The sequence below is a fragment of the Helianthus annuus genome, chromosome 14, assembly GCF_002127325.2.
Source record: "Helianthus annuus cultivar XRQ/B chromosome 14, HanXRQr2.0-SUNRISE, whole genome shotgun sequence".
NCBI lineage: Eukaryota > Viridiplantae > Streptophyta > Magnoliopsida > Asterales > Asteraceae > Helianthus > Helianthus annuus.
In genome coordinates this window covers 22,021,769-22,093,857 of record NC_035446.2, presented here as the reverse complement: position 1 = coordinate 22,093,857, position 72,089 = coordinate 22,021,769, and the positions used below count along the sequence as shown (strand labels likewise).

The window sequence follows — 72,089 nt, the reverse complement described above, 5'->3', positions numbered from 1 at the left end:
CTAAATTGAAGTTTTTCAGTCGGAGTCGTCTATTTTCATGCATGGGATGCTGGGTCAATGTCCTTTGGATTTTATCATTACTTTTGCACACTTTTATTTTTACCACCACCAAAGTTACTTTCATTTCATGCATTAAAAAGAAAGAAAAATACAAGGAGAAAGAAAAATTAAGTTCCTAAGCTAGATTGATAGAAACTTGATGGGCGCCCTATGAGATCTTATTTTAAACCCCTAATAGCTACTCCCTAGATAGATCTACGACTAATGAAAACCGGGATTAATCTTCGGAGGGCTTCAAGCTATTCCCGGAGATGCTCTTTAGAGGTCGTTGAGCATCTCCTCTATCTCCCTCAGAAGGAAGATAAAAGGTTCCCCGTCAATCTCTTCTTGAGGTAGGGGAGCGGGATTGATCGGAACCTCGAAGGAAACATTAATAGGAGGTTCCGGTGGCACCTCGTCCCATCCAGTGGGGGGAATGACCTCGTTAGAAAGGTTCCAATCTTCTTGAGGCCAGATTGGCTCCATTGGGGGCACCACCAACATATGCAACCTTTGGTGAAGAAGGTTGATCTCCCTGAAGCAATCTTCCAATGCCATGGAGAGGTAGTTTACTTGGTCAATTTGAACCTCTTCCACAATGCTCATTTCATCGAGAGATTCTCTTAAAGCACTCACGTACTGGACGAGAGTGGCCTCTAGAGAAAGTCGCCTTCATCTGCAGTTATTCCTTGAGCTAGTGGATGATGTTCCACTCTGTTGGCTTGACATGCTAGAAAACACGACAAACCATTAAAGAATTGGAATAACAGACGAGTCACACGGCCCCGTGCCCATGAGGCACAACACCATGCTGAATCAACAACACTGATGTTTCAACCCAAGAACTTTTTATTTTAAGTTATGTCTGTTTGATTTTTAACATTTCTGAACATAAATAACTTAAAATAGTGTTTTAAAATAATAGATTTGCAAAACTTTAGGTTAAAAATCATGCTTTTGACCCACCAATTGAAGCTTTCAACCTTGAAGCTTCAAGCTTTAATGGAGGTTATTGAAGGAAGAAGATGAGGAAATGACTATAAGCGGTAAAGACAAGAAGGTTTAAGGAAACCTTTTCAAGAACATACCTTTTTGGGTATGTGTGCAAGATCTGGAAGGATCTTGGTCTTTCTGGAATGGCTCCAAATATTCTCCTCAAGGTTGACTTTATAGAAAGTGACAGCACGTCGACACGACCCCGTGTTGCCTGCATGAGTTAGAGAATGTTGTCCGTTAGTGAGGCACGACCCATGTCTAGGGTGACACGACCCCGTGTTGAAAAATATGAGGGTCACGGCCCCGTGTTTTTCTGACACACCCTCATGTTTGGAAGAAGATTGGACACGACCACGTGCTCGAGGAACACGACCCCGTGTCTTAGGGTTTTTATGAAGTTCCCTCTAAGGTTTAAAGAACTGTGCTTTATCGGGAGGTTCCTTACTGTTTGGAACAACATTGTATTGCCTGATATGCCTTAGGCTCCAGCATGAGGTACGAAAACGCAAGAGGTTGTCGGAAAGATAGAATCCTAATTTAAAAGTGGGAGGATGAAACCTTCCTTTATTTACCTTATCTGGGCTCTTGTTAAAAAGAAGGTGTGAGTCGATTCGCTCACATCCCAATCGTCGGTGTGAGACTCACACACTGTAAAGGGGACTGCCATTGCGAGGTCGATACAGGGACGACTATCGCCTTCGTTTTCGCAAGTGTCTATTGTAGGTTTCTTGGTCTCGGTGTTACTTGTACTCGAGTGTTGCTCCTTAGATTTTCCTACGCCTAAACTCCTTGATGAATATCGCGCCTTCCTCAAGGATTCTATTCTTTAAGTTTCTAGAGAATCCTCTTTTCTATTTGACCTAGGTCTTCTAGGTCTCCTAGGAAAGAGGTTTGATGGAATTCAGGTGGATGGATGTCATTATCGTTTTTACTCCCGCCCATCTTAAGGTGATCGTTACAGGAAAACGATGGGGCTAAGTAGTGGGGATCAAATCTTAGAATGGCACATTCTAATTCTTTATGCATTTCACTACATAACTTGCACCATTCAACGTAAGAGTGGCGGGGGTAAAAATAATCATTAACATCCATGTTTGCCAGATTGGTTTTAACCGTCGGGATCAGGCGGTTACCGTTTTCTTACAAACTGTTGTTGTTGCAAAATCCGTTAACGTATGAATTGTACGTGATTCAGAATCAACATGTGAAATTGGTTTATAGACATGCGATTTGTAAAAAAACATATAACATGTGAAAATGAAATACACTCCATGCGAATTTGATAGACACACCAACATGCGATTTCATATTAATATACACACTCCATGCGAAATTGAAATACACATCAACATGCGATTTCATGTTTTTATAACATGCGATTTCATGTTTTTGTAACATGCGATTTTCATTCTTGGAAACATAACGTATGATTTTACCATCACGTACGCAGCGTACGTTAAAACATTTTGTATGATACACTTTATATATATATATATATATATATATATATATATATATATATATATATATATATATATATATATATATAGGGTAGGGATCCTAAGAGAAGTCCACCCTATATGAGAAACTTGAGAACCATTCTGGACCACACATTTTTCTAAGCCTTTCGTAATATACACATATGTATAGTTTAAAATTGACTATATACATATGTGTATAACTCAATATACATATGTGTATATAGTCAATTTTAAACTATACATATGTGTATATTACGAAAGGCTTAGAAAAATGTGTGGTCCAGAATGCTTCTCAAGTTTCTCAACTAGCCTATCACTTCTCACATGATCCTTATCCTATATATATATATATATATATATATATATATATATATATATATATATATATATATATATATATATATATATATATATTTGCGTGAGGAAAAAACAAAATCCCACGTTTATATTTATTGGTGTGAGCAAAATATATATAAATAAAATAAAAACAAAATGCACCAATAATAACTTATCCGATTTATTATTGACACGCATCGACTTTATTATATTTTACCACATATATAAATATATTTTGGTTGAAGTCATTATTGATTTATGTATTTAAAAACAAAAGTTATCATTCGTTTAATATAAATAAAGTAATCAATCTATAATTGAATAATAAACTAAAACAATAATTCAATAAAAGTATGCATGGATATGCTTACTATTATTTTTATTTCTATTACTTTTTTTGGGCGATAAGAAATTGTATTTTGTTATTTGGAAGAAAAAAACGAAAAAGCTTAATACGATTACAAACTAATGGCAGGTAGGCGAGCAACAAGCTGCGCCGCTACCCCCCTTCTGTTACTATTAAAATATATATGAATATATGGTACCACATAATACTAACGGGCTAGAACAAAGGAAAAGGAATAGCCCTAATATATAGTTGTCAACTTGTCAAATACTAGAAACCAAAAAAGCATATATCCAGCTTATACCAGCATGGCTTAATATATGGATTCCAATCCAACGTAAAAGGTAGTGAACTCATGATATGTGGCTTCTAACCTAACCATAATAATTAATTCTCGATCTATTTTATATAGATGCTTAACTTTTCTTTAAATTTTAATATATATTTTGAATGCAAGTTCTTTTACACTGTGTTCTTCATTAATATCAACATTACCAAGGAACCAACTTGATACATGGAACCAACTACCTTCCTACGTATAAGTCAGCCCGAGTTTTATAACGCTTTTAGACATAATATATCAAAATTAATGTAAAGTTGCAAATAATCTTTCAACTTATTTTCGATTAATTAGAGGTTATAGTAGGCTTGTAGTTCATTTAATTAAATTACTTTCCTTTATTTATTTATTTTTATTTTGTTAATTACTTTCCTGGAGTTTTAAAATATTTATTTATGATGCTTGATTTTTTATAGAGATTATAGTAGGCTTGTAGTTCATTTATTTAATTTACTTTCCTTTATTTATTTTTTATTTTAGTAATTACTTTCCTGTAATGGAATTTTAAAATATTTTATTGTGATGCTTGAGATTTTATAGTTAGTAGACTTTTCTTATAATCCTTTGTGAAAAAAAAAAAAATCGTAAATAACTACATACTTTCTCACATTTTTTATGAATAAAGTAAAAAAAATTATGTCTTTAGAAGATATTTACGTATAGAACTTATTTTTGAACAGTGGCAGACTCAGGAATTTTTCCATGGGGTGCGGAACATTTTTAAAAATTTTAGGCCACAAGGTATATAAATAAAAAATCGGTTCGTTTCGGGTTGGTTCGGATCGAGTCGGGTCATGTAAAACAAAAGAGCTTAATTTATATAACCCACCATAACATAATGAAAACAAAACGAAGCACATGTCTACTATGGTTAGTATGGGGCTATAATAGGCTGCTGGAGGTGGATAATATCAAACAAAAACCAACCAAAAATCATCAAAAATAACAAAGAAACTTACCCGTGGCTGATTACGGTGGTATGCGGCTGCTGAGTGTTCACTGTTGTCGCTGTTGATGTTCTGATCGCTGGCGTGCAAGGACGATAAAGAGAGCAGGATAGAATATGTAAGGGTTTTGGGCTTGCTTATTTTATTTTAGTTTGAAATATTGTTGATTTGTTGGGTTTGTTTATTGGGCTAAGACTTAGTAGTGGGCTAGTTAAATGTATTGGGTATTTGGGTTTAGTTATTTAGGTATTAAAAGTAATATAATTTAGGTAGTATTTTTTATAAAATAGGAGTTTACTAAAGAATATTTTTAAAATATAAATTGATAACACTTTTTACCTAAGGGGTGCGGACGAAAAATTCCAAGAGGTGCGGACGGAAAATTCCATGAGGTGCAGACGAAAAATTCCAAGGGGTGCGGACGGGATTTTCGACGGAACTTAGCACTAAAATTTTTTTTTCCCGGGAATGCGCCCGCCCACCCTGGGCTGGGCTTAGGTCCGCCCTTGTTTTTGAAAGATATAAGGTTGTAAGGGGTGCTCAATTCGAGGAGTGTAGTTCCCTCTCCACCCTATGCAATCATTATGTGCTATGTCAACTCTGTTCTTCGCTCCTTATTTTATACTCAAACGTAATTGGTGCTCAACTCAAATAATTTTTTCTTTAAAAAAATGATAAAAGGGTTAATTGGTTGGAGGAGAGTGGGTTTACCTCTTCCCTTGCAAAATGACTCATCCCCTCTTGAATGGGTTTACCGTATGGTGAAAGGGGTTAGTGACGGTGTACCTGCGAGGTGAATGCTTCCCTCTTCCCCTTCACCGATTCGACCCCGTACATTCTAAAGTATAACTATTGTTGTGAAGGATGATAATTATATTATTTTTCGTTGTTTTACATTTCAGTTTTTCAAATCAAACTACTTTATAGAAAAAAAATCATTTCATATAATACATAAATCAGATTCTTGGTTCTTCATATTCAAATTTCTTCATAGATTTTAATTCTTTGGAAAATATTCTACCATCAAATACCTTATCTCTCTATTTATCTACTAACAAAAAGAAAAGGATAATGAACGTGTGATCACAAGTTAGCAATTAGGGTGAAGGGGGTGCACCCCTAATTAGGTGAGTGAAATTTTTTTTTAACCCAATCATACGTTGCCATGTCATTTCCCCTCTATAACTCCCCTCTTGTCCAAAAACGTACGGGGTGCACCCCTCTTAGGGGAGTTGTTTTTTTATTAAAAAAAAAAAACAAAAAATTGATTGGTTGTTACAAGCCATGGGGCCCACCATTAATTATCTTCTTGTTCGGTGACTAATCCCCCAACCACCTCACCGATTTGGCTACCCGCATGAATGGCGGTGCCTTACCGCTCGGCAAATGATGTCCCCGAACGGACTCCCCGACGGTGCCCCCTGCACCCTTAAGGGGCTAACCTAATATCGTTCAAGTTCAATGTCTCTTATACTAGCTAGAACCCTAAATTGTCATAGCTTATTAAAAATATATATTAAAAAAAATATGTAGGATCTTAAAGTTGTTATTGGCTATCTTTATTTGTCTATAAATAGGGGGGCTGTCTCCACACCAAAGTAAACACAAAGCAGCGAAGTCTACCTACTTTGTAAGCCATGGCCATCTCCAAGGGTTTTATTCCTCTTTTTCTTCTCTCTATGCTTCTCCTTGCTCATGCTCATGAAATGGTATTCCTAATTTCCTATCCTCTTCTTTTTATTTTTCTTCTTGAAAAACATATCATATTGTTTAAAATATACCCATATTGTTTAAAATATACAAAGAATCATAATTATAAGAATCATATAAGTATATATTGTTTTAATTGTGATATATAAGATAGTCATATAAACACAATCCTTTTTCCTTATTCTATCTCTCCAGCAACGTTTACATGCTTATGCAAGTCCCTACTTACTATTTATTTTGTATTAAACATGAGTTTGCATGTGTGCGTATATATACTTGTGTGTGTACATATATATAGTGACGAGTTTATATAAAACAATAGAGAACACTTTATTTACTAATAACATATGGATTTACTAACAAATACACTATAATTACAAATATAGTTAATTCATCTAAAAAGACATGTATTCAGTATTTCCATATTATAAATTAACATGCATGTGCTTCATGTTGTTGTACCCTATGTTTAGGGGGTATTTCAAAAAAGTTTTAAATATTTTTCACTTCTAACCCAAAATATCTTATCTTTGCAATTTAACCCTTTTGGTTTTTTTACTTTTAACACAAAGCTTTTCATCTTTTGCAATTTAGCCCTAATACTTTTTACTTTCAACTTTGGCCTCCATAATTTTCATCTTTCGAAAGTTTTTTGTTTTATGTTTCATTCAAAATTTTGGGAGTTAACACGCCGCAATGTGCGTGTGGGGTTCAAAGTTATTTCATCTATTTTTTCCCATTTGAGAAGTTCGTCGCAACGTACGGGTCCTAGATCGACTAAGGTATTTTTCTATGTTTTACGTTTTAGCCTAAATTTTTCGCATTAACACGCCGCAATGAGTCTGCGTGGTTCAACGATTTTAAATCTGCTTTTCATTCGGTTTTATTTTCTCCTTTTCTATTTATTTGGTTTTTATTAGTTTTTCGGCATTGATCGTTGATAGTGGTGTGGTATTGGTGCTACTTTGTATGGTTTCATGTCCCCACCGCAACATGGGAGCTTTAATACTAGTTATTTTTAATGATTTCAAAAATAGTGATTCACCGATCAATATATGTATTTTAATTTGTGAATCAAATGGTTTTTAAATATTTAGTGATTACCATTTGAAATCAGTTATATATATATATAAATTTATCTGCGCATTGCCGCAGAGTTTTAGATCAACCGAAAACCATATAAATGAACATCGCTACCGGTCCAAATAATACTGAAGTACCTATTTTGTAAAAGATATCGACACGTGTTTTACATCGATCGTATACCATAAAAATGAATATCGATGCCAGTCTCCATATATCAACAACGGAACCTATGTTGTTTGGTTGGTATCGATTCAGTTCTTCATGGTAACGACACTCGATATTGTTTCTAGTACTAAAGTTTTCATTTCGAATATAGCAGCTTTTTAATAAGTTTATACTAAAACCTTAAGAAAAAACTAATCAAAACGAACGCAATGTAAAACATATTTTATATTAGAATTATATTTAACTATATAAGCATTCTTGCAAAATTTAATTTTTAAATACCTGGGTAAAATATAAAACAAATTAAGGAGGCTCTTTCAAAATTGTAGGGGAAACACACAAAATCTAATTTTTAAATTCTAGAAGAAAATCATAAAGCAAAATACAAGACAAAATGAGTTTTATACAAGGATCAAAATGTAAAACCAAAGAAAAGCCATGTGGCAATCTAGGGAAAATTAGGTGAAAGCTTGTAAACCAAAAAGTCCATGTGATGTATTCATCCAACTTCGTTACCGTCAATTTACTGTTTCTTAGTTAAGTTAGAAATTAATACATATATATATGAATATGTGTGTGTATTTTCTTATACTTGAGACTATTCGTCACAGGTGAATGAGATTGACGGGAAGAGTATAGGTGATTCCAAAATAGGTACGTGAAAGATTATTTTGGATAATATCTTGGTCAACATAAATAAATTAAATTTATATAACTAAATATATATAAATCTTGGATTTAGATTGCGGTTCGGCATGTAAGGCAAGGTGTAAGCTGTCATCGCGGCCAAACTTGTGCCATAGGGCATGTGGGACTTGTTGTGCCCGTTGCAGTTGCGTGCCACCGGGGACTTCAGGCAACCAACAGGTTTGCCCATGTTACTATAACATGACTACCCATGGTGGCAAACGAAAGTGCCCTTAAAGCGTCTACTACTCATACCTTGTGCATCTTTGATCTGAAGCGTTCGTTATATATGTATATGTATTCTATTGTATATTTTTGTCTTAAACTCTTGTCTAGCGTTGGATTGCACTTTATGTGTAAGTGTGATTGTTTAATAAGGTCAACTTGATCAGTATATATCTGGTTGAAATGATATTATTTTGTACAATAAAAGTTGTTTGAGAAATTGTATTTGATACAATTACAATTTTAATGCATGTCTTTTTTTTTATTATTATATATGTTTTCCCGTGACATCTTTTTATTGAATATTATTCTTGTGAATTTTCTCTAAATACGAGGGTCAAAAACGTTAGCCTGATATAAACTTCTAAATCAAGTTTTATTTATTTATTTATTTATTTATTTATTTATTTATTTATTTATTTATTTATTTATTTTGTGTATCTGTATTTAATTTTGTTATTAACTAATTTTTTATTGAATATTATTCTTGTGAATTTTCTCTAAATACGAGGGTCAAAAACGTTAGCCTGATATAAACTTCTAAATCAAGTTTTATTTATTTATTTATTTATTTTTTTGTGTATCTGTATTTAATTTTGTTATTAACTAATTTAGCACATTTGAGGTGAAATGCAAAATCTTTGAAATCACTTATTTAATATATATTAGGTTATAACCCCGTGTATTACACGTGTTGAATAAATGAATTTTATAAGTAGAAGATATTAAACTAAATAATAATTATCCATAAAAGATTAACAGAAAAATTAAAAGATACATGGTCTAATATGATGATAAGTGTCTCAAAAATGGTTTTTTTTATTATATATAATAACTAGGTTAAAACCCCATGTATTAGACAGATTGCATAAATATAATTTTATATAATATATAATAAAAAGATATTATAAATGAACTTTAAAGTACTATTTACTTATTATAACATGTTACTTTGTTAAATATGTATTCTTAACTATTTTTTTGCTTAAAATTATTATTATTATTTAATATGAAAGTAATATTTACTTATTATAACATGTTACTTTGTTAAATATGTATTCTTAACTAATTTTTTGCTTAAAATTATTATTACTTAATATGATCATAATAAAAATAAGCGTTTATATTCTTATCTAATTTTTTGTTTAAAGTTATTATTATTATTTAATATGATAATAATAAAAACAAATGTTTATCCTTATCTAAATATTTTTTCTTATCTAATATTTTTGTTTAAAATTATTAGGCAAATTGGATTTAAATAATCCCAACTCACTGTTATTGGCCAATAATAATCCCAACTCATTTAATCACCAATAATAATCCGAACTATTCACTTTTGTTTGTAAAATACTCTCAGTTAAAAAAACACTAACTAGGTTAAAAAATTGCTGATGTGGCTTGCCACGTCACCTGCCACATCAGCTGCCACGTCATCAAAATATGCCACGTAGACTGCCACATCAGCTGCCACATCATCAAAATATGCCACGTAGACTGCCACATCAGCTGCCACGTCATCAAAATATGCCACGTAGACTGCCACGTCAGCACTTTTTAAACCTAGTTAGTGTTTTTTTAACTGGGAGTATTTAAAAAAAAAAAGTGAACAGTTTGGATTATTATTGGCCAATAATAGTGAGTTGGGATTATTTAAATCCAATTTGCCAAATTATTATTATTATTAGTATTATTATTATTATTATTATTATTATTGTTATTATTATTATTATTATCTTTCTATACTAATAAATAAATTATTTAATATGAGAGATAAATATGAAAATAAGGTGAGAAAGCATGAGAAAATGACACGTGTCCAAAAAATATTTTTATTTATTAGTATAGAAAAAAGATATTTAATATGAGATAAATAGGAAAATAAGGTGAGAAAGCATAAGGAAGTGACACGTGTCAAAAAAAAGATCTTTATTTATTAGAATAGAAAAATATATATTTTTTTCAGTTTATTGTGTATGTGTATTTAATTTTGTTATCAACTAATTTAGCACATTTGAGGTGAAATGCTTTGAAATCACTTATTTAATATATATTTTTTTCAGTTTATAAAAGTATCAACCGCTTAAATTTATTTGTAGCATGTTAAACACGTTTTTTTCGTGTCATGTTATTCCAACCCTTTGTTTATATAAATCATATCAACTTTATATATTTTTGTTTTCTCTATTTATTTATAACTGATGTTATCATAATTTCAGATTATTCTTAGTACATGTGTATACATAATAAAGTTAAATACAACTAATATTCGGTATTTATATAAAAACATTAATAAAAACATAATGATAAATAATAGGATGTGAACACATTTCTCATCCTTGGTATTTTTATATTTTTATGGTTACTTGCTGGGCCATTTGGACGGAGCGGAATAAGATTATCTTTAATGGGGCGAAAACGAGAGTGATTGATATTGTAGCTTTGGTGAAGGCGTTAACATTTTTTTGGTTTAATCATAGAACAAAATGTAAAAAAGCGGATTGGAACAGTTGGGTGAAATACCCTTTGTATTGTTTGTAAGGCGTTTTTGGCGGTCCTCGGTTTGAGGTCTTGCCTTTGTTGTTAATGAAGCTTTAATTTCAAAAAAAAAACACATTTCTCATCCAGCTGTATAGATATGTTTAGTTCAAATTTATTGCGAGTATGAGGTATTTGGCATTGTCTTCCCATGTCCACTTTATATTTGTTACTTTTTAGAGGTGTTATTGTACGATTCACATGTTTTTGACGATTACTTTTTGTTAACGACAAATTCCTTTTTATTTCTCTTGTTCGTGGGACTTGAACTCAAGACCTTCTCTTCCAAGGTGTCTAAGACCATGTGAAACTAATGCCCCTTCCTTAGGTATGAATTGACATATGGCATATAGGGCATTATAGAGCTTGAAGTTAAAAATGGGTGTAGTGGTATAATGCCTCATAATGCCCAACAATAATTAACCAAATATTATATTTTAAAAAAAATAAAACAATTAATATTAGTTAGAAGGTTCTTATTGGTCAAACACAAGTTGTGGAGGCGTGTTAAAAAGACGGCAAACACATTTTTGGACAAAAAAACGCCCCGGGGGCTGTGTACGGGGCATTTTATGGCATTATTGAGCAAAACAACGCCTAAAACTTTTATCACTACGGGTGGTCTAAAGGTATTGCCTTTGTCAATGGACCACCACCCCATTGGTTTTTGACGATTACTATGTGGCCAATAACAGAGGCAAAGACTCTACGATCATTGAAGGTTTAAAAGTTACGACTTCACGCCCCACAAGTGACAACCAATATTAAACAAATTCGTCATTCTAAAAGAAACATGTTTTTGAGGACTAGCGTAAAGTAGGATGCAAGTCATAAGATGAAAGAAACATCTCAAATATAGAAACCTGTCGCTTCACTTTAATCAACAGGTGCCAAAGATCACATCTCTTTAATCTCCTTCCCTCCCCTCTCATGTTGACACCAACTTTTTTGAAAGGACATTTCGTATTTTATTTGAACTAATTATTAGGTTACCGGATGTGGTTCGCTTCTCCTTATCATCCTTATACACGTCATCACAGTCATATTTTTCTTCCTTCTTATCCTTTATTCCATCAGGGGGTGTGGTTCTCCTTCCATTCTCCTTTTCGATATATATTTTTAATGTTTCATTTACTTTAATTTTCTTAAACTAAAAACTAAAATTAAGTCTTTCATTAATATTAAATAAAAAAGTACAAATTAAAAGAAAAAAGTGCATATATGATAACAAAAACAGCATAATTAAAAGTAGATGGATCATTTACACACACATGCTTCCTCTCTCGTTTGTACCCTCAAATCATCTTTCCGCAATTTTATCTTTGATCTTTGTCACCACCACCAACTCTCTAGATGGAAGTTTCTCGATGCTGATAGTCATAGCTCTTCTAATTCTTGTTTTTGATGATTGTAAGGTCCGGAACGGATCGATTCGAAACACAATTCTAGAAATACCCCATATACGTGCGGAATCCATATACGACGTACTCAACACAAAATTGGACATGAATTAGACTAACATGATGTATAACAAACACACGTTGTATTGGATTTGATAGAGTCTAGTTACGAACAAAATACACATCAAATCAGATCGTTATATCATTAAACGCATGAAACATGTTTGAATAGACATCCTCATATGTCTAAAGTCTTTAGGCGTATGAATCTTATACACATAAACATTCATACGTATGACAAGCCATGCGTATGAGTTACATATCGTATACCTTCACTATTCCAAATGAGCAAAACACGAAGTTATAAAGACCATTAGATCAAGACACGATCTAGACATATTCTCAGCTATTGTGACACAAAATGTACCAACAACGATCCAAACGAAGCCTCTCTATTTCCATTTATGCCGATCCTTGCTTTTCTTGTTACTTCACTTGAAGCCTTTGTATTTCCCTCTTTGCCGCTTTTTGTTTTTTATTTTGCTTCATTCAAAGCCTCTTTGCTTGTATTGCATGAAATGTGGAGAACCTACTAGTTATTTCCTTTTTGAGTAAACTACGAGTTTGGCCTCTGTGGTTATATTACTTTTATCCTGATAGCCTAAAAAGGAAACTTTTTTCATCCGTACCCTCAACGTCTCTTTATCTAACTATTTTGGCCCCTGTGACTAACATCATCCATAACCAAGGTTAATAAATGGTCACATGCTCTTCACATGTTGGGCAATTAAGTAATTTCAACTACCCCACTAAATAAATATAATAAATAATATATAACCACCACCAATCACTTCTCTCTCTCTCTCTCTCTCTCTCTCTCTCTCTCTCTCTCTCTCTCTCTCTCTCTCTCTCTCTCTCTCTCTCTCTGAAACCACCAACGTCACCTACAATCACCATCTTCCCCACCACTTATAGAACCACAATCAGTCATCTTCATCTACAGATATCGAACCAGCAACAATCACTCTGTCGGAAACCTCTAATGAGTACCATACTCCTCAAGAACACCATTCTTCCTCTCAAAACTCCACCAACGACGCCCACCCACCACCACCAAATGTCACACCCCAACCGATGGCGGAAACATCGGAGTGAGATGAAATAGATTGCTTGAGACATCATAACACTAGTATTCACGACAAGTATTTAAATATTTAAATTTCATTTCATTTCTAAAGAGTCAATTACAACAACGATGAAAATCAAATACAACAACGTGAATAAAGGAAATATAATACAATAGGTATACAAAATTTAAAGTGGGTATCTAAGCATCCTACTAAATTCCATGCATCATCAACATTATCGTTAAACCTGCAACATGTTTTAAAAGCATAGTTCAATACAATAGTATTGGCGAGTAGACAAGTTTTGTGTAGTAGTATATAAGTATAAAAATGATAATGAACAATCCACATGGTAAACCTAGTTATCAATATTAACGTATAAACTGGCATGCGATTTACAAGTCAACCCTCTGTTTACGCAAGTATGAATGAATAAACCTAACATGACCTCTCGTTTACGGGTGGTGCATTACTCCTATAGCGTTATACATGTTAAGTGGAGGCTTGTACGACGCTAATGACAAGTTAATCACATAAGAATCAACCAAAAAATACGAATCAAGCATAAAAAATAGTAAGCATGTATTGGATTGTTTGTTTATATAGTTGCATAAGAATATGTATACTAAGTGTGTTTTGCATATGAAAACATGTTACATCCAAAATTGTGAGATGGTAAAATGGGTCAAGTATACTCACAAAATTGCTAATTCTTCCGATTATCCAATTGTTGATGAGGGAATGAGTTTAGGAGGTTGAATGTATACGGATTGGAGTTCAAGGTATGTTTAGAGTCGGAATTCGTAATTCAAAGTATATCGAAAGTAGATATATGAGAAAATAACCATCTAGCACCTAATACTCGTTTTTGACACTATGAAACCCATAAGGGTTTGAATGTTTTCATGGGTTAAAGTACCCATTGGAATCATAACGAGAACTAAGTTCTTAGATGGGGTAACTTAGTATTTTGACAAATAACCATCAGATTATCATCAAAGGTTCGGTTACTATAGGTATTTGTTATTCTATATAGTATATATCATAAGTTTTAGTCCATCAAGTATAGCAAGATTATCATAGAAGCCATGCATAGAGGTAGGAAGATGAATCCTCCATTTTAAGACCTCTTTTGTATTCACCAATGCACAAGTTGTCATAAGACAACAAGGATGGTCATGAATGGATTATTACAGAAATGAAATATACTAACTAACTAACTAAGAAGAAACATCAAGTGATGTATGGATTTGTAAGTAGGATAGCCCAAGCTATCCAAATAATCACACACATTCAAGTTCAAGACTTGTTCATCACTTGTGGGTTAAAACCCTTTTAAAACAGAAAGTTTTTGAGGATTAAACCTCTGGATTTACATGTTACAACCTTGCTTTTAAGCACACATAATCATAGTCTTGATTAGTGGCATAAGGACAAAGGAATGTATGAAGAAATCATAAGTTAAGTATGTTTATCAAAGTGTTTGCATAAAACAGAAAGTTTTTTGCACTTTTAACCTTATTATGGTGATGTTCCAGCCTTGGTTTTCCATGGAAACATACCTAAGGTTGTTCCAAGTGCTAAGAAGAAAGAATGAATGAAAAAGATGGAAGATAAGTGAAGTTATGCTCATTTTTGCAACTTGATATGAATCTGTCTTGCTACTGATTTTCCAGCTGATTTTAGGGTGTTTGAGAGTGAAAGTGAGGTGTTTGCAAAGTGGAAAATGTGTGGGGATGGGTTGGGTTTTATAGGAAATGATTAGGGTTAGTGGTTGAGGGTAATCAATGCAAGAAACACACCAAACTAGCACAAAATCGCCCAATGGTTAAGGCTGTTTGAAAATTTTTGCGGATTTGACGTCCTCGCGGGGCGCGAATGGGATGTGGGTGCGGGTGCATCCCGCGAGCCACTTGGCTGATGGATTTATTTGGTTATTTTTACATTTTTGGTCCCTATAGTTCCATATTGTTATGTTTCAAGGTGTTTTAAGCATAAAATGCAAATTGTAAGGGTATCTTATGTAATTAAAGCATAAAGTGAGTATAAAATAAGCATGAATAGGTACATGAGTCGAGAATTAGTATTGTATAAGTATGAATTTAGCACGTGAGTCAAGTATTTGTAAGTTTAACATATTTTGCATGAATTACGAATAGGTTACCACATGTAAAATAAATTTAAATGTATGAACGTGTAAGAATATGTAGAATGTGAATTTAACGAAATACGAATTTTGTTTATGATTCAAGTCTCGGATTTTACAATGGTGCAACGAAAAGACGATTACAAGGAATACAAGATTTCCAGAAATAGAATTTATGAACAAGCTTTCTAATTAAGGAAAGTACGAAACGCGGGGCGTTACACCAACCACATCAGATCTTTACATAATTGTATATAAAATTCAAGCAAACAGTCAGATGTTTTTAATCTACTTTGGGCATATTTTCGCCTATATGCTTAGCAAACATGGTTTCTTATAGAATGCCGATAGCATGACAAGTTAATCAAAGTTCATACCGCAAAAATCTACAGCAGTGATCAACCAGTAGGCTTCAAATCAAATCCATTAATAAAAAAGGAAATATATAAATCTACCAGTAACTCATCATCAAACAAATTCAAAATAGAAAAAAGATCAAATCATATAGAAGTACTACACTATTCAAGAATTGCAAGAAATCTTGTTAAAAAACAAGATGCAATAATTTAATCTAATAACAAGAACAACTAATGCCACATCAAATTCATCCAATAACCCAACAATAAGGAACAACTTCATCACAATCAAGAACCTATATAAAAGATCATGAAAACCACTCAAAATCAAGAACCCATATAGTCAAAAATTTCCCTCACTCACCTACACTTCCAATTTCGCAACTGAAACCCTTTACAACTCTTGGAACTCTCCTAAGCGCTCGGAACGCCGACCACACCCATTTACTTCTATTCGATTGTATACATGTAATTTTAAGTATGCTTTTCATTCGTTAACTGTGTCACACCCGCTCATAGGCGGAAGCACAAGGTGTGATCGTGATTAGTTCTCATTGCTTACGATGTAAGTAAACAAGCTATATGAATAAAATATGTACGATGTTCATCCATTGCATAGATATAAAAGAAATTTACAAGTAACAAGTTCTTCATAAAAGACATATGATATACACAAAATACAACATATAAATCATATCAAATGAGGTATAAAAACAACCCTTTTTAGTACTAATGTTGGAAAAAGTGTGTTTCTTTGTTTACTTTTGATTTTCAGGAATAAAAGAGCTTAAACGGACAATACTGAATGCCTTAGCATCTAACTCAATCCTCTGAAAATCCTACTCAGAGTAATTTTCAGGACTTTTAGGTACTTGGACCTTGGGATCTTCTGCACTTGGCACCATTGGAACATGAGGTCCAAAGATGACAGACTTCCAGCAACCGGTGTTTTGTTGTGCTAGCACATGGCCCATCCTACGGTGCCAGATATTGTATTCAGATCTGACAAGCATAGGTGGCTTGTAGAGTGTGTCTGTGTTGTGAGGATCTTGTGATTATGAAGACATCTTGCTTGTTTTACAGAGTTTTTGAATAATCAACTTTGAACGTGATTACACTTGTACTCTGTTTTTCAACAAATACGAACAACAAAGTATCAATGAAATTGAGCTGATCTTTTATGCCAAACTGATTGTTAAATCAAATTTGACTGACCTATGCTTTGATACCAATTGTTAGGATCTGAGTTTACTTGTTTGTGTTGTTTTTATAAGATGATAAATGGAAGAAGATAAACAGAGGAATAATTTGCAGCGCAATGAATGAAAAACTTTATAACACAAACAAGGAAAGAAAAGTTTTCATCATATGTACTTTGTGTTGAATGATTTCATTACAAAATATTGAACATATGCATGAACACTTACTCACCCACAGCCCGAGCTCACTAGTGTTAGTTCGTACAAGATGCAAGTGTGTGAAAAGAGCTGATAGAACAGTACATGCAATGTCTATTTATAGTACAATCCTAAGCACTGTAGCATCTTTGCTGACATCACCTAGACAGTGACAGCTAACAATCTTAGCAACCTCTAAACACTGATGATTACAGACAATCTTACATTAAACACTGATTACCAAACTACTGATGAGTGCTATCCGCTGATGGCCTTCAACCGCTGATGAAGAGTGAGCAGTGCTTTCCATAAAGGTTGATCAGACCTTTGACTTCTAGCAGTTCTTTGATTTCAACAGAGGATTGATCTTCAACATACTTTAGACTTCAGCAGTTCTTTGTATATAACAGACTTTGAGTATCAGCAGACTTTAGAGATCATCAGATGTTGGGTGCCACTGCCATTGGAGGGAAATAAGTGTAGGATCGTTTTCAGACCCGAACGAGTCGATCAGAAGAGTTTATGCTCAGTTTGAAAGGCGGAAACAATCAAACTAAGATCAATTCGGCTAGAATATCACTTAAACTGCCTTTTTGATTGATTAAATGACAAAATACAGCGAGACGGCACTTCGGCAGCACTTCGTTACACTGACCGGAAAAGACTTACTGATTTCGCATGAACAGGCCTATTTATAGGCAATTAGTTTCGTTTGAATGGGTTCCATGCGGAATTAGAATTCCATGCGGAATCTAATTCCGTATGGAATTACAACCTTGGACCATTCATGCGAAATTACTCTTTCATGCGGAATTAACTCTCTCTCGAACTACGTGCCCTGAACTCACATTCTACATACAAGACTCGATACAAGACGAAGTCGAGAGACGCATGCACTAACAGACTCCCCCTCGAATGTCGACGAGTCTTCAGTGTCGCGTCTTCGCATCTTCAGTCTTTATCAGTCTTCGGGCTTCTCTTCAAAGTATCTTACACTGTAAAGCATCCTCAAATCTCTTTCTTCTCTTAATCAATTGATCTCCCCCTTGAATGTTGATCTCTTCTTTCTTGCATGACCACTGATGTGTGTAAGTACGATATATTTTTGATGTATATTTAAGCCCTTTTTACACTTTTAGCCAAGTTTTAAATTTTTAAAACACGATATTTACTAACACTAAACACACATATGGGCAAGTGCACCCATCGTGGACGTAGTATAGTGTTGGTAAAATACCGAGGTCGTCCAAGAACACAAGAGCTTTTAGTACCGGTTTATCCTCAACGTCTAATCAAATCAAAATGTTAGAAAAGGTTTTTAAACTAAGAAAATAAAAACTAACTAAATGCTGAAAAATAAAAATAAAATAAAAACAGATAGACAAGATGAATCACTTGGATCCGACTCGTGTATTAGTATAACCTTTGATTATTTTCGCACTTTTGCACTTGTTTAAGAGATTATCTTAGTTATTGTAGTAGGCCCCTCTTTTGAAGGCGACGTTACCCTCAACCCAGTAGTTTGAGTCAGCAAGGATACAATCCTAAAGGGTTGGATTATTGGAAGATAATGAATTAAGTTATTAATGCAAATTATGGTAGGCCCCGCTTTTGGCGGTGACGTTACCCTCGATTAAGTAGTCTGAGTCAGCAGGGATACAGTCCTAAATAGCCGGGTTATAGTATTAATAGTAGTTAACTTATGAGGGGGTCAAAGAGTTTGGATCCCCGCCATCCAATACCTATGGGCATTGAAGGAGATCCTACTAAATTTGACCCAGGTCCCTTGCAGGACCTCTAAACGCTAAACAAGGGCAAGACCCTTACCAAACCGTTCCCTTAACCCCCGACCAGGTAGCCAACATACCTCCATATAGACCGTGGAGATATGAATGGTGAAAATCTTTTATTTTATATAGACAGTAAAATAATGCCAAGACACCACGGACAAACGATAAGGAAAGATCACCTTCAACATAAGCAACTAGTTATTAAAGGCATTAATACAAAACCAAATAAAAAGTGCAAAAGATTAAAAATAAAAAGTATTATACTAAACACTTGTCTTCACCAACTGATGTAAGAGACTTAGGCAAACATGGCCTTGATTGTCAAGAACTCTTACGATCAATCTTGGATCCCGAGACGACTCACACACTCTATGATGGACAATGGATGATGGTGGTGGATGATGGTGTTATGGTGGTGGATGATGGTGTTATGGTGGTGGTGGGTGGTGGATGAAGTGTGAGAGAGGTGGTGTGCCAAGGGATGATTTGCAATGAAACCAAGCACTCCTATTTATAGGCTGAACAGAAGGCCTGGCACGGCCTCGTGTCCGCTGGACACGCCCCCGTGCCTGTCTGCCATTCTCTCTCTTCATTAATTGTAATTCGCAATTACAATTAATGCGCCTGTTGTACTTTCGCCACGCCCCCGTGTCCGTTGGACACGGCCCCGTGGTGGGCAATAGAAGCTTCTATAGGTTTGTCTTTTCTGCTGCTTCTTAGGCACGGCCCCGTGCTGGCTGAGCACGGGGCGTGTTCAGTCTTCTGTCTTCTCTATTTTGCTTGGGAGGATGCCGTTGAGGGGTCGGGCAATCCACTTGTGTTCCTTTTCTTGTATTTATGTTAGATTTAGCTGTCTTTTTGCTTCTTTTGTGAATTTGAGCTCATTTAATCCTGAAAATACAAAAGGAAGACAAAAGCACTCTTTTTCCAACATTAGTACTTAAAAAGGGTTAGTTTTATGCCTTATTTGATGTATTTCATATGTTGCATTTTACACACATCAAATACCCCACACTTGAACTTTTGCTTGTCCTCAAGCAAAACTCTTTAATATGTGGCTTACACTCCCAAATGGAATGGGTAGAAGAGAAGGTTTTGGCTTGTCATATAGTGTCGGGAATCCAAGATCTTTTTGGGTTTTATTTTTATTTATTTACAATCCTATTCGTTATGATTTATTTAGAACGTTTCATAGGATAAATTACTTATTTGGGCATAACATGCCTTTTTTAAAATTCCATTTATATACAAGTTCACATACCTCACAGGAGAAATCACTCACACTCGGCCGAAGGTGTATTTTTAGTGAATCACTCGAGAGCGGCATGGAACTTATTCCTACCATAAGCTTGCCAAGCAATCAATCCTCCTCCTTTTTAACTTGTTACCTTTGTAAATATCAAGAGGACTTTTGTTTTAAGAGCTTTGTTTGTTTATTTCAAACTTCATCATTTTTTTATATATATATATTTTTTATATATATTTTTTTAGTCACACGAAAACCGAGCTTGTTACTAAAATAAAGGGTAAAAATAAAAAAGGGTTTTGGTGGGTAAAAGGGTTTTTAGGGTAAAGAAATGAAAGGTTTAGGCTCAAAGGGGTTAACTAGGGGGAGTTTTTAGGTGGGTGAAAAGAAAAATGAAGATAATGGTTTTGAAAGAAAAAGGGTTAGTTCTAATGCCTCCATCATTTACTTACTTGGGTTTAAGTTGGTAAGGACCGGGAATGAATCGTCGTGGCAAGTTCTAGAGTCGTAAGAACCAAGCGGCTATTCACACAAGAAACGAAAAATGAGCATTTAGTCTAAAGATGTGTATTTATATGCTCAATAAAGGCTCAAAACTCACTTTTCGTGGGAATGGGTTTTTCTATGTGATCAAGTATATATAATCAAATTTTAACTTAAGCTTGTCATGTCGTTTCGTAATTTTCGTATGTTGGTTCTTTTTATCACGACGCTATTGGTTGTAAACTTGAAAAAATATAACCTTATTAATCTTAGAATTCCCAACTTAAACTTTAGACAAGTAAAAAAAAATTGAAAATTTTGAAAATTTTTTTTTGGGGTGATTAGTGGTTCCAATAGAGTTTTGTGTAAGGCTTGTTTTTAGGACTTGCAAAATTTCAAGGTTTTAGCATCCCCCCCCCCACTTAAATTACACATTGTCCTCAATGTGTCCCAAAAATAAATTTTTAGGTTGATTAGATGTGTAATATGGTGTTAAAAGCAAAGATTTTATGTTACTAGCAGTCTGGACACGACCCCGTGGGGACCGGACACGGCCCCGTGTTCAGGTGCCAGTAACGAAAATTACAGAAAAGAAACAGAAGCCTGGACACGGGGGCGTGTCTGGTGAACACGACTCGTGTCCAGTTACATGAACTGGGCATTTTTCTACAGGGGGTGCAGCACGGGGCCGTGTTGGTTGGACACGGCCCATGTTGAACCTTCTGTGTCGGAGAAATTGATGTCGGGTTGCCTTGTTCTTGTGCATGGGATCATGTTTCTCGTTCCCCTTTTCATCCTTTACCACCATGAGTGTGTTTTACTTATTATGGACCATTCAAACTTTAAAACCATCATTTCATTGAAATCATAGAGAGATCTTACATAATATTCCTAAAATAAGATAAAACAAAAACTTAACTAAATAGGTCAGGAGGTACACGAGGTTATCATAAAGAGTTCTACTGTTTTAAGAAAATTTCGAGAATAGTTTCCCGATACAGTAGGACTTTTGGCCGAAGGTTTTCTTCCCTAAATGTCGTTTAAAGCCATTCTTCGATCTCCCTCGGAAGGAAGAAGGCGGCTTCATTTTCCTCAGTAGATTGTGGCTGAGGGAGAACATTCACCGGGACTCCTTGCACCACCCTTTGCGGAGGCTCTTGGTGCATGACGTACCACTCGGCCGGAATGATGACCTCGGGCACCACGTTCCACGCCCTTTGGGTTATTATAGGTACCAAAGGCGGGGAGGCGAGAAGGTTTAACCTCTGGTGCAAGAGGTTTACCTCTCGGAGACAGCCCTCCAGTCCCACTGTTAGATGGTTGATACGGTCGACCAATGCTTCCTCCACTCCCGTCATCTCGTCAATAGCCTCTCTTAGGGCGTAAACATAGTTTACAAGAGAGTCCTCTGTCGTTGATGATCTCCTCCCTTGTCGGCTATTTCTTGAAGATGATCCGCTTGTTCTGCTTTCCATTTTCTGAGAAAGAAACCGAAGAAAGCTAAATTTTTACGAAACAGTGCCTCGGACACGGCCCCGTGCTCGCTGAGCACGACCCCGTGTCCATTTGTCTGCAGGATTTTAGGCTAAGGAGTCTTGGAGTTTTAAATTATTTTCATGATTTTTAGCTGGGTTTTAAGCTTAGATAATTTAAAACAAAGTTATACAACTAACTTTAAACAAGAATCCTTAGCAAATAATCTTACAAACTTCACATAGAAGGTTGGAATCATGGAGTTTCCAAGCTCCCATGGAGGAAATGTTGAAAAATTTTGAAAGAAGAGGAAATGAATAAAAGTGGAAGGGACAAGATGGTCCTTGGGAACCTTCTTTTAGCACTTACCTAGGATGGTATGAGTGAAAATCCCAGGAATCTCTGTCTTTTGAAGTGGTAAAAAATGAGCAGGGATCAGGCTGCATTTAAAGAAAACGACAGCGCACTGGACACGGCCCCGTGTTGGCTGGACACGGCCCCGTGTGCAGAGGAAATCCTGACACATTTTGTCCGTATTCTGACAAAAATCAGCAGAGAATCTTTTAGGTGAGCACGGGGGCGTGTTGATCTGGGCACGACCCCGTGTCTGGAGGCTGTCTTATGGAGTTTTGTTACTTCTAAGGATCTCGTCGATATCGGGTGGTTCCTTACTGGTTGGAATAACCCCAAAGTGCCTGAGATACCTTAATTGTCCTAGACTAAGGCGAGAACGCAAGAGGTTGTCGGTGAGGGTAATTCCTATTTTCATTCTAGGTGGACAAGTCCAACCCTTTCCCGGGCTCTCGTTAAAGAAGGTGTATGCCGAATCGCTCAGGTCTATGATGCACCGAACGAAGTCGATGGAGAGTCCTTCACGGCACAATCGGCACAGGGACAACTATCGTCCAAGTCTTTGCTAGGAATGAAGGTATTTTTGGGAGCAACGAGGTTGTCGGAATGCGATCCCAACATTTCTTCATGGTCATCGTCTTGGGGCGGATCAATAAAATCCTTCCTAAGCTCTTTTGACCAATTTAGAATTAGCTCTTCTAGTTGAAATAACTCGTCAAGGAGCATTTCTCCTAGAATATCTGGCTGGGCGCATTCGAGGGAGAAATAGTGCTTATTTTTACTTTCGCTCCACTTAAGGTTATAAGGAATCGGTGGGTCTATGTAGTGGGGCCTATAATTTAGAAAGTAACATTCTAACTCTTTATGTTCGCCTCCACATAATTGACACCACGTACCATAAAAGTGCCGAAAGTAAAAAGAATTACTATCACTCATGTTTATGTCAGAAATTACCAACCGCCGGGATCTGACGGTTCTGTTTTCAGTAAGTGAATCTTGGGCACGGGGGCGTGTTGAGTGAGCACGACCCCGTGTTCAGCTTACTGTCTGACTTAAAACAGGATTGCCAGTTCCAATTATTGAGCACAGGGGCGTGTTCAGCGGGCACGGCCCGTGCTGAGCTCTGCAAAAGCTGAAAAACTAAGAAAAATCCTAAAAATTAAAAAGAAAAATAAAAAGATGATAACGCCGTTGATTCCTAACTTTCTTAAAATCCTTGTGTCCCCGGCAGCGGCGCCAAAAACTTGATGTGCGTAAGTGCGATATATTTTTGATGTATATTTAAGCCTTTTTTACACTTTTAGCCAAGTTTTAAATTTATAAAACACGATATTTACTAACACTAAACAAACATATGGGCAAGTGCACCCATCGTGGACGTAGTAGAGTGTTGGTAAGATACCGAGGTCGTCCAAGGACACAAGAGCTTTTAGTACCGGTTTATCCTCAACGTCTAATCAAATCAAAATGTTAGAAAAGGTTTTTAAACTAAGAAAATAAAAACTAACTAAATGCTGAAAAATAAAAATAAAATAAAAACAGATAGACAAGATGAATCACTTGGATCCGACTCGTGTATTAGTATAACCTTTGATTATTTTCGCACTTTTGCACTTGTTTAAGAGATTATCTTAGTTATTGTAGTAGGCCCCTCTTTTGAGGCGACGTTACCCTCAACCCAGTAGTTTGAGTCAGCAAGGATACAATCCTAAAGGGTTGGATTATTGGAAGATAATGAATTAAGTTATTAATGCAAATTATGGTAGGCCCCGCTTTTGGCGGTGACGTTACCCTCGACTAAGTAGTCTGAGTCAGCAGGGATACAGTCCTAAATAGCCAGGTTATAGTATTAATAGTAGTTAACTTATGAGGGGGTCAAAGAGTTTGGATCCCCGCCATCCAATACCTATGGGCATTGAAGGAGATCCTACTAAATTTGACCCAGGTCCCTTGCAGGACCTCTAAATGCTGAACAAGGGCAAGACCCTTACCAAACCGTTCCCTTAACCCCCGACCAGGTAGCCAACATACCTCCATATAGACCGTGGAGATATGAATGGTGAAAATCTTTTATTTTATATAGACAGTAAAATAATGCCAAGACACCACGGACAAACGATAAGGAAAGATCACCTTCAACATAAGCAACTAGTTATTAAAGTCATTAATACAAAACCAAATAAAAAGTGCAAAAGATTAAAAATAAAAAGTATTATACTAAACACTTGTCTTCACCAAGTGATGTAAGAGACTTAGGCAAACATGGCCTTGATTGTCAAGAACTCTTACGATCAATCTTGGATCCCGAGACGACTCACACACTCTATGATGGACAATGGATGATGGTGTTATGGTGGTGGTGGGTGGTGGATGAAGTGTGAGAGAGGTGGTGTGCCAAGGGATGATTTGCAATGAAACCAAGCACTCCTATTTATAGGCTGAACAGAAGGCTGGGCACGGCCCCGTGTCCGCTGGACACGCCCCCGTGCCTGTCTGACATTCTCTCTCTTCATTAATTGTAATTCGCAATTACAATTAATGCGCCTGTTGTACTTTCGCCACGCCCCCGTGTCCGCTGGACACGGCCCCGTGGTGGGCAATAGAAGCTTCTATAGGTTTGTCTTTTCTGCTGCTTCTTGGGCACGGCCCCGTGCTGGCTGAGCACGGGGCGTGTTCAGTCTTCTGTCTTCTCTATTTTGCTTGGGAGGATGCCGTTGAGGGGTCGGGCAATCCACTTGTGTTCCTTTTCTTGTATTTATGTTAGATTTTGCTGTCTTTTTGCTTCTTTTGTGAATTTGAGCTCATTTAATCCTGAAAATACAAAAGGAAGACAAAAGCACTCTTTTTCCAACATTAGTACTTAAAAAGGTTAGTTTTATGCCTTATTTGATGTATTTTATATGTTGCATTTTACACACATCAACCACAGATCCAGGATCAACACTGTCTCTGGCTCTTACAGACTCCCCCTTTCAATCAGCTGGGATCGCAGTCTGGATCGTAACCTGGTTCTTACTTTGCTCAGGATCGAAACCTGGCTAACCTGCACAGTCTCTTCCACAAACATAAGTTTTATACCATAAAGACTTTGCAATCTCAGACACCACTTGCAGATCTCTGATGAACCACTTGTAAAAATGAAATGATTTCAAAACCCTTTTACTCACACTCCCTCTCAAATGATGTTCATCATATTTAGCACTCGGAATTTTGAAAATCAGTTTTCCAACAACAGTTGTCGAAAATCTTTTTGGAGTTTTCAAAAAATTTCTGCTAAAACACACTAAAAATCTTTTTGAATTTTTGAAAGAAATGAAATGCAGTAGCAGTAAAGAAATATTTACATGCAATACTTTTGTGAGTTTGTGTAAGAGGATCATATCAGTTTTTGAGACAAATCACCAACACCGTTAAGCTTTATTTCATTTTAAGTTCTAAACAATTCACCTAGATTGTCAGTATATTTGTCCACTTAAATTTTCATACAAAGTTCAAATGTTTCGAGATACGAGATTAATGTCTTAAGCACTTAAACTTATTCGCGTGTCCCACCACTTGAATATACTCCCGTATCCAGATCCCAATATTCAGTCTTACAGGTGAGTATACCTAGATGATATCTGTAAAGGGTTAAATGCGAAACCATGAGAGCTCAGGTCAGAACTTCCGTTCAGCAGAGAGATGACGGCTCGACTTTAGGTGTGTTCCCTTTAGAGAATCTTTTCTTCAACAGCACATGATTAGCATTTTTCAATGTTTCATCATTTTTTGTACTGAGGGTTGCGCTATATTTCAAGCATTTTGCAAAGTATTATACGGGGACTAGGCCATTGCTTCCGCAAAATTAGAAGTCCCGGGATAATACCCTAGATATCACTGAGTATAAAGACCTAGTATCTCAGAAAAAGGGACCTTTCAAACAAGATTTCGGGGGTTACCCATATATTCAAGAAATGTTCCCCACGATATGAGCAAGTTTGAATTTAGATTTATATCTCGAAAACAATTTACTAAATGTGCAAAAACCTACTGGCACATCCACAGTGAGATTGTTTATCACATTTTTGACTTTACATTTCTTTAGCGTGCTGTGATAGTCCACTGATGTACTATCATTTCCTATTTTTCTCAACAAAACTCATTTTTTATTTTATCATGTTTTTGTCTTTTTCAATTTTCTAATGTTTTTGGATTTTCTGAAATTTCGTACTCCCCCTAAAATTCAGAAACATTTAAAGAAACTTGAAAACAAACTGTACAAGACAATGACAACTGTTGTGAATTGCTTCAAATCGCCATTCTCTCGGCATAAACAATCAGAACTCCCCTTTTCAACAAACTATTTTCCCATTAAGATTTCAAAACACTTAAGTTTGTTTTAATCAAAATGGTTTTTCCGGAAAATTAGTTTTGTTAAAACCACATGTAGATTCGGGGATCAATTCATCACCTTGTTTTAAATCACTTGAATAAAGATTACATCAAGTTCAAATTAATGACCTTGATTAATCACTTTTTCTAAACCAAAACTTCTGTACCACTTGTAAGAAAATCAAGTACAACTTAATGTCCCTGATTTACCACTTGTAGGTATTCTCAATCAAATCTGATATAAAAATGATGCCGATTCCTGCTCCACGATTACCAACTTGGGAGCTCCGGCAAGTCACAACCTGTAAAATTCGACAATTTTTAAGATTCATTCACAAAAGCAATCTTTATCAAGAATGATGCCGATTCCTGCTCCGCGATTACAAACTTGGGAGCTCTGGCAAGTCAGGTTTTTTATTCAAAGAATATGTCCACCCAAGCCTGACCAGCCTTGGGTGATACCGAGCTACCAACGCTCGGTTTCTTACCTTTCATCTTCTTCTCATAGAACTCTTTAACCCCTTTGACCTTTTTGTCAATCATTTACCAAAGATGTGTTTCACTTTGGGGTTAAAGGCCTTTTCAACATCAAAAACTTTCTTATCAGAATAAAATTGGTTTGAAATTTCAACTTTACCAATTTTCTTCTTAAAATTTTCAGCTCGAAGTGGTGGAAAATTCACATCATCCACAGTCGGAACTGATTTTTCACCTTTTTCTTCAACCTGTGGCTCTTCTGACTTTGTGGAATCAGATTCATCGCTAGAAGATAGCTCCTCTGATTTTGATGAACCAGAATCATCGCTAGAACTATCACTAGATCACTTAACAACCCATTTCTGGTTGTCAGATTTAGCTCTCTTCTTGTAAAAACTGTTTGAACATTCACCAATTTCAAATTTTGAAATTTTTGAAAAGTTTAGTTCTATCAATTGGTGATTCAAACTCAATCACTTTCTCTTTCAGTTTACGAGACACTCCCTGTTTTGACTGAATTGCCTTAGCATAATCTTTGGCAATATGACCAACTGTGTTGCATTGGAAACAGGTTCTCGTTTCCTTCTTCTGAATAGCTTCCTTCTTCATCTCTTCTTGCTTCTTTGCAAGGAATTCGCTGTTCGACTGTTTTCTGAATAACTTTTCTTTCTCTTCTTCAGAAGATGTACCTGAAACAAATGTCATTTTTGAGTTAAAATCTCGAACATATTTTTCATTTTTATGATTTTCTGATGGAATAAATCCAAGACCTTTCTTTTTGAAATTACCGTTATGGTTTGGTTTTTGTCGATAACTAGAACCAAAACTGTAACCTTTTTTCTTGTTTAACCTTTGTTGTACTCTTGAAGTGTATTTTTTAGGTTTATCAGTAAGATTTACATCTTTTATTTCAGAAATATTAATTTCTGTTAGTTTGAAAACCTTTTTGATCAATTCAGGTTTGACACCTCTTATTGGAAATTCCTCATCAGAAAATAATTTGTCAGAATCATTCAAAGTATATGCAACTTTAAACGTTTCGTCATCCAAATTAGATTTTGATAACAGGAATTCTTTATTATAAACTCTTTTGCCCTGTTTTTCTGTTTGACTCGGAATGCTGGACTCAGACTTTAACTCTGAACTAGACTCCAACTTTGACTCCTCAGTTTCATCGTTATCTAACACATGATCCACCACTTTCTTCATCAATTGAGATTGTTGATCAGTGTCAGATGATGTGAAAGTAACATCAATACTTTCTGGCAAATTGACTAATGACTCCGGCTCCCACTGTAAGTTTGTTGCCTTTTAGACTCTTTCAGAATTTGGATGTCTGGGCAAATATCCATTTTCCAGCGGGGGTGGACACTTGTTGTAACTGACACCTTGTTTCTTACCAGATGTCTTGTCTTTAGTATCCTTCTTCTTTTCATTTTTCTTTTCAGGCGTCTTTTCTTCAGAAACCTTCTGTTCTTCAGTTACTTCACCATCTTCAAACGCCTTCATGCCTTCAATAATTGGATAAATCCTGTCAATGACATAAGAAGTGCATGAGTAACTTTTCAACAAACGATTAACTCTTTCAGTTTCAATTCTTTGAGTTTCCAATTTCTGTTCTAGAGCAGCACACTTCTCAATGTAATTGTTCATAACTTTTTGCTTTATCATGAACGCTCCTTGAAGTGTCTTCATTGCTGTTGCCTGTTCTTCGCTTGTATCATTGTACATATTCATGGCTTTGTTCAGCACATCGTAAGATTCTTCCAATCTGTTGATGTTGTTAATCAGTTCACTGTTTTTCTTCTTCAAAATCTCACTGGTTTCACAATTTGCTGAAATCTTTCGTGCATCAGCTTCTTCATCAACTTTGAACTTTGGAACTTCTTTCACTTTTCTTCTGACCACCAGAACATCTTCATCATCACTGCTGACCGGTGTTTTGACCTTTTTCTTTTTGTGTTTAGCTTTTTCATCTTCACTGTCACTTTCTGCCATCATTTTCAAATGATCTCTCATTCTTTTTGCATAATATTCAGTATCATCATCACTATCTTCTTCAATTCGAGCAACAAAATCTGTGTGAACTGGAGTTTTGTTAGGATCATAATCATCCCAACTGAAATTTTCCCAGTTAAACCCTTCAGGTAACTTTTCATCAGCTTGGTCTATCACACAAGCTTTACCGTCAGCTGAAATATATTTGTCCCAGTTGAACCCTGTTGATAACTTCTTTTCATCTTGATTTACCATACAAGCTCTCTTTGAAGATTCTTCAATCACATTCCTTCCATGTGCCGTTTGTGGCTGTTGTTGATTTGGTTGTTGAGCAACTTGATGGTAAATGGCCTTCCGGTAGTAATCATTGTTGTTGAATGGATTTTGAGCTCCACTTGCTTCGCGATTAGTGCACTCCCTCTTGAAGTGTCCTTTTTCCCTACAACGAAAACAAGTGACTTTAGATTTATCAAAACCTAAAGTAGAAACATTAGCCTCACGGAGATCATCTCTTCCTGTGATCTGCTTGAATTTCTCAGCTCTCCTCAACACACTAGCCAAACACCATTTTATATCCATTAGCTCCATCTCTTCAGCATCGATCTGATCGTAATCCTCCTTAGTCAGCATTGGATTCCCGATCCCACCTGCAACAAAACTTCCATATGATTCTAAAACAGTTCCCAAAAAAGACATGTGGCTTTTTGCAATTTCTTCTGTGTAATATTGATCATCCTCAAGATTCAAAACAATGTTGCACTGTACCTGCCATTCTTTGTTGTTGCCAAATTTGGATCAAATGATGGAAATGAAGAAAAGCTTGTTTTGCTGTTTGATCCTTTTGATGAACCTCCTGATGAACTCTTTGCATTGAATGCAGTTTCAACTTTCGGTGACATGTTTGTCTTTTCATTCAATCCTGCTTTGTAATATAATCCAATATCTTGTTCACCATCAAACACTTTCATTCTTGAAATCTTTATTTGTTCCATTTCCTGTGCTTCAAGCTTCTCAATAAACTTGCTCAGTGTTAGCTTGTTGAAACCTTTCTTGTTTCTTAGCATTATCAAGTATGTGCCCCAAGTCTCATGTGGCAATGCATCAGCTAGTTTCTCAATCAACTCTTCATTATCTTTGTTGATGCTAACTCTCTTCATGTTTACCAACAGATTGCAGTATCTTTCAATTATCTGCTTTGTGCTCTCATTTTTCAAACCACGGAATAAATGAAACTCTTTTTTCAGAAGCGATTTCTTGTTTTTGATCATTTCTTGGCTTCCAACAAACTTTGATCGTAATGCTTTCCAAATCGAATATGCACTCCCAGTGTGTTGCAGTAAGACCAAGATATCCTCTTTGACTGCCTGTTGCAGTAAGCTAATCATCATTTTTTCGTTTTTGTATTTCTTTTTCTCCTCGGCACTAAGATCTTTGATAGCAATCACCTCTTCGTCATCATTCATTGGTCTAACGTATTTTGTTTCAATGCATTCCCAAGCATCCAAGTAATTAGCTTGTACCCAGTTCTCAAACCGTTCTTCCCAACCCTTATACTCCTCGATGTTCATTAGCTTAGGCGGTTTTTGCATAGTTCCCGTTTCGTTTTCCAACATCGTCTGCTGAGTAACAGTGATCGGAGTAGCAAAGGCATTATAAAAATCCTCTTCCATGTTTTGGTTTTTCAAATTACACAAAAATGTCTGTTCAAACGAAATTACTTTCAAACAAAATTACAACCTTCAAGCGGAATTACCCTAATTCCGTACGAAATAACTACTTTTCAAACGAAATGACTAATTCCGTGCAGAAATACCATACGAAATTAACCAACTGAAATGGAATTACTGATTTTGCACGGACCACTCAAATGGAATTATACCTTTGGTGCAGAATTAACTAATCTCGCGTGAAAGATCAAGCGGAATTAACTTTTGGTGCGGAATTAAGTGCTGATTTCGTGCGGAAATACGCTGATGTCATCATTTTGATTCTGAATTTCAAACGGAATTATAAGATTTATCAGTTTTAGATCGAATTATGGTCCAATTTTCTCAAAGTTTTGTTAAAACACTGTTTCGCCTATAATATGTGAAATTCAGATCATTTTGACCGTGAAAACAGGTTCTATTTGAAAAAGAAAATGTAGTAATCAGAATTTGCAGCTGAATTGGTATGAACTCTTCCTCCTGAGCTCTGATACCATTTGTAGGATCGTTTTCAGACCCAAACGAGTCGATCAGAAGAGTTTATACTCAGTTTGAAAGGCGGAAATAATCAAACAGAGATCAATTCAGCTAGAATATCACTTAAACTGCCTTTTTGATTGATTAAATGACAAAATACAGCGAGACGGCACTTCGGCAGCACTTCGTTACACTGACCGGAAAAGACTTACTGATTTCGCATGAACAAGCCTATTTATAGGCAGTTAATTTCTTTGAATGGGTTCCATGCAGAATTAGAATTCCATGCGGAATCTAATTCCGTACGGAATTACAAGCTTGGACCATTCATGCGAAATTACTCTTTCATGCGGAATTAAATCTCTCTCGAACTACGTGCCCTGATCTCACATTCTACATACAAGACTCGATACAAAACGAAGTCGACAGACGCATGCACTAACAATAAGGTTCAAGCACTATTATTCAGGATCAGTTGTTGCAGAACCAGTTTTGGCTTTGTATCATATGTTCTTCAGGAAGGATCACATGAGCCAACAAATTTGTAGCATCAGTAACAAAGCATGATTGATTTTAGGGAGAAGACACTAGGGTTCTTATTAGATTTTAATTTGGGAATCTAGTTTAATTGTCGTTCTGTACAAAATTTTAAACAACCTTCAAAGAGAGAGATAGAGAGAAGGAGAGGGAGAGATGTGATGGTGGTGGTTATATATTATCTATTATATTTATTTAGTGGGTAGCTGAAATTACTTAATTGCCCATCATGTAAGGAACATGTGACCATTCATTAAACTGGGTTATGAATGGTGTTAATCGCAGGGGTCAAAATAGTTACATAAAGAGACGTTGAGGGTACAAATGACAAAAGTTTCCTTTTTATACTAATAGGATAAAAGTGATATAACCACATGTGCAAAAATCATAATTTACTCTGCCTTTTTTTCACTAAGGATTGTAAGAAAAGTCTACTAGTTAACGCTTTTTTATATAAGAGTAAAATGCTCGAATAGTCCCTGTGGTTTGTCAAAATAACACATATAGTCCCCAACATTTGGAAATTACACTCATGCTCCCTATGGTTTTATACTTTGTTACTCGGATAGTCCCTACACTTGATGACCGTTAAGTGTTTTGGTTAAGTCCAAATGAAATTAAAAAAATACCCTAGTTTACAAAAATAAATAAAAATAAATACAGCCCAACCCAACCCACCACACCCCCCCCCCCCCTCAAATCTCTCCCTCATCGGAACCATCATCATCACCATCTTGCTTCTGGTCGGCAACCACCACCATCATGCATCACCACCATCGTGCTTGCGACTTTTCAAATCTCCCCAATCTCTTTCATTCATCCTGATTCAGATCTACCTTGGCACCTCTCCGTTTTCCGGCGACCCATCGCCATCTGATTCAGATCAGCGGTTGGGGGTTTGGCGAATTGGTGTTGGCAATCCATCTCTCTCTTTTTTTTAAATGGTCACCGGAATAAAGGTGCTTAGAACTACACAAAAAGTTGTCGTTTTCATATTTGTCTCTCAGAAGCAAGAAAGCTTCTTTATGGAGAATTAAAATGGAATTATTGCATAAACCTGATTCACATGGTTCTATTATGTGAAATGGAGTTGAATTCTTTGTTGATTTTGCAATTGTAGGATTAATTTCTGAATACGAAGTTGTGTAGTGAAGATAGGAGTTAGGGTTTTAGAGAAACCGGTGAAGAATGGGGAGGTTTGAATGGGTGAACGGAGAGTTAAGAGATCCTTGAGTTTGCAGATGTGTGATGCCCGTGATGATTTAGTTCCGTGGAAAAACCTAATGATCTTCTGCATCAAAAGGTTGTTTTCTGGAACTTCAACTGCCATTGTGGATACCAATGGAGAGTCATTCTGAAAGTTTTGTAATTGATGTGGTTTCTGAATGACATGGAACAATTATCCTTGTGTACTTTGGAAATTGGAAAGTAAGCAACCTGAGAAGATGAACGGAAATGGAGGTATAAGAAAGAAGGTGGGTTTTGGTGGAGGCAGGGATGGGATGGGGTTGTATTTTATTTAGTTTTTGTTTTTTATTTATTAGGATATGTGTTTATGAATTATGTTTCTTATTATAATTATTATTTGTTAATGGTAAGGGTATTTTTGTCATTTTAGTTACACTTAACTGGAAAACTTAATGGACATCCAGTGTAGGGACTATCCGAGTAACAAAGTGTAAAACCATAGGGAGCATGAATGTAATTTCCAAAAGTTGGGGACTATATGTGTTATTTTGACAAACCACAGAGACTATTCGAACATTTTACTCTAAAAAATAAGCATCACAATATAAAATATTTTAAAACTCCATTACAGGAAACCAATTAAAAAAATAAAAATAAATAAAGGAAAGTAATTTAAATAAATGAAGTACAACTACAAGCCTACTATAACCTCTATAAAATCTCAACTTCTCAAGCATCATAATAAAATATTTTAAAACTCCATTACAGGAAAGTAATTAAAAAAAATAAAAACAAATAAAGGAAAGTAATTTTATTAAATGAACTACAAGCCTACTATAACCTCTAATCAATCAAAAATAAGTTGAAAGATTATTTGAAACTTTACATTAATTTTGATATATTATGTCTAAAAGCGATATAAAGCTCGGGCTGACTTATATGTAGCAAGGTTGGTTCTTTGGTAATGTTGATATTAATGAAGAACACAATGTAAAAGAACTTGCATTCAAAATAGATATTAAAATTTAAAGAAAAGTTAAGCATCTATATAAAAGAGATCGAAAATTAATTATTATGGTTAGGTTAGAAGCCACATATCATGAGTTCACTCGCTTTTACGTTGGATTGGAATCCATTATAAGCTGGATATATGCTTTTTTGGTTTCTAGTATTTGACAAGTTGACAACTATATACAGAGTCGTCTCTAAAAATTCACGTACCGTGTTCAAGCTTGAAAAAATGTGTCATTCCGTAATGTTTTATTACTATATCACGGGCCTTGTGCGGAGATCCTCCCCACACACTATCAAAGCCACCACTAACTATATATTAGGGCTACTAGGTTATAAACCCGCGTATTACACGAGTTTACATAATATAAACGATATAATTATATAATCTTTAAAAATAACCTTATATATTTAACGGCCTGTGTTAATTAGTAATGAAAATTTATATAAACGAATTTCCATTATCATATGATAGTTCACACAACTAACTTAAATTTATCACAAAAACCGACATATATTAATTAGCAACACAACACTTGAATACCATGATAGCCCGTGTATTACATAGGTTGAATACTAAAAAAACATGTACTGCACAAATGTAGGTGTGTATGAGCAAATGTGGGTTATGCCCGATTGGTATAGAAACACATGCCTCTTAGAGAGTAGGTCTCATATTAAAAAAATGAGCAAAATGAGTATTTTAGTATAATTAGTATGAAACAGAGTAGAAAGTACCATTTGCCATTAACAAAGGTACCCCAAAACATTATAGAGAATGTTAATGTTTTATAGTACCATTTTTGCATATTTGGTGTAAAATAAAGTAGGAATATCATTTACCCATTAAAAGAAGTTGGAAATATATTGCATATTTTTTAACTCTATTAAACTGAAACACACTTATTTATCACAAATCGGTGTGGCTAAAAACGTTAATATTCTATCATCTATAAATTAAAAGGTCTCACATCTCTATAACTTCAAAACATTAAATTCTATCCGTCTATAATTTTAAAACAGATTTCAATAAATTTTAGGGGCTGTTTGGTAGCCTCTTAATGACCATTCAGATGCTACCTCTTAATGGTTTAAAACCTCTGAATGAATAAGAGGTAACCTCAAGTCTGAATGGTTAAGAGGTAACCTCTGAATGGTAATTCATCACATGTCACATTCTTCTACCTTCTCATTGGTAAAATTCTTAATGGTTTCATTAAGAGATAACCTCTTAATAACCATTCAGAGGCTACCAAACAGCCCCTTAGTGTTTTTGCAAGATGTCCTCTCAATTAGTTGCTCTTTTTAGCCTTTATTCATACGTTACATAAACTCATATGTCGATTTTATATATAATATCATAAGTGTTTTTTTTATGTAGTTTAAACTATTTATTTTAACATGTATTAAAATAATAGGTTTTAACTATCGATCATTTATGTATTTATTTAATCATAAATTAGAATTAGATATTATATTATATAATTAATATTTTATTAAAGAATTAAATGATTTTATAATATAAGAGAATGCCAAGTGGTATTTATTGGATTTTATAAAATAAGAGAATGCCAAGTGGCATTTATTGGATTCTTTTATTAGTATTAGATTCCTTTTCCTTTGTTCTAGCCTGTTAGTATTATGTGGTACCATATATTGATAGTAATAATAAGGGATCATCTACGAGAGAGAATTCTTGTACTAAGTGTAGAAGATAAGCTCAACCATTGATCTTTTCAAAACTAGGCAGATTCTTTTTCGTAAATATAAGATTAAAACAATTACAGAAACAAATAGTCATACGTTAATATTTAAAAAAAATTACACCGTATTAACGAGCATTTCATTCTCTTTAATTCGAGCAGCCTATTGCTATAGTTTTCTTATAAAAAATACATGATTTTGAATACTCATTACGTGATTACGTAATTTTGAATACCCAGCACATGGTTACGTGATTTCAAATACCGATTACGTGATTTCATTATAGAATGTGAAACTACACTAAGTGATAGTTGACTATGTATTATTAAGTGACTACGTGATTTTAAATAACCATTCCGTTATTACGTGATTTCATTATAATATTTTATGTGAGACACACTGAGTGATTACGTTATAAGTATAATTGTAATAACATTAGTTATAACAAATCATATCGAATGTGTAATCAAGTAATGAATTTATATTGAAAGTATAATCACGTAATAGGTATTCAAAATGACGTAGTCATGTGCTGGGTATTCAAAATCATGTAATCATGTAATGGACTAATGTGTATTCAAAATCATGTTTTTTTAAGTAAACTATAGCAATAGACTGCTCAAATTAAAGAGAATAAAATGCTCGTTAATACGGTGTAATGTTTAAAAAAATATTAACGTATGAAAAGGTTATAGCTGTTTGAAAATCAATAGGGAAAGTTGGTTCAAGTGAAAAAGGACTAAATTACCCTTCAAGTCAATACTACTTGTCCTCCTCTTAAACTTGCGTATGCTTTGTACGAAACTTCAGTGATGTACAGGACCCATTCTCTAATAGTAATAGCAATAAAAATAATAGTAAACACATTTAGTCCCCATGCATACTTTTATTAAATTATGTAGTGTTTGGTACGAAGGAATAAGAGGTGGAATGAATGAACCATTACGAGAGAATGAAGAAAAGGCTGTTTGGTTGGTCAATAGAATTGAATCACCCATTACATAAGACATTTCATTCCATCAAAATCATTCTATCCGTCCCCCATGTTTTTTTTTTTTTAATTTCATCCACTCTTGCACCCTTCGTTAACAATAACACAACCCACCATCGTCGCCACCACCCACCACCAATGCCACCACAAACCACCGATGCCACCACCCACTAGTTGCCGCCACCCGCTACCACAGTCGTCGCTACCCGTTCGCCACCGTTGCCACCCACCCACTGCCACCTACGCCGCCACCAACCACCATCGATGACCACTATTGCCGCCGCCACCCACCACTCACCATCGTCACCGCCACCCGCCACCGCTGCCACCACCCACCGTCGCCGCCATCCACAACCCGCCACCGCTTTCGTACCCACCAACTTCCACCCACCGCCGCCCCCGCCACCGCCAACCACCGATGGCCACCACCGCCACCCATCGCTGCCGCAACCATCACCACTCATTGTCGCCGCCACCACCACCCACCACCACCACCGACCATTGTCACCGCTCACCGCCAATTTTATTCCTCCGGCTTTTCTTGCTTACAAAACAATACCCGACAAGAATTCATTCCATTCCCACATGTTAACCAAATAAGATATGGAATGGTAATTATCCATTTCATTACCTCGTCCATTTCATTCCCTCGCTCATCCCATTACCCCATACCAAACAAATCCGTTTTTCATAGGAAAAAGAATTATGTCTCCGCCACTAAACTAGAACAGCCAGATTTTAGGGGAGCCACATGCTCCCACTCAACTCATCCCAACACCATAATTTTAATGATTTTTTTTGGTTGAAATTGTACTAGCCCCTTCTGAATCCCTGGCATGAAAGCCCCTTATATTTTATGCGTATTAGAATTGAAGAAGCCCATTATTAATCTACTGACGCGTGTGTTATATGTAGGGCAAAGTTGTAATTTACAAGTATTTTTGTTATAATATTGTTGCATATTTAGGCTTGTTTAGGTTGGAGGTACAGGAGGATGGTCTTGTAAACGTTATTAAAAAAATTGCTTTGCATCACATTCATATACTACAAGTCCATGAGGCAATTGAACTAATTAGACTTGAAGAAGATATGCAAATGTGTCGTCTCTTTCATAATTTTCTTACTTATGTTTAAGAGGTGATAAAGGATCACATGGCTTGAAAGTTGAAAGTACCAAAGCTTTAAGCTTAGGGTTGTTGGGCCTTGGGCCCAAAACAATTGAATGTAGGGTTATTGGGTCGACCTTCAGTCTAATAAGCCAATGTTTGAAAAGGAGTAAAATGCACAGATAGTCCCTGTGGTTTGGTGAAATTTCGCCTTTAGTCCCCAACTTTTTAAAATTACACTCTTAGTTCTTGTGGTTTAACAAGTTGCTCGGATAGTCCCCAAAGCAGATGGAGGTTAGTTTTTTTGGTTAAATGGGTGTGAAATGACAAGGACTATCCGAGTAACAACTTGTTAAACCACAGGGACTATCCGAGTAACAACTTGTCAAACCACAGGGACTATCCGGGTAACTTTCATCCGCTTTGGGGATTATCCGAGTAACAACTTGTCAAACCACAGGGACTATCCGAGTAACAATTTGTCAAACCACAGGGACTATCCGGGTAACCTTCATTTGCTTTGGGGACTATCCGAGTAACAACTTGTCAAACCACAGGGACTAAGAGTATAATTTTGAAAAGTTGGGGACTAAAGGTGAAATTTCACTAAACCACAGGGACTATCTGTGTATTTTACTCTAAAAAAAAGTTATGCAAAACTTAATTCAAAGGGTCAACTGCATACTTCCCCTTAATAAACTTCTAAATTAAATATTTACTCAATTAAAAATTTAAATTGCATATATGGTCTTCCTGAACTAACAAAATTGCAAATTTACCCATTTTGATTTATTCTAGCAACTTCCCTAACCCCAAGAGATGCCATGCGAAACCAAAGAATCAATGATAGCTTAGAATTAACATAATCGAATTTGTAAATTTGAATAATTTAATAATACGAAACTCACCAACTGATTATAAACTAGTAGCAAAAAAAAGTCAAATTAATTGAATAGAAATCTATACACAATTGGAATCAAAATAAGTTCTAAACCACTAACCAAAAAAAGTTCAATTAAGAAACTAATCAGTTAGTTCAAAATGCATACATAGTAAATAAGTTGAATCAAAATCATATTTGTTTTCTACACTGCCTATACTCGAGGGAATGAAACACTGGAATTCGTTTACAATATATATATATATATATATATATATATATATATATATATATATATATATATATATATATATATATATATATATATATATATATAGGATTAGGTTCAAACGTGAACAAAATCCCAAGAGTGAACTGCGTGAACTGATCTGGGCCCTTGATTTTTATGATCTTGAGATTAAAGTGAGTGGCATGATGGTAATTATTTGGTTAATTTTTTTCATTTAATTAAATAGAAAAAGGGTATATGCGTAATTTCAATCTTAAATTGATTGCATAAATCTCTCACAAATCAAGTAATCAATTATCCTCTTAAATTGATTGCATAAATCTCTCACAAATCAAATCAAGGATTAGGAAAGATGTAACTTAATTCAATTATTAAAATAATTATTTGTTTAAATGCGATGTACACATGTGTATTCTGATTTTGCCCTCTTTTTAATGCGATGTACACATGTGTATATCGTCTGTTTTTTGTGATATCTCAAAATTTTTTTTGTATTGAATGTTGATGTACACCTGTGAATTACTGTACACATATGTACGATGCTGAGTACACATGTGTACTGTTCTATTTATATCCAAGTACACATGTGTATACCGTTGAAATATGAAGGTTACGTGGATCTTAAAAATCAAAATTTGAATTCTGGTGATGAAATCTGAAATAAAATTAAAATTGAAATCTGGTGATTTGTTGTTTGTTTTGATAATTATCTTATTAATAAATAAACATAATGTGGATAATGAATTTAAATTAGGAAAGATGTAACCTAATTCAATTATTAAAATAATGATTTAAAACTAATTTTTTTATATAATTACAATCCTACCCATAACAACTAAAAAGGAAATCAAGGGTCCATATCTGTTCACGCAGTTCACTCTTGGGAGGTTGTTCACGCTGGAACCCTACCCTATATATATATATATATATATATATATAAATCAGAAGAGATGAATGCTCTTACGGTAGGATCCAACATTAGAAACGAACCTGATTCGGAACGGTGTGTGTTCTCCGGTGAGAGGGGAACGATAAAACCTAGAATTGATCCTCTAACGAACGTGATTCAGGGGTTAGTTCTCCAGCAGTGGGTTTTTGAGAGAAGTAACTGAACAAACGTGAGATCTTTAAGTTTTGTAAAGGGTAAGTCATTTTATTATAGAGGGGAAAATATGCAATTTCAATTTAGACTTAGTTAAATATGCAAATCGGGTGTCAAGAAAATATGCAATATTCAAACAACTAAAAACACTTGTAAGCGTTTTCAAACTTTTTCAAATACCTTTTTCAGGTTTATGTGTCCAAAGTTTCTGCTCTTTTAAACTTTTTCTAATACTTTTTTAAGGTTCATGTTTCCAAAGTTTCTCTTCAAAACATTCCACCCCGGCCCATAGGCTTGTTGGATCGGTTTGGGTCCAAACAGTTTAAAATCGTTTGAATAATTGCTAAAAGTAGAGTTGATCCAAATAAATTTTGTAGATTATCTATACATTATAATGCATAACATATTAAGATAACTAAAAAGATAAAAACTTTTTCCTTCTTAATTTATAAATACACCTCTAAAATAAGGGTAAATTGGTCTTTTAAATAATAATTATATTTTAGTCCGTCATCTTATTACACTTAAATCACTGACATTTAACATAATTAAAGGAAATTAGTTATAATTTTCCTCCTCCACAACAAACTTATAATTCTTTTACGTGTTCTTGTTATATTTTATAAATATAATGTTTTAAAAAAAATCCAAAAGTACAATGACGACCTACTCATTTTTGTCGACGTTTCGATAGTTGTCTTAGTCAGTATTGACGTGTGGATTAAAAGGTACAAGTAGATGATGCTTTAGTGTACAAGTGATTAAAGCCCAACGTACTTAGTCATTATCCCAGAATGTTCAATAGCTACAGAATGTCAAGCGATTAAATACCGTCAATTTAATCCTCTCATTTAGACTACACTTTAATCCCTCATCTTTAACAAAATTATTGATAATTAGTGAGTAGTTACACTTTATCCCCTTATAAAAAAACTAACCCCTTCCGATTTTTAAATGGTCATAACTTTTTGGTACGTTAATATTTTCTAATTACACCATATAAACGGGTATTTTATTCTCTTTAATTTGAGTATAATATTACTATAGTTTTTTTAATTAAAATTGATATGTTACGTGATTAGTAGTGTCTAAGGGTGAGTAATAACTGAATCTTTAACTAAAATAGAACCAAAAGCAACCAAAAACTGATTTACTGAAACCCGAATTAAGCAAAAACGGTTATCGATTTTTTTTGTACCCTCATTTAACTAAAATTAACTAAATGAAACCATTCATATTTTCATATATTTGTAGCTTTTCTACCTTCAGTTCATGTATTTCATATCTATATCCCCATTTTATGTATTTATACCTCCATTTCATGTACCTATACATCCATTTCATGTATTTCTAATTAAAAGTTTTTGCCGAAATTTGGTTTTGGCTATTAACCTTAAATAAATGAATCAAACCAAAAACCGTCAATCTAACTAAATAAACCAAACAGATTAACTAAAAACAGATTGGTTAATAAAATAGACTAATCGTTGATCTCGATTTCGGTTGAGGATAATAATCCAACCAACCGAACAATGCACACCTTGGCAATGTCCCTGTTTCCCACCGCATCGTGTGCTATTATTGGTTATTAACCAAAACCGGTTATCGGTGAGCAATAACTAAATTGTTAACCTAAACCAAACAAAAAACAGACGAAACTGAAATAAAATCAATCAAAAACTGAATTAACTAAAAACTGAAAACTGAATTAACCAAAAACCGGTATCAATTTTTTTGTACTTTCGTTTAATCAAACTTAGCTGAACCGAACCGAATCATTCATATTTTCATACATTTCTAGCTTTTATACCTCTGGTTCATATATTTCATACTTATATCTCCATTGCATATATTTATACTTTCATTTCATGTATTTATGCCTCAATTTCATATATTTCTAAGCAAAAGTTTTAGTCCAAGTTTGGTTTTTGCTATAACTGAAATTAAAAGTACCAAACCAAAAAACTGTCAATCTAACTAAATTAACCGAAGTGATTAACCAAGAACCGACTGGTTAATTAAATAGACTAACCGATGACTTTAATTTCGGCTTCGGTCGAGGATAATAACCAAACAACCGAACGATGCACAACACAACGAAATGGATTACCCGATTACCTCGCTTTTGATGTATATCTATCACAATGATGCTACAATAAATATTATATGAATAAGAAAACTACCAAAAACGGGTATCGCAATGCGATATGTCACTCCCACCGCATCGCGCGGGCATTCTGCTAGGTTTTTTTAATAATACTTCAAGTGTGAAAAAATATATAGAAATTTTCAGAACAAATTTTAGTTTAATATTTGTATGTCTGAAATGATAGATTTACAATGCTAGTAATCAAATATAAACCCAAACACATATTAATTATTAATTAGGTGTTTGAATATGAATAATCAATGCAAATGAAGAACTAGATGAAAAATGAATCAAACACACGAATCTATAATGATATTAAGTTCTCAAAAGATTGATTACTAAGTAAACGCTCCTGGAATTACAAACTAAAGCTCCTGAATCAAAAAACACGATTTCGTACACACACTTTCGGACAATTCAAATGAAGTCGGGTTGCCTAAAAATAGGTGATGGGATATGGTCTTGGACCCTCCTGTGGGCCCAAACTAAGCCCATGCGGGCCTAGGCCCATATTCATATACAAGCCACCCGCAAGCACGGTACGTATCAGGCCAACACTACTGTCACACCCTGACTTTTGCGGAAGCGTGATTATGTGTGACTTGCTTAATATCATTGCATTCAACCATAACAAACAACTATATGATAAAACCCAAGATGTTCTTCCATAGATAAGTTTCAAAATGTTACAACCAACATTGTTTAACAGAAATTCGAAACTTCAAATCCATATTACAAACCATCCAAATTTGTTTAAAGTTCCATGAGGACATGACAAAAGACACTAATAGAAATTAGACTTTGAACTATGTATCTTATCCAGGATAAGATACACAATCCAAACCCTTAGACACCGGATGACATCTTTTATTTCAGACAACACTTGGAAAATTCCAACGCCCGCCAGATCCATATTTAGTTTCTTGAAATACATGTAGTTTGAAAACATCAACAAAAGTTGAGCGAGTTCATGTGTTTTGTATGTGAGCTTGAATAAACTTTGTAATCATTGTAAGTATGTACGTAATTGTAAACCCCGGTATGAAAGCAACAAGGCAAACAGATCGATTAATGGTTTGCAAGGCCATTAATATGTGTGACGTGATGCAGGAAGGCTCAACCCTAGCGGATTTTGTACCGGGCTTCCGGCTGGAAGACATAGTCACCTCATGGACCAAATCCCGGTCCTCACGGGTGGGGCTCGCAACACCCAAATAGATCTATCACTCATGTCCCTCGGTCCTACTACGAGGATTAATGGTCTTAAGCGTTGTACCCACCACTCACATGATCTAACAGTACATTCCTTAGATAACCATACCATTTGTAAACTATTGTAAACATTTGTAACATGTATTTCACCCCCGAAGTTATAAAACCGAAAACAGTTAAAGAAAAGGGGGACATGAACTCACAGTTTTGCGTCCTTCAATCAAGTAACCCAAAGCTTCCTCTAGAGTGCACGACTACCTACAACGTACTACGGTTATTAGACGAGTGGGTCGTGCCTTGACCTTTAGTCTTATTTCGTGTCTTTGAGTTATGTTTCTTTGTGTCATCAATATTATTCCAAGTTATATAATTATTTGTTAAAATAATTAATATTTTAACTTAAATTATATTTATTAAATTTTGGAATATTAGTTAAAATAATATATTTTAACTTGACACATTTATGTATTTGTACATGTATAACTTCCCAAGGATGGGTGTATTCATACCCGTATTCTTATACTTGTGCATTTTTGCCAAGTATCGGTTGCGTATTCCGGTGGGTATTTATACGTACGAGAATACCTACTTCCATTGTGATTATTAAGTATCTTTATACTTAAGTTTTGTATTTATTTTTCCAGAAAAATACTCTTAATAAAAATTCACCAATATATATTCTTATATATATATATATATATATATATATATATATATATATATATATATATATATATATATATATATATATATATATATTTTAAGAAAACTTACATAGAAAAATTATTTATAATTTTTCCCTTGGCAAAAATAATTGTATTTTCATGTAAACCTTAAAAATAATATATTATCAAGTTTATCTTAGAAAATATATATAAATCTATTTTTCACCCAAAAATAATGTATTCTAAATTTATTTGAGAAAATATATTTTCGTGCAACCTGCTTTTGCATATGCCTCCTATTCTTTTCCAAAAATAATATAATTTCTAGTAATTCAAGAAAACATATATAATTTTCTTTCCTAAAAATAAGATGATTTCTTCTTGTAAAAAATATGATATATTTTTGTAATAATTATAAAAATCATATTTTTGTTCTCTTGGTGTCCAAAATACCATTTACCAAAATATACTTATGAATTTAATTCCGGAATATTTTTGTAAGTTATATTCCTTATTCGTTTTCTCCACATTTTGGGTATAAATTATATATTTATTTCTTAGAATTTTGGTAATATGTTGTATTGTAGTTTCCTTGGTATTTTGGTGAGTTATATTAGTTCAAGTCCTAAAATAATATAACTAATACACATAATATACAAATAATCACACACATGGTGACATCTAAATATACATTCTCCTAAATACATATTTAGTCACTTTTAATATCAAAAACCAACCTCCAATATTTTGTAATTTTTGTAATAAAATTTATGGCAAACTTTGTATAAAAATCATGGTTAAAAATATACTTGTAAATATTTGTTTAAAAATATTTTCTAAGTGTTAAATTTCTTGAAAAAAATTGCCATAGTTTTCCCTTAAAAATGGAGGTTTCATGCTTTCAAAGCATTTCATTTTCTTTTATAAATCATCACAATCATCAACAAATCAAACAATACTTACCAATTTGCCAAAATCAAGCTTTAATCACTACTTCATGAACTTGAAAATTTATAAAAATTTGTAGTAACTTGGTAGTGTGTTTAGTAAGCCTAGTTACCCTTTAAAGTGTGGTTGTTTATTTAAAAACTTCATTCTTGAAGAATTTAGATGTTTACAACTTGTAAAATATTTTTCTAAAAATATTTCTTCTTGAATTTTTCTTGTTAAATACATGATTCTATACTTCATTAACCAATAAAAATGTGATTAATTTCTTTAAGAACCAAGTTTATGTAAATCTTGTTTTTTAACTTGGTCTCTTGAAAAATTATTATTGAAATCACATATTTACAAGACTCACATTACACTTTGATCATCATACTTCAAGAAAACATTAAATCTTTCAAGTTCATGTTTCACATAAGGATGATCATAACATAATCATCCTCTCATCTTGCTAGATTATGTCTTTAATCACTATCATGCAAGATCATATGATGTTTAACACCATAATCACAAACAATCAACAATCAAGAAGCATAACAACACTTAACAACATGTATTCTTATGATTTTTAAGCTTATGTTCATGATTTAAGTTCTTGATCATTAGTGTTCTTCATGTTAAGTTACTTGTATCATTCTTTAACCAACTAAATAAGATGTAAAATGAGATGTAGATAATCTTACTACTAGCTCAAGGCTAGGGATGATCATAAGATGAAGATGAGGTGGTTAATAGCACTTGCAAGAGGTCCTTCAACTTCCAAGAGCTCCTAGCTTCCTTGTAATGCTTCTTACACCTTTGTATATGTAGAGAATGGATGAAAGTTGAATGATGTAGGTGGTGGTGTTGTGTGGTGTGGGTTACGGCCGAGAGGAGAGGAAGGAGAGGAGATGTTGGTGAAATGGGAATGAAATGAAGATGATGGCACTTGTGGTTTGTTATATTATTCTCCAACAACATAAGGTCTAATGTGTAATGTGCTATAAAAAGATGGAGACAAGATCAAATAAAATAACCAAATGAAATCCATGGTGGGGCCACCATGTAACCGTCGCCAACAGGGGGGGGGTCATGGTTGAGTTGAAATTCTTAGTTAGGTTATTTAGTTGAAATGCAAGTGTTTAGTTAGGTGTTTAGTTATTAGGATGTTATGTAGTGTGTCATGATGTTCGAGGACCATAACTAGCTCAGAAATGATAAAACAATGCTTCTTGTGAAAATTTTGTGTTTCGGGTAGTGTCCGGTTGTTCGGTTGGTTACGGTTCGTTAAGGTGCTAAACTATGCAGTTTAGTGTGCTTTATGTTACCTTTTGTGACAGTTTTGATTCCCGACACTTAGGAAAGCATTCTGGACCAATTAACCATATTTCTGCATGATATTCAGTTATTTAAATGCTGAATTTTGCTGAATTCAGCAATTTATGTGAGTTTTAGGCACTTTCCGATAATTAAACTACCACTTGGAAGGCAGTTTTATGATCCTTACTTTCCTACACACTATGCTAGTGTAGCTCATGGTTTCTGGCACATTCTATGTCTCAATACCATGTCTGTCTATGTACTGAACTCCGTCAGCATTTTTCTGATTTATCTGATAACTGTGCTATCTTTGTTTCGTGCATCATTTGAATCAATAAATGTTGCATGCAATAATGATATGACATTTTGCAATATATGATGCACATGTATGTATATGGCAATAATCAGAAAGCAATGCATGTCATTAGTTGTAAATCAGCATAGTCATTAAGCACTAATTACTATCTAATTATTGTACGGATACATGCAAATTTGACAATTGTCACATTCTCCCCCTGTTAAGAAAATTCCATCCCAAAATTTTAAGTTTTGCTATTAGCTGCAGTGGAGTTAGGGAGCAAATGTGGGTACTTTGCTTTCATATGATCTTCATGCTCCTAAATAAACTCTGGGTCGTGACGTGCATTCCAACGAACCTTGACAAGCTTGACACTACTCCTCCGAGTCTTGTTAACCTTCCAATCGGTAACCTCAACGGGTTCTACGGTGAAGTGAAGTGTATCATCTATATACACTTCATCCGCAGGAATGACCACTGTCTCCTGAGTTGGACTTTTCTTCAGATTAGATAGATGAAATGTATCGGGAAAACCATTTAGTTCTGCTGGTAATTCCAACTTGTACGCTACTGTACCAACCCTTTCCAAAATTCTGAATGGCCCGATATATCGTGGGTTTAACTTACCGCGCTTCCCAAAGCGTGCCACACCTTTCCAAGGTGAAACTTTTAACAACACCATATCACCCACTTAAAATTCCAAGGGTTTCCGTCTTTGGTCCGCATAACTCTTCTGTCGATCACGAGCCGCCTTGATGCGCTCTCGAATCTGCATGATCTTATCAGTTGTTTCTTGAACCAGTTTGGGACCAACCATCTGTCTGTCACCTGCATCTGCTCAGCATAAAAGCGAACGACACTTGTGTCCGTAGAGAGCCTCGAACGGTGCAGCTTGGATGCTTGTATGGTATCTGTTGTTATAGGAGAACTCAACCAAAGGCAGATGAGTATCCCAACTGCCACCTAAATCCATTACACAAGCACGCAACATATCTTCTAGCGTCTGAATAGTTCTCTCGCTCTGTCCGTTCGTCTGCGGGTGAAAAGCTGTACTCAGATTTAACTGAGAACCAAAAGCTTCCTGAAAGGATTGCCAAATCCTTGACACAAACCGACCATCTCTGTCTGATATAATTGAGATAGGCACTCCATGACGTGCCACTATCTCTCTGAGGTAAAGCTCAGCTAGCTTACCGTTGTTATCCTTTTCTCTAATCGGCAAGAAGTGCGCAGACTTTGTCAATCGGTCCACGATTACCCAAATCATATCATGACCTCTGGGGTTCTGGGTAACTTGGTTATGAAGTCCATAGAAATCTTTTCCCACTTCCACATGGGTATTTCTGGCTGTTGCAGAAGACCTGAAGGCTTCTGATACCCGGCCTTCACCTTGGCGCAAGTTAAACGCTTTCCAATGTAAGCAGCAACATCACCTTTAAGTCTTGGCCACCAATAATAAGCCTTCAAATCTTGGTACATCTTGTCCGATCCTGGATGGATTGAGTACCTCGATTTATGAGCTTCATAAAAAATAACCTCTCTAAGACCACCAAAATGCGGAACCCAAATGCGTCCCATAAAATACAAGGTTCCTTCCTCGTTGGGTACCAACTTTTTTTCCATTCCTCGGAGATATTCATCCTTAATGTTCTCTTTCTTAAGGGCTTTTTTCTGTGCAGCACGAATACGCAACGAGAGATTTGTCTAAATAATCATCTCTAAAGCCCTAACCCTTATGGGCTTGATCCTTTCCTTTTGACTTAAGGCGTCTGCCACCACATTCGCCTTTCCTGGATGATACTTAATCTCACAGTCGTAATCATTTAACAACTCAACCCCACGTCGCTGTCTCATATTAAGCTCTTTCTGATCACATATGTGCTGAAGGCTCTTGTGATCCGTAAAGATAGTACATCGAGTACCATATAGATAATGTCGCCAAATCTTCAAAGCAAACACCACTGTGCCTAACTCCAAATCATGCGTGGTGTAGTTCTTCTCATGGATCTTTAATTGGCATGAAGCATAAGCGATAACCTTTTGGCGTTGCATTAGCACACAACCCAATCCCTGACACGAGGCGTCACAATATACCACGAAGTTGTCGGTACCTTCAGGTAGGGATAATATAGGTGCATCGCATAGCTTATTCTTAAGCAGCCGAAAAGCTTCTTCTTGTTTATCTCCCCACTCGTACTTCTTATCTTTTGAGTAAGGGAGGTCAACGGTTGAGCTATCTTGGAAAAATCCTCTATGAATCCGCGATAATACCCTGCTAAACCCAAAAACTGTCGGATCTCGGTTGGCGTCTTCGGAGTTTCCAAATTCTTAATTGCCTCGATCCTGGTGGGATCCACATGAATTCCATTCTCATTTACCACGTGGCCGAGGAACTGTACCTCACGTATCCAAAACTCGCACTTCGAGAACTTAGCATAGAGCTTCTCCTTCTTTAGCAGCTCTAAGATGGCTCTAAGGTGTTGCTCATGGTCTTCCTTTGTCCGCGAATAGATCAAAATATCGTCGATAAATACAATCACGAATTTATCGAGATATGGCTTGCAAACTCGGTTCTTCAAGTCCATAAACACTGCCGGTGCATTAGTCAACCCAAACGGCATCACTAGAAACTCGTAATGTCCATAACGAGTTTTGAAGGCAGTCTTCGGTATACTTTCTTCCTGAATCCGCAACTGGTGATAACCTGATTGAAGATCGATCTTAGAATAGTAACTTGATCCCTGAAGTTGGTCGAATAAATCATCAATCCTCGGCAAGGGATACCGATTCTTGATGGTTAACTTGTTCAGCTCTCGGTAGTCGATGCACATTCGAAAGCTACCGTCCTTCTTCTTGACGAACAGTACTGGAGCTCCCCAAGGCGAGAAGCTTGGTCTTATAAATCCCTTGTCTAGCAACTCCTGAAGCTGCGTTGACAACTCTCGCATCTCTGAAGGCGCAAGCCGATAAGGTGCCTTGGCTACAGGCGCGACGCCTGGAACCAAGTCAATGTGGAACTCGACTTGTCGTTGAGGAGGTAGTCCTGGCAAGTCTTTGGGGAAGACTTCAGGATATTCCCTCACCACAGGGATATCTTCGAGCTTCGGTTCTTCGACTTCCTTATCCACGACATGAGCTAAGAAGGCAACACACCCTTTACGCAAAAACTCCCGTGCCTTCAAACAACTAATAATCCGCAGAAGCGTATCATGTTTCTCCCCATAAATCACGATCGTCTCTTCGTTTGCCATAGGGATGCGGATAACCTTCTCATGGCATACAATCTCTTCACGATTACTTGACTACCAATCCATCCCAACTACGACGTCGAAGCTTCCCAATTCCACTGGCAGAAGATCTAACGAAAACTCATGCTCTCCAAGCTCTATAACACAGCCTTTAATCACTTAATTGGCTTCTACTAGCTTTCCATTAGCTAGTTCTATCGAGTACGGGATATCTAACTTACTTGCTACTAAACTAAGTATATTCTTAAACTCTAAAGATACGAAGCTATAGTCGGCACCGGTATCAAATAGCACAGATGCAAAATGTTGATTAATAGGGAACGTACCAGTGACTACGTTCGGATCCTGGCGAGCTTCCCTAGCTCCAATGTTGAACACTCTTCCGCGAGCTTGGTTATTCTTTGGGCAATCCCTCTTAAAGTGCCCTACATCACCGCAACCAAAGCAACCTTGACCGCGTCCGTTTCTAGTACCACCCTGATTATTGTTATGGTTGCGTCCTTCTTGGTTGTTGTTATCATTTCCCCCGCGGTTTCCATTTCCATTCCGGTTTCCATTACCTCCCTGATTGTTGTTTCCTCCCTGATTTCTATTCCCATAACCGTTTCTACCACGGTTACCATTTCCTCCTTGCCCACCATTTCCACGACCAGCTCCAACCCAACACGTTTCCTTAGAATGACCATAGTTACCACACTTCCTAAACCTGCACTGACCGGCATGATGAAACTGACATACATCACACTTGGGTAGAGTGCCCATATACCTTTTTCCTTTGTTCTCAGTGCCCGCAGTGGCAGTCTGTGCCTCAGCTGGCGGATTAGCGTCTCTGCGCTTGTTGGCGTTGTTGTTGTTCACCCGAGTTCCTTTCTTGAAATTCGAAAACTTCCTTTTGTTTTCTCCAGATGACTCTACATGAGTCTCCTTCTTCTTTCCCTAAGAAATCGAGAACTTCCTCTGTCAGTGCCACGCTCAAGTCGATTGCCTCAGTAATTGTTGGTGGCTTGGAAGCAGTTACCATGCTGAGGATCTGGGGTGCCAATCCCTAGATGAAACACTCAATCCTCTTAAACTCGGGTTCCACCAGGTAAGGAACAACACGAGAAAGATCACGAAATCTTTGCACATACTCAGCTACTTTAGGACCTTCCATTTTCAGATTCCAAAACTCAATCTCCAACTTCTGAATTTCGGTTCGGGAACAATACTTCATTCGCATCAGTTCTTTCAATTCATCCCATGACAATGCATATGCCGCTGCTTACCCAAAGTTTGAACCTGAAGGTTCCACCATGACAGAGCCCCATCTAGAAACAGTCTAGAAATGTATGTGACTTGATGCTCTGGTGCGCATTTACTCATCCGCAACACAGAATCTATCTTCTCAACCTATCTCACAAAATCTACGCCACCCCCACTGCCGTCAAAGTTCAGAGGCTTGCAGTCTAGGAACTGCTTATAGGTACAGCCTGTACACAAGCAACATCATTCACAGATAGCATTAGCAAAGCACACTTGGAAATGTCCAAACGTATCGTAATGTTTCTTAGGTGACTTAACAATTACCGTTAGGTGGGTTGTTTCCTGAGGAACCTCCACTGTGCTCGGAGCGTAGGGCCTCATGTTGTGCGATTGCCTGTGAAATTCGTTCTTGTAATTCTGCCTCGGTCGTGGGCAACTAATTGTTCCTTCGGGGAGGCATTTTCCTTCTAATAAGAAGATTTGGTAGGTCAGGTCTTATTTGTTAAGTAAATAAGTAATTGTCTAGAGGTTGTATGTATATATATATATATATATATATATATATATATATATATATATATATATATATATATATATATATATAAAATCATCATACCAAACAATCATGCAACGACACAATCATAGCATAAGCATGTAAATCAGTAACATGTTTAGTGAGAACATGAAGATTGAGCTTTCATTAATTACCGACCACAGTTACATTGTTCACAAGTGTATCACATCAAAAGGGGCACAGGGTCATACTACCCTTGTCCAATAAGTCTGGCAATATAGAAAAATCACATGGTCAAAAAGTGGTCTCCAAAAGGCTTCACAATCTTGGCTCAATAGTGGTTCTCTCACCAAAAGTAATGCAATCTGCATAAGACCAAAAACCAACTATGCTGATGGTGGAGGTGGAGGAGGAGGGAAGAAGAGCAAGCTGGGAACATGCGCAAGCTCCTCCTCGAGCTCATATACATGACAAAGTAAGTAACTGATCTGCTACTCGATCGTAAGGAAACGAGCATCAAAACCTGGAAAAGGAGTAAAAGGAGTAGGTGTATGTGCAAAAGGAGACGGTGATGAATGTGGAGGAACGAAAGTAGACTGACAGGGACACGGTGGGGGACGTGGAGTCAACTCGAGCTCCAAAACTCTGCGGCTCATAATCTCAAACTGAAGCTGAAGCGATAAAAGTAACTTATCCCCTGTGTAACCAACAAAAAGGGAGGGATGATAGGGATCTGAGATCGGCATAGAGTATGGTGGGAACCATCGGAATGGATCATCAAGCGGTGAAGAAGTGAAAGGAGCAAATGGTGCAGCCTGAGGGATCTGAGGAAAAGCTGCTGAAGCAAAAGGATCGTCACGCGGGTGCTGACTTGAAGTACCTTCCCCTGGACGGGGTGCAGGGATGTCTTGTAAGAAATCGATCGGTAAATCAACACGATGGACATCGGACTCTACGGGAGAGAGAGGAGCAACATCAGCGGGTGCGGGTGGAGGAATAAATGGCTCAAAAACTGGAGGGTCAACAGGTGCAGGAACTGGGTCAGGAATAAGAGGTGCAATGTCTGGTAAACCAAAAGGAACATGGTCAGGATCAGGTATCGGCTCGGGATCAGCAGGTGCAACATCAGGCTGATCAAAAGGAAAAAGATCTGGCTCAGGACCAGGCTTGGGGTCGTGTGGAGGAGATGGTGCAGCAGACATAGCAGTATCATCGTCGGAGTCTGTAGCATAGAGCTGCAATCCGGCCACCTGTAAAGCTGAAGATGTCACAGACTCAAAGGAATCTGAGACCGAATGTAAACTAGAATCAAAGGATAACTCAATGACAGGAATCTTAGGAGGTGGGACAGCAACAACATCCTCATCTATCTCTCCGTCACCCTGGGCGTCAACAGGAGGACCATCAACAAACAAATCGATATCGTTATCAAACAAATCGTCAAAAGGCCAATCCTTGGGAGGAATGACCACGAGAGGAACAGGATCGAGGATTGGAGCCACGATGTGCTCACCGTCGGGATGCCCAATGATAAGGTGATCATGGACTAGAACATGAATGACAAAAGGATCCTCGTCAGGGAAACCATCAGCAAGCGGTAAATAATCGCCAAAGTTGGGCAACGCGAACGGCTGGAAGTCTCCTCTTCATTGGATAGCATGTCAGGATCACTCTCAGTGTCTGACGTAAGTATCTCTGGCTCAGGTGCAATCTCATTATCTGAGACGATGGCCATAGGGTCATCAACGTCTGATAACCCACTCTCTGAAGAGGACATGATGCCTGTAACATAACAATCATAACATGTGCACATATATCAACCACTAACACTTAGTATGCAATCAAGACAGTTATCACTCAATCATGTATTCATATTATCTTTCATGAAACTTTTCCTATCTTTCCTAGTCTACCCCAGACTAGACCACCAAATGTGACCTTGCATTGTGTTTCTTGTCTTTCCTTTTGTAAAACGTTTGTTCCATGGATCTGGGCGTTTTGTGTAAGCAATGAAAACATGTTGTAAAAGTATTTTCGCGAGAGCCCTAATGATTGTAGTCTAGACTCGAGAAAGAATCCTAGTTCGCTACAATCGAAGCTCTGATACCAAACTGTCACACCCTGACTTTTACGGAAGCGTGAATATGTGTGACTTGCTTAATATCATTGCATTCAACCATAACAAACAACTATATGATAAAACCCAATATGTTCATCCATAGATAAGTTTCAAAATGTTACAACCAACATTATTTAACAGAAATTCGAGACTTCAAATCCATATTACAAACCATCCAAATTTGTTTAAAATTCCCTGAGGACTTGACAAAAGACACTAATAAAAACTAGGCTTTGAACTATGTAACTTATCCAGGATAAGATACACAATCCAAACCCTTAGACACCGGATGACATCTTTTATTTCAGACAACACTTGGAAACTTCCAACGCCCGCCAGATCCATACTTAGTTTCCTGAAATACATGTAGATTGAAAACATCAACAAAAGTTGAGCGAGTTCATGTGTTTTGTATGTGAGCTCGAATAAACTTTGTAATCATTGTAAGTATGTACGTAATTGTAAACCCCGATATGAAAGCAACAAGGAAAACAAATCGATTAATGGTTTGCAAGGCCATTAATATGTGTGACGTGATGTAGGAAGGCTCAACCCTAGCGGATTTTGTACCGGGCTTCCGGCTGGAAGACATAGTCACCTCATGGGCCAAATCACGGTCCTCATGGGTGGGGCTCGCTACACCCAAATAAATCTATTACTCATGTCCCTCGGTCCTACTACGAGGATTAATGGTCTTAAGCGTTGTACCCACCACTCACATGATCTAACAGTACATTCCTTAGCTAACCATACCATTCGTAAACGTTTGTAAACATTTGTAATATGTATTTCACCCCCGAAGTTATAATACCAAAAACAATTAAAGAAAAGGGGGACATGAACTCACAGTTTTGCGTCCTTCAATCAAGTAACCCAAAGCTTCCTCTAGAGTGCACGACTACCTACAATGTACTACGGTTTATTAGACGAGTGGGTCGTGCCTTGACCTTTAGTCTTATTCAGTGTCTTTGAGTTATGTTTCTTTGTGACATCAATATTATTCCAAGTTATATAATTATTTGTTAAATAATTAATATTCTAACTTAAATTATATTTATTAAATTTTGGAATATTAATTAGAATAATATATTTTAACTTGACACATTTATGTATTTGTACATGTATAACTTCCCAATGATGGGTGTATTCATACCCGTATTCTTATACTTGTGCATTTTTGCCAAGTATCGGTGGCGTATTCCGGTGTGTATTTATACGTACGAGAATACGTATTTCCATTGTGTTTATTAAGTATCTTTATACTTGATTTTTGTATTTATTTTTCTGGAATAATACTCTTAATAAAAATTCACCAATATATATTCTTAAAAATATATATATTTTAAGAAAACTTACATAGAAAAATTATTTATAATTTTTCCCTTGGCAAAAATAATTGTATTTTAATATAAACCTTAAAAATAATATATTTTCAAGTTTATCTTAGAAAATATATATAAATCTATTTTCACCCAAAAATAATGTATTCTAAATTTATTTGAGAAAATATATTTTCTTCCAAAAATAATATAATTTCTAGTAATTCAAGAAAACATATATATTTTTCTTTCCCTAGAATAATATGATATCTTCTTTTAAAAAATAGGATATATCTTTGTAATAATTATAAGAATCATATTTTTGTTCTCTTGGTGTCCAAAATACCATTTACCAAAATATACTTATGAATTTAATTCCGGAATATTTTTGTAAGTTATATTCCTTGTTCGTTTTATCCAGCATTTTGGGTATAAATTATATTTTTATTTCTTGGAATTCTGGTAATATTTTGTATTGTAGTTTCCTTGGTATTTTGGTGAGTTATATAATTTCAAGTCCTAAAATAATATAACTAATACACATAATATACAAATAATCACACACATGGTGACATCAAAACATACATTCTCCTAAATACATATTTAGTCACTTTTAATATCAAAAACCAACCTCCAATATTTTGTAATTTTTGTAATAAAATTTATGGCAAACTTTGTATAAAAATCATGGTTAAAAATATACTTGTAAATATTTGTTTAAAAATATTTTTCTAAGTGTTAAATTTCTAGAAAAAATTTGGCATAGTTTCCCCTTAAAAATGGAGGTTTCCATGCTTTCAAAACATATCATTTTTTTTATAAATCATCACATTTATCAACAAATCAAACAATACTTACCAATTTAACAAAATCAAGCTTTAATCACTACTTCATGAACTTTAAAATTTATAAAAATTTGTAGTAACTTGGTAGTGTGTTTAGTAAGCCTAGTTACCCTTTAAAGTGTGGTTGTTTATTTAAAAACTTCATTCTTGAAGAATTTAGATCTTTACAACTTGTAAAATATTTTTCTAAAAATATTTCTTCTTGAATTTTTCTTGTTAAATACATGATTCTATACTTGATTAACCACTAAAAATGTGATTAATTTCTTTAAGAACCAAGTTTATGTAATTCTTGTATTTTAACTTGGTTTCTTGAAAAATTATTCTTGAAATCACATATTTACAAGACTCACATTACACTTTGATCATCATACTTCGAGAAAACATTAAATCTTTCAAGTTCATGTTTCACATAAGGATGATCATAACATAATAATCCTCTCATCTTGCTAGATTATGTCTTTAATCACTATCTAGCAAGACCATGTGATGTTTAACACCATAATCACAAACAATCAACAATCAAGAAGCATAACAACACTTAACAACACGTATTCTTATGATTTTTAAGCTTATGTTCATGATTTAAGTTCTTGATCATTAGTGTTCTTCATGTTAAGTTACTTGTATCATTCTTTAACCAACTAAATAAGATGTAAAATGAGATGTAGATGATCTTACTACTAGCTCAAGGCTAGGGATGATCACAAGATGAAGATGAGGTGGTTAATAGCGCTTGTAAGAGGTCCTTCAACTTCTAAGAGTTCCTAGCTTCCTTGTAATGCTTCTTACACCTTTGTATATGTAGAGAATGGATGAAAGTTGAATGATGAAGGTGGTGGGGGTGTGTGGTGTGGGTTACGGCCGAGAGGAGAGGAAGGAGATGAGAGTATGGTGTGTTGGTGAAATGTGAATGAAATGAAGATGATGGCACTTGTGGTTTCTTATATTATTCTACAATAACATAAGGTCTAATGTGTAATGTACTATAAAAAGATGGAGACAATATCAAATAAAATAACCAAATGAATCCATGGTGGGGCACCATGTAACCGTCTCCAACAGGGGGGGGTCTTGGATGAGTTGAAATTGTTAGTTAGGTTATTTAGTTGAAATCCATGTGTTTAGTTAGGTGTTTAGTTATTAGGATGTTATGTAGTGTGTTATGATGTTCGAGGACCATAACTAGCTCTGAAATGATAAAACAATGCTCCTAGTGAAAATTTAGTGTTTCGGGTAGTGTCCGGTTGTTCGGTTGGTTACGGTTCGTTAAGGTGCTAAACTATGCAGTTTAGTGTGCTTTATGTTACCTTTTGTGACAGTTTTGATTCCCGACACTTAGGAAAGCATTCTGGACCAATTAACCATATTTCTGCATGATATTCAGTTATTTAAATGTTGAATTATGCTGAATTTTACTGAATTCAGCAATTTATGTGAGTTTTAGGCACTTTCCGGCACTTAAACTATCACTAGGAAGGCAGTTTTATGATCCTTACTTTCCTACACATTATACTAGTGTAGCTCTTGGTTTCTGGCACATTCTATGTCTCAATACCATGTCTGTCTATGTACTGAACTCCGTCAGCATTTTTTTGATTTATCCGATAACTGTGCTATCTTTGTTTCGTGCATCATTTGAATCAATAAATGTTGCATGCAATAATGATATGACATTTGCAATATATGATGCACATGTATGTATATGGCAATAATCAGAAAGCAGTTCATGTCATTAGTTGTAAATCAGCACAGTCATTAAGCACTAATTACTGTCGGATTATTGTACGGATACATGCAAATTTGACAAATGTCACAACTACAATATAAAACAAAACTAGATTGGTCTATTATAAAAAAATAGGATTTCCTCACCGTGTGTTGCAGGGGGGAATTTGTGTACGAACCAAATGATAAAGATCAACCTTTTAACCTATTATATCACACTACAATATATTTAAAACCAACTTGTTCCAATTAATATTGACCGGTTTTTAAACATCAATTTTAGATTAGGGAAAAGTAAATTTATAATTTTTTTTGGTGGATACCAGATTGGTATGTTTTCTAAAAAAATTATAACGCAAAATAGCTGTAAAAAATATAACAAATGAAAGTTATAATAGGAATATAAAACTATTTGGTTAAAGGCCTATATTATTTAAAGTGTAAGAGATTAATTAGAAACTTAAAAAAATATTGTAGCATTGTATGTAAAACGGTTTAAAAGAGTTAGTAAGAACTTTATTAGAGTTCACAGGACGCTTAATAAATTTATCAAAATTCAAGAGGTTAGAATGTAAGTTGTTTTAAAAAAACATACAAAAGTTGAAGGGGTCAAAATAGTAAGAACTAAAAATTTGATTGTGAAAACATACAAAAAGAATTCTTATGAGATCATTACAAATGCCACGAGAAGTAAATTACTAAAATACCATAAAGAATAAGAAGTTAAGTATGTGAGTGAATAATACTTTTGTAATCAAAAAGAAAATAAAGAAGATAGATACTATAATTGTTTTAATATGTATTGTATTGTATTGTATTATAATATAATATAATATAAATAATATAATATAATATAATATAATATAATATAATATAATATAATATAATATAATATAATATAATATAATATAATATAATATAATATAATATAATATAATATAATATAATATAATATAATATGAAAGAAATAAATGTGTTATTATTCTTATGTGGTTAAATCTATAAACATTTTAATAAATTGATAAAAGAAATATCTGTATTATTTTGTTAAATTGTGGATAAGTATCTTAATAAGCATGTGGTAACCATTAAGATTTTGTGTTTTACCAAATGTCGTTAAGTTATAGATAGTGTATAATAATAAAGAATTCTTATGAGAACATTACAAATGCCATGAGAGTAAATTACTAAAATACCATAAAGAATAAGAAGTTAAGTGTGTGGGTGAATGATATTTTTGCAATTAAAAAGAAAAGAAAGAAGATAGATACTATAATTGTTTTAATATAATATAATATAATATAATATAATATAATATAATATAATATAATATAATATAATATAATATAATATAATATAATATAATATAATATAATATAATATAATATAATATAATATAATATAATATAATATAATATAATACAATACAATACAATACAGTACAGTATAGTATAGTATAGTATAGTATAATATAATATAATATAATATAATATAATATAATATAATATAATATAATATAATATAATATAATATAATATAATATAATATAATATAATATAATATAATATAATATAATATAATATAATATAATATAATATAATATAATATAATATAATATAATATAATATAATGGCATGAAAGAAATAAATGTATTACTATTCTTATGTAGTTAAATCTATAAACATTTTGATAAATTGATAAAAGAAATATCCGTATTATTTTGTTAAATTGTGGATAAGTATCTTAGTAAGCATGTGGTAACCATTAAGATTTTGGGTTTTGAAATTAAATGAACCAAATCAAAAACTGTCAATCTAACCAACTAAACCCAAGTGATTAATCGAAAACTGATTGGTTAATTAAAATAGACTAACCGATAACTTTGGTTTCGGCTTCGGTCGAGGATAATAACCAAACCAACCGAACGATGCACAACAAAATGAAATGGATTACCCGATTACTTCGCTTTTGATGTATATCTATCACAATGATGCTACAATAAATATTATATGAATAAGAAAACTACGAAAAACGAGTATCGCAATGCGATATGTTGTTCCCACCGCGTCGCACAGACACCCTGCTAGTTTTTAATAATACTTCAAGTGTGAAAAAATATATAGAAATTTTCAGAACAAATTTTAGTTCAATATTGTATGTCCGAAATGATAGATTTATAATGCTAGTAATCAAATATAAACCCAAACACCTATTAATTAGGTGTTTGAATATGAATAATCAATGCAAATGAAGAACTAGATGAAAAATGAATCAAACACATACGAATCTATAATGATATTAATTTCCCAAAAGATTGATTACAAGTAAACGCTCCTGGAATTACAAATTAAAGCTCCCGGATCACAAAACACGGTTTCGTACACACACTTTCGGACAATTCAAATGAAGTCGGGTTGCCTAAAAATAGGTGATGGGATATGGTTTTGGACCCTCCTTTGGGCCCAAACTAAACCCATGTGGGGCTAGGCCCATATTCATATACAATCCTAAAAACAGAGTAACAGACAACTAGTCATAACAAGCCACCCACAGGCACGATACCAGGCCAACACTACAATATAAAACAAAACTAGATTGGTCTATTATAACACAAACTAGGATTTCCCTACCGCGTGTTGCAGTGGGGAATTCGTGTTACGAACCAAACGGTAAAGATCAACCTTTTAAGCTATTATATGACACTACAATATATATTCAAAACCACCTTGTTCAAATAAATAATGACCGGTTTTAAAACATCAATTTTAGATAAGGGAAAAGTAAATTTATAATTTTTTTTGGTGGGTACCAGATTGGTATATTTTCTAAAAAGATTATAGCGCGAACTAGCTATAAAAAATTATAAGGAACGAAAGTAATAATAGGAATATAAAACTATTGGTTTAAAGGCCTATATTATTAAAGTGTAAAATATTAATTAAAAGCGTAAAACAATATTGTAGCATTGTATATGTAAAACGGTTTAAAAGGGGTAATAATAACTTTATTGGAGTTCACAGGACGCTTGATAAATTTATCAAAATTTAAGGGGTTAGAATATAAGTTGTTTAAAAAAACTAACAAAGGTTGAGGGGCGCAAAATAGTAATAACCAAAAACTTGGTTGTCAAAACATAAAACAAATTCTTATGAGATCATTATAAATGCCAAGTAAACTACTAAAATACCAGTATGTGAGTGAATGATAAAAAAATAAAGAAGATATATATTATACTGTTTAATGTAATGTAATGTAATGTAATGTAATGTAATGTAATGTAATGTAATGTAATGTAATGTAATGTAATGTAATGTAATGTAATGTAATGTAATGTAATATAATATAATATAATATAATATAATATAATATAATATAATATAATATAATATAATATAATATAATATAATATAATATAATATAATATAATATAATATAATATAATATAATATAAATGTATTATATTGTTATGTGGTTAAATCTATAAACATTTTAATTTAATAAATTGATAAAAGAAATATGCGTATTATTTTGTTAAATTGTTGATAAGTATCTTAATAAGCATGTGGTAACCATTAAGATTTTGTGTTTTACCGAATATCGTTAACTTATAGATAGCGTATAATAATAATAAAGTGAACTGCTATCAATCGAGTTTAAGGTAATAAGATATTGGCTTTATCGAATGTCGTTACCGTATAGATACTATCGTAATAAAGTGAACCGATATTGATTGTTTTAACGCGCTGAGAGTTTTACTAGTTTTTAAATAATGAAGCTTAATTTTTTTTTGGTTAAAGCTACTTAAGTTACATTTATAACAATAATTACTAAAGTTTACAACTCTTTTCACTTGTTTACATCCTTTTTATCATAGTAAGTTAGTAACCCATCCCCTCTCATAGGCGCTCATATTTTGTACTTCACTAATCACATGAACAAGTGTGTGTGAGAGAGAGATAGAGAGAAAGAAAGTGCGAGAGATTTTCTTTTTCCTGCAGCTTCTCTTTCTTTTCTCATTTTATTCCTCGTCGGTTACGATTCTGCACAAGAGAGAGATTCTCTAACGGTGCGTTTTCGCGTGTCTCATTTCCCCATTAATGCCCCCCTCCCTCATCCCCATTTCATCCCAATTTCACAAATCACCACTCATTGCTCTCAAATTCCAGTAAGTTCTATCCCAAATTTCACCTCTGTTCTTCCCAATTCCACCCCAAATCGAACGATTTTACGTTGAATCGTTCAATTGGGTCGTGTATAGCGTGTCAGATTGTGGGTTTCAGTCGATTTGTTCAGAAATTTCTTCCAGTTTGCAGACCCACTGTGTGTTTTACGTGTTTGTTTGTGTTACAGAGAGAAACAGGGGTCCTTCGAAGTTAATTTGTTCCACTTAATCCTTCACTTTTCGAACAAATTGCTGAATTTTTTCGGTAATAATTTGATCATCGATGAGTTTTTATTAATCTGATTAGAATTTTTCAGTTAATTATCGAAGATTTTTGTAAATTTTTTGTCAGTTTTGCAGAGATGAGGAAAGGATCCACTCGATTCCCGGATGTGATGCGACAAACAGGTGAAATTCTATTTTTGAAGTGAAATTACTATAATGCCCTTGGTTCTTGATCTAATTTACATAAAACCCAGTAAAATTTCTGATGGAAAACGATAAATGGTTACAGAAATTTCGTCTTTTTTGTGTTCTTTTATCCTGTTTATGATCCTCTGTTTTTTTTTTTTGTCTTTCTTGATGTATTTTGTTTGTGATTGAAGGTGGGGGTAGAATTGGAATTTCGCATAAGCCATCAAAGAAGGTGAAGACATTGAGGTCTGTGGCTGGAGTGGATAAGCTTCCTAAAAAGGTGATTTGTAATCATATTCATATATACTATTTATATGGGGTGTTTGGTATGGATGTTGAAATTTTGATTATTGTTATTATTTTTATTGTGGATTAAAGGGTAGTGTAGTAGTTTTACATTAGTGTTTCTTGCAAAATATTGGCTTATAAATATATGATATTGTAGCGTCTCTCGACCAGGCGTGGGCCCGGTTAAGACAACATAATCCTGGTAATGAGTGGTGGCGGGCCTGCATCTTGCGGATGTGAATTAGCCGTCTGTTGTGAAGTTCACCTGTCAAAAAAATATATATATATATATATATATATATATTGTAAAAAGTTACTAGTGATGATCCAAACAGTGATTATTGCAACTTCAAATCAAAAGGTTTAGACACATATCCAAACACGAGTATGTGTGTGTCGCCATTTCAGCTATGAACAAACCCTCGCGGTGAAACTGTCCGTATATTTTTTAGTTCGGTCTTACCCTTAACGATCTTTTTCTTATATAATTGAGTTACTGGAAGGGAGTGCCCCACCGGATTGTGGGGCCATCCATGACAAATGACACCTTTATTTGTGGCTGACCAGGGCGGCTATCTTATGTTTCATAGTTTGATAAGGGTTTATTGTTCGCCATTCTGAAAACTGTACCTTTTCGATTTAACACTTATGGCGACTTTAGCAATTAAAATACCAATATAGTGCAATTATTCATACATTTTTTAGTCGCGTCTCACTTTTGACGAACTTTGTCTTTATTTGTTATATTTTAAATAAATGAGATATTAGATGCGGATGACCCATCAAATTGGGTTCCTGACGAATCCAGCGTATTGTCACACTTTGTGACAAACTGACGCCTTTGTCCATGCCTGTTCATTACGGAGGGTCTTATGTGAACTTGATTATTCATAAATTAATTTTGGTTTATTTATTAATCATCTGTTTTATCGTTCGCCTCTTTTCTGTATTTGCAGCTTGTGGATAATGGTTATACGGTTAATCTTGTAACCGTTCCAAGAAAATCACGGTCAGGTATGTTTAATCTATCATGGTGATATTGCTAAACTTATCTTGGTTCAAATCTTGATAAAAGAAGGGATTTTTAATCAAAATTCATGTTTGCAACTGCGGTTTTGAACTAAAACAAGCTCTTTGTTAGTTCCATCTGCAGTGTTGAACAAGCGATACTCTGACCCGTCATCCCCAAGTCGAACAAACGCGATTTCTAGATGTCAAATGCCATCTACTGATGGTAGTAGCAAGAAGGCCAAACTTGACCCGGTTAGAAATTTTTAACTTGTTATTGTTTTTCAGGAGGGTAAAACTGTAATTTCACTCAAAGAAGTTGTTATTTTTTCAGGATGAACAACACTCAATAATGAAAATTGAAGAAGAAGCTGTTGCTGGATTGCTTGCATTGGCTGCAAATGCTAAGACCAATGAAGTTAAGTTAAACAAGATTTCAGAAGTATCAGCTTCAAAAACCGAAGACGAGTTTCAAAAATACGCGCAGATTCATGATCTGAATGAATCAGATGTGAAAAAGGTTAAACCTTTTACACGTTTTTATGTCGTTTGACTGCAGTTCTTGTGTATTTACTAGTGATTTTTTGACTTTTTGCAGGATTCTAAAGATGTTACGGTTGGAAACGAGTCGCGAAAGAGATGCGCTTCGCATGTTTACATATGCCAAATCATCAAGAACCTGAAAAATGCCAAGGGTAAAATGGTAATTTCACACGAAGAAGCGAAAACCGTAACAACCCCAGAAACTTTTATGAATCTCAGCACGGGTATAAACTTAAACGAAGCAATCCCAGTCAGCAAAAACACATTCGGAAGCCAGCCAAGTGGCTGTGGGGTCCAGACGTATTTCGGCAACCCGTATTGTGACCCTTCACAATGGTCGAGACCCGTGTTTCCTAACCAACAAATGTGGATGAACCCGTTTATGTACAAGGCGCTCAAGTCGGGTTCTTATGTACAAGCTTCGTTGCACAATGTACTAGGACCCAAGCACTATCCTTCTTCGGGGTATGATGAAAATGGCGCTATGTTTCGTGTGGATAGCCCTCTGACGCTAAAGTTATCATTGCAATGACGATTTTAATAAGGAATTTAGGTGTTTTTCGCGATTTGTCGAAGAGGATTGTACAGATTAGATTAGAGAGAATGGGATTTGTTTTCGAAATGCATTATGAGTGAGAGATTAATGTATTTGGTTAACAAATTAGGATGTTAAGGAAATCTTGTTTGCAAATGTTGCTCAATGATGACAAGTGGTGATGAACAAGCGAAATTGGGAAATAAAATTTGTTTTATTCTTATTATCTATTGGTATCTCTGTACTAATAAAGAAAAATAAAGTACACATTTTCTTCTTTAATTTTTGCCACTTGTAATTTATTAGGATTATTTTTGGCACGTGTCATGTTGTGAGTATTCATACATTTTATTAACCCTTTTATTTATTCTTGATTAATAATAATTAATACTTGATTGTTGATTGATTGATTTAATTGATTTTAATTTTTTAGTAAGAAATATTTTTTCTTCAAAAAATTTAGGTATTTTGTAAACGTGGTAGTCAACATTTAGATTTAATTAATACATTTACCGCAAGTAAATTATAAATCAGTTGTAATTACCTAAATTCAATTATGCATATCTTTAAATGCGTATCTCAAGGTATTATGATGCATGCAAATATTGTAGTAACATTCTTAGGCTAAAGGGTGTGGGGAGCATGGGTTGGGTCATTAATGCCACATAGGACCATCAATGGATTGCTACACCATCCCCTTGCTTCATCCACCATGGTTGGCATGGATTAAACCATGGCAACCATGAGCCTACTTTCCTTTTTCAATATTTCATTTTCCTTTTTCACAAAAGTAAAATAAAATAAGAAAATAGTGGTTTGGGTCATGACCACACCCTTAGGGTAGTGGTTTTGGATGATGGATTAGAAGTGAGTGACATGACGCTGATGTGGAGGATCATGGTGACCATGAGGGTCATGACCATACCCTATAGCCTTAGGGTGTAAGGAGTGGTTAAACACTTTGGAGTGACAAACCAAAAAACCGACCAATCAGAGCGCGCCATGTCAATCTGTCAAAAGTGTTTAAATTTTGCTGAAAATTGTTGGCAATGGTTTAAACAATTGGTGAAGTGGTAAACTTAAAAAAAAAGGAAAAATGTGTGATTGGTTGAGAGATGGCATGGACCCCACCCCACAATACCCTCTCTCTCATACACTCCCTCTCTCTCTCTCTCCTGCTCCCTCACTCTCTCTCTTCTCCCCGCATCGGCGTCCTCTCCTCGCACCACAACCTTCACCGATCGGCAAACCCACCGGCAGCGGTGTTACCGCGCGGCAAAGGCGGTTTGCCGAGTGGGTTTGCCGCCCGCTCCGCACACCCTTAGTTGAAAAATCATTAGTTCATTACAATCTTGATAACTTAAATGTGACATCTTGGGTTCAAGTCTTACGAAAAACATGATATTCGTTGTTAAAAAACAACATATGTCTGTTTTTTTTTTCTTCAAAAGGGTGTAGTGATTTGGTGGCGATAACCATGAAGACCCCAGATTTAATAAGGAAGAAGATAGGATGGTTAGGGGATTTTTTAGTATTTCTTTATTTGTTTCTTATAAAAGAACCCATTTTGATAAATACTTTTGAAACAAGTCATTTTGATAAATAATTTTGCCAACTATACCCTTTTAAAAAAACAAAACCTCGTCAAATGTACACCAAAAGTTGTATAGTTTAACTCGGTTTTATAGGTATACTTGAGACTACTAAAATAATTAAAAAAAATGCAAATGAGGTGTTTGAAAAATACGTGGAGGTATACTGTTATAATTTTTTAATTTTATTTAATTGTTTTTCAAAGATATACTTTTAGAAACATACTTGTAAAAAAGTTTTCTTTACATGGGGGTTATAAAAGATTGCTTCTTGATGAGTTTAGCCAGCTATACATTGCATTTTATATAAACTAGTGTCAAAACCCCGCGCTACGCGGCGAGAGCTCAGTTGGTATCGGTTCTGTTCGTTCGTTCCAGTATCGTCACTCGCTATAACAACTGAAATCATCATCATACTCAGTAAATCCCACCTATAGCAAAGCTAATGTAGGGTCTGAGGAGGGTAGATGTAGACAACCTTACCTCTACCCCTAAGAATAGAGAGGCTGCTTCCAGTGAGACCCCCGGCTTGATTGTAATTTTGTATCAAGCCTTGGACCTAAGGCACATAACACTCAAACAATCGGGACAGAGAGACCGATTGGTGCATGTATCCCCGTGTCTTTCAGCTATCAACGCCACCACATGATGCATGATTAAACCATCCGCCGCTTTTAACGTTATTTTCACGAAATTAGTAAAATAACGTTAAAGTTAGTATCATTTCACTTTTGCCCCTCGGGCGCCCATACATATATACATTATATATGCACACCGCAAGCGGGGTAACTATAACCTTCTCATCGAACTCATTCAAGCGACATCAGAACCTTCTCATCGAACTCTAGATGTGAGATTTTAGGTCTTCACTTTTGGATTTGTAGGTCATATATTTTAGAATTACTTATTTTCATTGTGTCTTTTATTTATCATTATGTCTTATCTATATATGCGTTATTGTCCATTTTTTGCGACTCATTGTGTCTTTTTTCTCCACATTGTGTTATATTTTTCGGCATTTTTTAACATTTTACTCACATTGTGTGATCTTGTGCGATCCATTGTGTCTTTGTACATTTCTTATTTTAGGAGCATTTGTAAAATAACTTAGCCCTATAGTTTACTATACAAAAAGATGATGTTTTGAATACCAAAAGTATGAATTACTATTCATCGTCGTCTTCAATTCGTTTTGTTATGATAGAGGCATGGTATCCATTTTCAATAAAATTTATACCACAATGTTGGAAAAATAAACATGGATGCAGATTCAAATTTTTTTTTAAAAAGTCAATGTACGCAAATTATTAAAAAAATCAAATTAAATGATGAATACATATTAATTATTTTTTGAAAAGAATACTTAAAAAAAACTGAACACTATTCATCGGGACTTCATATTCATATATATAATATAATATAATATAATATAATATAATATAATATAATATAATATAATATAATATAATATAATATAATATAATATAATATAATATAATATAATATAATATAATATAATATAATATAATATAATATAATATAATATAATATAATGAATACCAAAAGTATGAATTACTATTCATCGTCGTCTTTAATTCGTTTTGGTATGATAGAGGCATGGTATCCATTATCAATAAAATTTATACCGCAATGTTGGAAAAATAAACATGGATGCAGATTCAGATTTTTTTTTTTAAAAAGTCGATGTACGCAAATTATTAAAAAAATCAAATTAAATGATGAATACATATTAATTTTTTTTTGAAAAGAATACCTAAAAAAACTGAACACTATTCATCGGGACTTCATATAATATAATATAATATAATATAATATAATATAATATAATATAATATAATATAATATAATATAATATAATATAATATAATATAATATAATATAATATAATATAATATAATATAATATAATATAATATAATATAATATAATATAATATAATATAATATAATATAATATAATATAATATAATATAATATAATATAAGGTTTAGGATCCTGTACAAAGTGCTTAATTTGTAAGAAGTGTAAGAAATATTTCTGGAATGACAAGTGTCCATCCTCTTAATTAATTCAAAAGGGTAGTTTTGTAATTGTACATTTTGTCATTTAATTCAAATATCAGCGAATTATATGGTAACCATCGAATTATATGGTAACCGTCATCAATCTCCAAAAAATCAACGAATTTCTTCATACTTTATCATAAATAGATCTATAATCAGATTCATGGCGTGGTGTTTTAAAACAAATGGATAAATTGACTATGATGTTGGTCATGGTGTTTTATATAGAAGGTTGCTGGGGATTCCAGATAAAACACCATGACTTGAATCATGGCGTGGTGTTTTATCTGGTGACATTGTTCATGGCATAGTGTTTTAAACATCTGGAGACAAAACACCACGCCATGAACAATGTCTCCAGATAAAACACCACGGCATGAATAATGTCTCCAGATAAAACACCACACCATGAACAATGTCTCCAGATAAAACACCACGATATGAACAATGTCTCCAGATAAAACACCACGCCATGAATAATGTCTCATGATAAAACACCATGACTTGAATCATAGATGTTTTAAAACACCACACCATGAACAAGGTCTCTAGATAAAACACCATGACTTGAATCCTAGTCTTGGTGTTTTAAAATCTGGGAAAGTTTTGTATTTATAAAACACTACGCCACGAACAATGTCTCCAGATAAAACACCACGCCATCAACAATGTCTCCAGATAAAACACCATGACTTGAATCTGCGATTACGTTTTAAAAATCTGGGAATGTTTTAAAGTATGAAGAAATTCGCTGATTTTTTTTTGGAGATTGATGGCGGTTACATATAATTCGCTGATTTTTAGGAGTTTGATGGTTGTGTTTGAAACGGTTACCATATTTGAAAGAATGGAAAAGACACTATTGCCCTTCAATTTTACAAAAGCCCCTTCTAATTAAAACACAATTTACATTTTAATACCCTTTTGATCTCAACCATTAGATCAAAGATCCAATGATTTAAAACACTTCTTACACTTCTTACACTTTGGACACTTTTTACCATATCCCTACCCTATAATATAATATAATATAATATAATATAATATAATATAATATAATATAATATAATATAATAGGTATTTAAATTTTATGATATATTATTATACCTTTTATTTTACCATTATTACATGTAACAATTTGTAATTTCGGTGATGAGATGTTTGGTAAAAAAATTAAATTATAGTGTTTTTATTGTACAACCTTGTGTAATACACGGATTTCTAACCTAGTATAATAATAATAATATATGAATAAATGAATGAACTAAATTCAGTTTTAATTTATATCATCATTATTATTTTTTAGGAATAAAAATAATTTAAGAGGAGCCTTTAACTAACTGACCATCACAATGACGCCCTCATGTCTTTGCAAAGTTCATTTACACCTATAGAACCTAGAGTGGGGCTATTTTTTTTGAACTGCAACTTTTATTAAAAAACCGAGACCGAACCCAACTAGGCCGGCTCACCACAACAACTTACAACATGTACAAAGAAAATTTACACGATTCATCCCACAAAATCCTTTTGTCTTCGCTCCTTCCAATTCCGTTAGAGAAAATCTTTTCATTCCTCGCCTTCCATATGCACCAGCACCCTATCATGATCAGCCCTTTCACCACCCCTCTTTCCTCCTTCCTGAGATCACATATTGAGTGGAAATCTACCACGTCTTTAAAAGCAAACGGAAACATTAAAGGGAGACGAGCCCAAGCACAAAAGAATTGCCTAACCTTTATTGCCAAGAAACATCCCGTGAAGATATGATCCGTGGACTCTTCATGTTCCCCACAAAAACAACATTTGGAATCAGGGATATGAATATTACGATTAACCAATGCGGACCTAGTCGGAATTCTGTTTTGTAAAGCTCTCCAAAAGAAAATACTACACTTAGCCGGCACCCACGGAACCCACCCCATAGTGTTGTCATACCTCGCTGCGTTCTCCTCGACCAACAGCTTCCTAGTTGACGCCGGTGAGAACTTGCCATCTCGGTTTCCTAGCGTGGGCAAACCGTAACGGATGGTACCGCACCTTCCTCTCCTTTCTATGTTAACGGACGACATTATAAACCAGGCTTTTTTCTTGTGGATGGTATCTACCTGTCATGGTCTGTTTTTGTGAAAGCTCCCTCGTTTCTTGTCGAGGCTAAAGAAACCGTGTTCAAAAAATTGCAAGAATCAGCAAGAAAAGATGTTGAGAGGGCATTTGGTGTTTTAAAGGGTAGATGGGGTATACTACACCGACCGGTTCGTGCGATGAACAAGAAAGCAATACATAGCATAGTGTATGCATGTATCATATTGCACAATATGATAATCAAAGAAGACAGACGTGCAATATCCCCGGATTGGGTGCCGGGTCCTCCTACACAAGTTCAAGTTCCACAAAATATCCAAAAAGAATTGCGTAATGAAGAAACTCACTTTCGGTTGAGATACGATTTAATCGAACTAGTAGGTTCTTTAGGTTTGGAGTTTCATGAGTCGGACGAGGAGTAGTTTTTTTTAATTGTAGCCTAAAATATTTCTAGAATGTTAAATTGAACTAGTATGTTTTAATTTTAATGAAATTTATAATTTTAGTGTTTTATTGTTAATTTCTAATTTAAAATAAAAAATTAAAAAAATTTGTGAGTGATGGAATTCTATCACTAGTGATGACCACCGCCACTACAAAATGTTTGTGAGTGATAGAATAGTGGCTGATGACATGGCAGAGTTGATTGGATATTGTGAGTGATAGAATTCTATCACTAGTGATCACCCCCACTCCTCTAATAGTAATCACCGTCATTACAACCATCAAGCACCATTAAATTGTTAGAAGCACACCAAAATTCTAAAGTACAACATGTTATATCTTGATTCCAGATGACACCATAGGGACTTGATTGGTGAAATTGTAAACCTAAGGACTGAAATTGTACTTTACTCTAAGTTTTTTTTTGAATCATATATAATGATTTAGTTAAACTTTTTGCCTACTTGTAACTGTATGATATAAGATAATTGATAAAAGTTACACAATTAATAAATTCTTAGAAGCACACCAAAATTTTAAAGTACAACATGTTATATCTTGGTTTTTAAAGCTTCCAATATATACCAAGCTTGTGTAAAATCCCAGAAATCACTCCCCAAAACGTTATCTCAACAAATATCACGTATAAAAGCGTCCCAAACCTTTCGGAGTTCCAAACATCGATAAAAACATGATCACGTATCCAATTTACCTAAAACACAACGATAATATACGTGTTAAAACCGTATAAGTTTTCACTGCAAAATAACTAAAACTTTGGTGTTAGGTGGTTATGTTACCAGATTGTTATCGACATTCTTGTAGTACCATCCATTTATAAACCCTGCTAAAATGCCTTGTGCTCCCAGTACAAAAACCAACATCGC

The 72,089-nt window shown here is 34.7% G+C and overlaps 3 protein-coding genes across 6 annotated transcripts in view; 2 read left to right on the top strand and 1 right to left on the bottom strand.

The window, feature by feature from the left end:
* The first annotated feature begins 5,836 nt into the window (after positions 1-5,836).
* LOC110908157 (snakin-2) lies at positions 5,837-8,629 on the top strand. Its single transcript, XM_022153059.2, has 3 exons — positions 5,837-6,194; positions 8,058-8,100; positions 8,189-8,629. The coding sequence occupies exons 1-3, from the start codon at positions 6,123-6,125 to the stop codon at positions 8,368-8,370; spliced, it is 297 nt and encodes a 98-aa protein (XP_022008751.1). The 5' UTR covers positions 5,837-6,122; the 3' UTR covers positions 8,371-8,629.
* A 53,344-nt stretch (positions 8,630-61,973) lies between these two features.
* LOC110908156 lies at positions 61,974-65,227 on the top strand. 4 transcript variants are annotated; one of them, XM_022153056.2, is made up of 8 exons: positions 61,974-62,214; positions 62,400-62,476; positions 62,572-62,619; positions 62,817-62,905; positions 63,870-63,927; positions 64,067-64,176; positions 64,256-64,441; positions 64,520-65,227. In XM_022153056.2, the coding sequence occupies exons 1-8, from the start codon at positions 62,147-62,149 to the stop codon at positions 64,994-64,996; spliced, it is 1,113 nt and encodes a 370-aa protein (XP_022008748.1). In that variant the 5' UTR covers positions 61,974-62,146; the 3' UTR covers positions 64,997-65,227. The 4 variants fall into 4 exon arrangements, with proteins under 4 accessions (XP_022008748.1, XP_022008747.1, XP_022008749.1 ...); XM_022153055.2 differs by having other exon boundaries at positions 61,976-62,214; positions 64,055-64,176; XM_022153058.2 differs by having other exon boundaries at positions 62,150-62,214; positions 62,564-62,619; positions 64,055-64,176.
* A 6,494-nt stretch (positions 65,228-71,721) lies between these two features.
* The window catches only part of LOC110906487 (heparan-alpha-glucosaminide N-acetyltransferase), a 4,441-nt gene continuing 4,073 nt past the window's right edge, over positions 71,722-72,089 (bottom strand). Inside the window, exons 11-12 of the mRNA XM_022151611.2 lie at positions 72,003-72,089; positions 71,722-71,914 (exon numbers count right to left, since the gene is read on the bottom strand). The exon at positions 72,003-72,089 is cut by the window's right edge and continues 57 nt beyond it. Of these exons, the coding sequence (XP_022007303.1) occupies positions 71,768-71,914; positions 72,003-72,089 (234 nt within the window). The 3' untranslated portion in view covers positions 71,722-71,767. The remainder of the gene's footprint in view (positions 71,915-72,002) is intronic.

Excerpts from the sequence above, each read along its gene's own strand:
- LOC110908157 (XM_022153059.2), top strand. The coding sequence starts at position 6,123 with ATGGCCATCTCCAAGGGTTTTATTCCTCTTTTTCTTCTCTCTATGCTT. Across the intron at positions 6,195-8,057 it reads TTGCTCATGCTCATGAAATG|GTGAATGAGATTGACGGGAA; the intron begins GTATTCCTAATT and ends TATTCGTCACAG. Across the intron at positions 8,101-8,188 it reads TATAGGTGATTCCAAAATAG|ATTGCGGTTCGGCATGTAAG; the intron begins GTACGTGAAAGA and ends TCTTGGATTTAG.
- LOC110908156 (XM_022153055.2), top strand. The coding sequence starts at position 62,147 with ATGCCCCCCTCCCTCATCCCCATTTCATCCCAATTTCACAAATCACCA. Across the intron at positions 62,906-63,869 it reads TGGATAAGCTTCCTAAAAAG|CTTGTGGATAATGGTTATAC; the intron begins GTGATTTGTAAT and ends CTGTATTTGCAG. Across the intron at positions 64,177-64,255 it reads AGAAGGCCAAACTTGACCCG|GATGAACAACACTCAATAAT; the intron begins GTTAGAAATTTT and ends TTATTTTTTCAG.